Source organism: Castor canadensis, chromosome 10, assembly GCF_047511655.1.
Source record: "Castor canadensis chromosome 10, mCasCan1.hap1v2, whole genome shotgun sequence".
Classification (NCBI taxonomy): Eukaryota; Metazoa; Chordata; class Mammalia; order Rodentia; family Castoridae; genus Castor; species Castor canadensis.
In genome coordinates, this window is record NC_133395.1 from 146,266,403 (window position 1) to 146,332,805 (window position 66,403).

The window sequence follows — 66,403 nt, forward strand, 5'->3', positions numbered from 1 at the left end:
AAGCAGCCTGAACTTTGTATTTGGGGTCCATGTTGAAACCTAGCTGGCTGGAAATATACCTCGCTTTGTGGCTTACATTATCGTGAGTGTCTTTTGTTCCTCTGAAGGGTGGTCAACCTTGGACCCCAACAAGATGTAATAGAAAAAATAGATAAAGAAAAACAAATGAAGAACTACAGATAGAATGTGCAAGAACTCTGTGACTCCTTTAAAAGGCCAAATCTAGCTGGGTTTAGTGGTTTTTATCTATGATCCTAGCTACTCATGAGGCTGAGATCAGGAGGATCACAGTTCAAGGCCAGCCAGGCAAAAATAAAAGTTTACAAGGCCCCACCTCAACAGGAAAAAAGCAGAGCGTGGTGGTACATGCCTATCATGCCAGCTATGGAGGGAAGCATAAAATAGGAGGATTATAGTCCAGGCAGGTCTGGGCAAAAATCAAGACCCTATGTCCAAAATAACCAGAGAAAAAGGGCTGAAAGTATGTTGCAAGCAGTAGAGCTCCTGCCTACCAAGTGCAAAGCCCTGAGTTCAAATCCCAGTAACACGGGGACAAAAAGAAAATGATCACACTGTAAGTCATGGGCACTGAAGAAGGATAAGGGTAAGTTAAAGGCACAGGAAAGATATTCAACAAAGTAATATCAGAAAACTTCCCAAACCTTGAGAAAGATGCCCATCAAGATAAAGGAGGCTACAGACAGAATCTCTCCACAGCATATAATAATTAAAACATTAAGTTCAGAGACTAAGAATATTGAAAGCTGCAAGTAAGAAGTACCAAGTCACCTACAAAGGCAAATCAGAATAACTGCTGATTTCCCGATAGAAAACTTAAAAGCAAAGGAGGACATGGAATGATGTATTTCAAGCACAGAAAGAAAACAGTTGCCAACCTAGATTATTCTACCTGGTAAAGCTATCATTAATAACTGGAGAATAAATAAAAGTCTTCCATGATAAACAAAAAGTAAGGTACTTTATGACTTCTAAGCCAGCACTGAGAAGACACTCAAATTCTATACACAGAAGAGTAAAATAAATATAATCATGAAAATATGAGAAGAACAAATTTCACCAAATGAGCAGGTAAGTAAATGAAAAAATAAGAAACAAAATGGCAGGAATGACTCCATACCTTTCAATATTAACACTTAATGTACCAATTCTTCAATCAAAAGACTTAGAATGGAGAGATGGATTAAAAAGCAAGACTTGACCATTTGTTGCCAACAAGAAATGCATCTCACTGATGAAAACAAACATTGGATTAAGGTGAAAGGGTAGAAAAAGACCTTCTAAAGAAATGGACCCTAAAAGCAGGCAGGAGTAGCCGTACTCATATTCAACAAAATAGACTTCACATGAAAATTAGTTAGAAAGGCCAAGGAAGGTCACTTCATATTAATAAAGGGAATAATCCATCAAGAGGAAGTAAAAATTATTAACATAAATGCACCAAATGTCAGTGCACCCAAATTCATTAAACAAACACTACTGGACTTAAAAGCACATAGACCCAACACAATGATAAGAAGAGACTTCAATTACCCATTATCATCAATAGATATTTCATCCAGATCATATTTTCAGACACAAAGCAAGTATTAACCAACATAAGAAAGCTGAAATAACTCCCTGTATTCAATCACACCATAATGAAATAAAACTAGAGCTCAACAGCAAAAGAAACTCCAGAAAATATTCAAACACATGGAGACTGAACAACACATTGTTGAATGATTAAGGTGAAAGGGTAGAAAAAGACCTTCCAAAGAAATGGACCCTAAAAGCAGGCAGGAGTAGCTGTACTCGTATCCAACAAAATAGACTTCAAATGAAAATTAGTCAGAAACTTGGAGGAAATCCAAGTTTCTATAATCTAATGAAAATGAAAAAGCAACTTACCAATACCTACCTATGTGATATAGCAAAGGCAGCACTAAGAGGAAGGTTTATAGCTATGAGCACCTACACTAAAAAATAGATTTAAGAAAATAGCCTGACACTCCCAGAAAAACAGGAACAAGTCAAACCCAAAATTAGTAAACTGAAAGAAATAGTTAAAATTAGAGCAGAAATTAATGAAATAAAGGCAAAAAAACTATACAAAGAATCAGTGAAACAAAGAGTTGGTTCTTTGAAAAGATAAGTAAGATAAGATTGACAAATCCTTAGCCAATCCAACTAGGAGGAAGATGGAAAGACCCAATTAATAAAATTGAGAAAAGGGGATATCACAATACATACCAATGAAATCCAGAGGATCATGAGGGAATACACCAAAAACCTATATTCTAATAAACTGGAAAATTTCAAAGAAATAAATTTCAAGATGTATTTGACCAATATTGAACCAAGAGTATATAAATCACCTAAGTAGATCTATAACAAATAATACGATTGAAGCAACAATAAAGTCTCCGAAAAAGGCAAGCACAATTCACTGCTGAATTGTACCAGTCCTTTAAAGAAGAACTAACAGCAACACTCCTCGAACTTTTCTGTGAAATAGAAAGGAAAGGAACACTATTATACTCATTTGATGAAGCCAGTATTACACTCATCCCCAAACTGGACAAGGACACAACAAAAAAAGAAAGACTGATAGACCAGTGTCTTTAATGACCGTAACGCAAAAGTTCTCAATAAATACTCGCAAACTGAATTCAACAAAAAAATCATACACTATGATCAGCTGGGGTCCTTCCATGGATAGGACAATGATTGGACATACACAAATCAACACAACAGAACACACAAAAATCATAAAGGACAAAAATCACATGATTATTTAAATAGATACAGAAAATGCCTTTGACAAAATTCAACAGCCCAACTTGATAAAAGTCCTGAAGAAGCTAGGAATAGACGGAACATACCTCGACATGGTAAACCTTACAGCCACCATCATATTAAATGGGGAAAAACTGAAACCATTTCCTCTAAAGTCAGGAACAAGACAAGGTGTCCACTCTCCCAACTCTTATTTAATATAGTGCTTGAATTTATAACTAGAATAATAAGGAAAGAGACAGAAATAAAATGGATACAAGCAGGAAAGGAAGAAGTCAAATTATTTCCTATACACAGATAACATGATCCTATACATGGAATCCCTAAGATCTCCACCAAAAAAAAAAAAAATCTTAGATCTAACAAACACTTTGAGCAAAGTAGCAGGATACCAAATCAATATATAATAATCAATATTTTTCAAAATGCCATTAATGAACAGATTCAGAAAGAAATCAGGAAAACAATCACACTCACAATGCCCTAAAAAATTAAATACAAAGCAATAAACCTAACTATGGAGGAGAGAGATCGCTACAGTCAAAACTATATAACACTGAAGAAAGAAATGGAAGAATATACTAGGACTCACTGCTCATGGATTTGCAGGATTAATATTGTAAAAATATCTGTCTACCAGATAAAAAATTAATATCCAGAATATATGAAGCTACCTAAAACAAACATCAAAAGTCCAAACAATACAACTGAACAGTTTTTTAAAAAGTAGTACAAATGGCAAATAAATACATGACGAAATGTTCAACATCCTTCGTCATGGAGGAAACACATCAAAACAACACAGATTTCATCTCACCCCAGGCAGAATGGCTGTCATCGAGAAAACAACAAGATGTGGCAAGATGTGGGGGAGGGGCAGGAACCCTAGACACTGTTGGTGGGATGTAAGTTATAGCAGCCACTATGGAAATAAGTGTGGAGGGTCCTCAAAAACCTACAAATAGAGCTTACATTCAACACTGTTACCTCCCCTGGCACATGTCCAAAGGAATATAAATCAGCACACAATAGAGAAGCCTGCAAACCCATGTGGCAAGGGAACTCAGAGAAAAGTTCTGACCCAGCTCTCCCCAGGCTGCTACAAAATAAACTAAAATCAGTAGGTGGGTAAGGTGTCCCACTGGGCATGCCAGGCCCCATGCTCCCCAGCGGGATCTTGTCACCTTCTTTCAGACCCTGAAATTACAGCCTGCAGAGAGATGAGCTAAAGGCACCCCTTACCTAACCCGGAAAGTTCTTCCCAGGTGCACTGAGTCCTCCCTGCCACATCCACCTGGGTAAGTGCCCAGTATCCACAGCTGCAGGTCAGTGGGCAGGCGGGGACCTAGGCAGGCTGTGGAAGGACGAAGATGGCTGGCAATGTTTTCAGTAGCGGCAGAGGAGACCTCAGCCCTCCCAGTCCTGCCCACCCAGAGGACCAAGGTCAGTGCAGGGCAGTGAGGAAATTTTAATATTAGGTATTTATTTCTCAAGACTCCTAAAATTATTTTTATGGGAAGTATCAATTAATTTTAGATTTGCATTTATTTTTCTGAATTAAATGACTTCCACTGACTATGTCAGAACTGAAGTTACATTTAGTGTGTTACACAGAGATTTTAAATACACCTTATTTGTGTACAGATTTACCAGGGAAGTGATGTTTTCATTTCACATTTTTATCAAATACTGCTTTGTCCTCTTCATAACTCAAACCAAACTATTACTGATATAAGTGACTTCTATGGTTTGAGCAACTAAAATTTTAAAGTATTTAGAGGAGGTGCAGCTGTATGTTAAAACCTCATCTCACAGAGTAACCTCACATTACTGCAGACTATCTACTAGTATTTTAATTTCACAAATTACAATTAATGGTGTGAGTCCATAGCCTGTGCTCCACCAGTTAGTAAATGTCAGATGAAGGGCCAAGATGATGAGGTTGCAAGTACATGAAATATTTTTTAAAAGAAGTGGAAATAATGGTTCTCTCCTTTCCCAGCCCCCAAATACCTTGGAATATAAATTTCAATAGGGCGAGAAAGAATATTTTAGTCAACTAATCTTTTCTCCATGCTTTATTCACTTAAAAATACCCTTTCCAGCTTCTGTAATAATGGATATACATGAAATTCATTTTGTCTGGAGGGAAATTTCGGTCCTTGAACCTGATCCTGCCCTGGGTACTTAGCTTTTTTGGCTTTTCCTATACCCTTATCTGAACCCGTAAATGTGAATCCGACTGCTTTTCTTGGTCCTGAGCACAGTGGATAGGATGGGAAGGAGCACCCAACTCTTTTGCAAGAACGCTGGTCTTGACTGTCCCTTCGTCACTGGCTGATGAGGGAAATGTTGTCCAGCCCAACTGTCTGGGTTTCCCATAAGCACAGCTTGGTGTCTGGGTGGAGCCCTGCAGGGACTTCCCATTTCTTGGCTTTAAGCGAATGCTTTCTCCTTTCCTGATGTTTCTGAAGGTTTATTTTTAAATATTGGTAATGTAAGTGTTCTAACTGCAAGTGTGAAACATGAGCTGTACTTAAATCATTTAATAAAAACACACAATCCTCACACTGTTTTTCAGAAACAGCTGCCATTCACTGCCCAAATATTCTCCAGTTTCTGTTCCTCATATTTCTGGGGTTCACTCATCTCATGCAGCTCTGTGCACAGCACTGGCATCTGCTTGGTGATGTTTTCCCTTCCCTGAGTTGTTTGTGTCCTGTCTTACGACCTCCAGGTGGGGCTGTGCTGGGCAGGTGAGTGTGATAAGGCAGGCTGGGAGAGGATATGCACAGGATTTCTTTTAGCTGTGTTCATGAAGGACTCAGTCTCCAGAAGGTATGTTAGCACAGAAATCTTTTTTAAAAAGATACCTTTTTAAAACTATATTGACCTATTGCATAATATCTATGAAAATTTAAGCCATGTTGTTTGATGTGTGTGGTCTCTCGCTGCGTTACACAAAGGAAGGTAGACTGGTGCTTGGGATTATTATACTGGATTGTGTCACTTTCCACTATCTTTACACTGGAGAAAGGAGACGGACTTTTTCTGCTCCCACTGTGGAATTTCACTTTTAGAAAAGTAATCATTCCCAGTGGTTTTAAAAGAGTGAGCTGCCACAGCCAGAGTTTCCTGAAAATTACTTCAATTCATGGCACCACCAGACTCTCACTTTTCCAAAACCTGATGTTACTTTGAGAAAAGTTTAACTTTTTCTAATGGTGGCATCAAACTTGTATTTTAGACAAACACTGTGTCCTCACTCATTTGTGGAAGCTATGAAAATTAATCACAGGAGGACGGAGGAGCTGTTGGAGGATTGACTTCCCTTCTCACCTGGCCCTCCACCATCTCTTCCCACAGCCCCTGCACTAAAATACTAGAGAAGTACAGGCGCTAGTGTCTAGAAGAGACGTGGGGTAGAGGAGATACTGAGATGGCAGGAAAGGAAACCAAAACACAACTGGGGGGAGTGGTTCTCCTTCATTGTGACACAACAGGATAACTACAGTATACAATAATTAAAATGTGTAATTAAGTAACTGGAAAGGAGAGTTATGTTTCACAACACATAGAAATTGTAATATTTAACATGGAAATGCTAATTAACTTGATTTCATCAGTACACATTGTATATATGTATTAACTTATAACAGTGTACCCCATATATCTAAGTACAAATGTCAGTTAAAATTGAAATAAAAGAAAATGTACTTTTCAATAATTCAGCCAAGCATCTCCTTCATCTCCGAGTTGTCCAAGGGTCTATGGCCGCACCACCCTGATGCACCCAGCCTCGTCTGAATTGCTCAATGGTCGCAATGCCTATGAACTTTAGGTTTCAGCTTTGGCCTAGTGTCTCATGTCGTGCATCTACGTGATCTAAAAGACATGGATTTAGCCTTTACACCCTTGGCTTTTAGATAAGACTCAAGTTCAGTACCTGATGGGAAGCATTTTGTAATGGTAAGCACAGTGCATTTATGGAACTTGAATTAAGGAAATATTTCACAAGTAGTCATCACAAAACTTTTAAGTATGAATTTTGGGCTTAGGCATTTTGAATTTGGAGAAAGAGCATTGCTTATTTGAAGGAGAGTTGAACTCTTGGATTCCCATGGAGACAGGGAAACTTTCAAACCACCTCAAATACCTAGAAAAAAATTAAGGCACTAAGTCAGCATACAAAAGGAAATAATAAAGATCAAATCAGAAATAAATAAATAAGGATATAACATGACACTGTTAAATTCACTCAACAGTGAAGTATTCATTTTTGGCAAGGTAAACAAAATTGACAATCTTTTGGGTAGAATGTCTAAGAAAAGAGAACACAAATAGAATCAGAAATGAAAGAGGAAACATTACCACTGATACCACAGAATCAAAAGAGACTACAAGCAAACAAAGCTAAATCATGAAGAAGTAAAAACTTAAACAGACCAATAAGGAGTAAGACAGAACCAATAACTCAAAACCTTACAACAAAGTCCAGGGTAGGTGACTTTATGGCTGAAATCTACCAAATGTTTAAAGAATTATCGCAGAACCTTCTGAACCTCTTCCAAAAATAGAGGAAGAGGAAACACTGCCAGTCTCTCCTTATGAGGCAGCATCACTCACATACCAAACCAGAAAAGATGTGACTAGCAAAGAATACTGTAGGACAATAACGTGATGGCCATCGATGGATGGTCCTGGATGAAGTACTGGCACGCTGAATTCAGCAGTACATTAGAAAGGTCACACACCATAAAGAAGTGGGATTTATCTCTGGGGTAAAATCATGCCCCAGCATATGCCAATCAATTAATTTGGCATACAACATTCACTCAATGAAGAATTTAAATTATATGATCACCGAACAGATGCAAAGAAAGCACTTCACAAACTCAACACCCTTTCATAACTAAAATGCTCAACAAAATAAGTATAGGCATAATCTTCCTGAATAGAACTAAGCCATATACAAAAATTCCCCAGATGACATCATCAGATGAAAAACCTGAATTATTTCCTTCTCCAACCAGGAGCATGTCAGGAATGACCACTTACATCCCTTCTGTTCAACACAGTACTAGCAGCCCTTGCCAGAGCACTTAGATAAGAAAAAGAAATAAAACACATCTAAATTGATAGGAAGCAGTGAAATTATCTCAGATAATTTCTCAGATGGAAGGATCATATATGTTGAAACACTAAAAATGCCACAAAATACAGCTAGGATAATTAAGTGAATTTAGGAAAAGTTGAAGAAAGAACCAAAATACAGAATATAAATTTCATGTCTTTACGTTAACAGCAAAGAGTTTGGAAGGAAATTTAAAAGACCAATCCCATTTACAATAGCATCAACTGAATAAACTATGTGGGTCTAAACTGAACCAGGTTGGTGAAAGGTTGTGCTCTAAAAACAACAGTACATTGATAGAAGAAGTGAAAATAGATAAAAATAACTGGAAGGACATTCAGTGCCCCTGGATTGGAAGAATACTGTTTAACTGTCCACAATCTTTCAAAGAGATCTGCAGATTCAATGCGGTCTATCAAAACCCCGATATCATTTTGTACAGAAACAGGAAAAACTATTCTTAAATCCATATGGAACCATAAAAGACCCTGAATAGCAACAGTAATCTTGGTGAAGAACCAAGTGAAAGCCATCACACTTCTTAACTTGAGAACCTTACAAAGACAGCATAATTTAATCACTATGGCACAGGCAGAGTGACGTGTCAGTAACCAGAAGACAATAGAAAACCCCAGAATAATCCAACACGAACACAGTCAAGAGATCTTCTTGACAAAGTTGTTCAAATACACAACTGGGCAAGGGCAGCCTCTTCCACCAATGGTGCAGGGGAAACTGGATATCCACCCAGGAAAAAAATGAAAGTGGACCCTTATCTTACACCAAACACTAAACAGTTCAAAATGGATTAACGTGAAGCTGAATATACAAAAATCTTAGCAGAGCGCACAGGGAGAAAGTGCCTCCCAGGGACAATGGCAAGGATGTACTGGGCTCTGCACCACAAGAACAGGTAACCAGAGCAGAATTCTACACAGGGAGGGGAAACCAGCAGTGAGGAGGAGCTGTGACACGGGACAGGGTATCTGCAAGTCACACATCTGGCAAATTTGAGAGGTCACCTCAAGGCTGGTGACAAAACAGTCATCAGCGCTGGGGAAAGACAAGAAGAACTGAGAGGAAAAGCTACTCTGACCAATCAGCAGAAAGTGCAAGTCCAAGTCACAATGAGATACCACCTACATCTTAGAATAGCTGCAAACAAAAAACAAAATCAAAACCTAACAGTTGCTGTGAAATTATGGAGAACATCCAATCCTTGCATACCATTATGAGAAGGTGAAATGGTGAATTCCACATGACATTGAAACAAGCTTTTAAGTGTCTCAAAAATTGTAAGTTGAGTTACCATGTGTGCTATCCATACCCCTTCTGGGTACATGACCAAGTGAATTGAAATTGTGATCTCTAGGAGATCTGATTACTTTTATGTTCATGACAGCATTACCAACAAAGATATAGAAATACCTCATGTTCATAGGAAGATGAATGGTTAAAGAAACTCAGTCTTTAAAAAGAAGGACATCTTGACTGGGTCTGGTGACACAAGTCTGAAATCCCAGCTATGCAGAGAGTGGTGTAGGTAGGAGGCTGATTCCAGGCAAAAAGTGTAAGACTCTATCCGGAAAATAACTAAAGCAAAAAAATGGCTGGAGCAATGGCTCAAGTGGATAGCTCCTGCCTAGCAAGCTGAAGACCCTGAGCTCAAACCCAGGTAGGCAGGGAGGGAGAGGAGGGAGGGAGAGGGAGGGAGGGAGAGGGAGGGAGGGAGGGAAAAGGGGGGAGGGAAAGAAAGGGGGGAGGGAAAGAAAGAGGGGAGGGAGAGAGGTAGAGGGGGAGGGAGAGAGAGAGAGAGAGGAAGAGAGCCGCCCTCATTTGTATGAGAGATCTAAAAATGGTCAAACTCATGGAGTATAGAGTTGGTTGCTAGGGGATGAGATCAGGGGCAATAGGGCATGGCTGTTCAGTAGGGATAAAATTTTGATTATACATGATTTGTTACCATCAAGATCATGAACGATCTTGAGGTGTGGCTCAAGCACTAGAGCAGCTGACTCACTAGCATGAAGCCCTGAGTTCAAACCCCAGTGCTGCCAAAAGATCATGAAAGCTAAGAAAGATGGACATACCATTGTAGACCACAGGAGATGAGAACACGGCATATGATAGGATGTGTGGACTGGATCTAAAAACAACAGGAGAACATAATATAGGAAGTGATGAGATCCACACGAAGCCCAGGTCAGTCTTTAGTGTTGTACATCGTTAATGTCTCAGTGGTCATCCATGTTCCTATGGGCTTAGCGACTTCCTTTCAACCCTTCTGTGCCAAAAACCTAACCTCCAGTACCTGAGACTGTGACTGTGTTTGGAGATGGGGCCATTTAAGAGGCAATTCAGATAAAGTGAGGGCACATGGGTTTGTCCTTGCCTGATGTAGAACAGAGACAACACTCAGAGAGCAGAATGGGAGATGACCTGGCAAGTAGGCGGCAATCTGCAAGCCAAGGAGAGAGGTCACAGAAGCAAACCTTCCTCTTGATCGCAGCTCCTAGAACTGTTGTTTCAGCTCCTCGGCGTCTGCTGTTTGATCTGTCAGCCCCAGCCCATCTCACGGTGCAGTGAAAGGTTTAAAGTAGGGAACTAGAGGAAGGGTGTTTTAAGTCGCTGCTCTGCAATTTTGTATGAATCTATTATTTAAAAATAAACACTATATTTTTTTAAAAGGTTGAATGACTACCCTGTGGCCAAAGTTGGGACAATCTGAGAAACAGAACAAGCAATTATAGCTTTGGATTATGCCATGGCATAAAACAAATGCCTATGAGCCCATACTTCCATAATTAAGTAATTTAATCAATGTGTAAGTGGAGGAAGGAAGGTTTTCCTCACCATGAGTTCCAGTTCCCAACCAGGGAGGGGACACGAGAACTGGAAAGCCCATAGCAGGTGAGAACTGCTGTCTCAAGTGCTGCAGGCCAGAGCTGTGTGGGTGCAGAACTGCTGTGGAACAGCGAGGTGAGAAACCAGCTGCTCTTTCATCCCAGAGTCCTGTCTGGAGATGCTTATTACTCATTGCAAAGAGAATAAGAGGCTTTACAGTGGGAAAAGAACACACCTCATGGGAAAATCAGTGATGACACCAGTATTGAACAAACTGACATCACACGACCACTGATGGGATGGGTTGAGAGGGGCACCACGCTTCTCTGGGGGTCTTGCAAAGCATGCACCACGTCTGTTTAATCATTAGAAACCACCAGGCAGACCCACTGGAGAAGAGTCTAGAGTGAGTGAAAGGGACAACTTTGGAAAGGGAAGAAGACTGAGGCCGGAACTGTCGCTAATTGGAGCAGAGTGTGGGGACACTGCAGCTAAGTGAAATGCACACCCTCACTTGAATGCCAGAATGGGAACGTGACACTTTGTGGACGATTAGGAAACAGTTTTATGTATTGGTCATGAATCAATATTAATGTCTCAGTTTTGATCATGAAGCTGTGGTTACATAACATGTCAAGGATGAGGAAGCTGCAAGAAAGGTATGTGGGAACTTCATGCTATATTTATACTTTGTCCAAATCATTTCAAAAAGCAACTTTAAAGGGCCAGCTGGAACACCAGGCATGAAAATGGTGATGTTCACTATGAAACTGCAATGGAGAAAACAGACATGGCAGCAGACACTGTCCCAGTGAACCTGAACAGATGTTCAGCAATAGAAGTGTACAACATGGAGCACACTTCACAGGACAGACGTCATGAGAAGCTCCAGGAACGTCCACCACCATGTCGGGGGCTCTGAGTGTAAAAGGAGGTGCAAGGGAGGGAAGGCAGAAAGTAGTTTAATGTGATTGAAAAGCTTCAAATGGGAAGACAATTTAAACTCACAGGTCAAAGAAACTCAATGAACACCAACAGAATTAACAAGAAAATGCTTCCAGACAGTAAAGCCAAGCTCCTGAAAAGGAGCTGTAAGACACAAGTCTTTGAAGCATCTGAGGGGTGGGAAGAGCTGTTATTACAGAGATAATATGGCAGCTGATGGTTTCCATTAATTATACATGCCAGGTTCCAATGGAGAACTATGATAAAATCCTCAAAAGAAGCATAAGCCTACAGTTGTACAGACAGCAAAAAGCAGCTTTTTCAGAAGAGGTCTGTGTGCATGAACATCTGTGCTTTTTGGTACATACACCGCAGGACAAGAAGAACAAAACATGCAGCAAAAGATGCTGGCACAGAACACACAGAGGAATTACTGCATGAACTGATGCAACTTAGGTTTTTAATCCAAAAATTCTTTTACCACAGACAGCAGAATGAAGCAATAGATGTCTGTGAATCATTAGGACCGATAATCACACTTGTTTGTACAGATACAACTAAGCTCTGTGCAACTTCTGCCATGAGGTAGATTTAAAACATGCTTGATTAGTAGGAAACAATCTTAATTAGTAATTTTTTCTTTTGCAGTGCTGGGGAACTGCACATGCTAGGCAAATATTCCACTACATGCTCAGACAGATTAGTAATCTTAATATAAGCATAATGTAAGTATTATATACAATACTTAATCTTAATATAAGACTTTTTCATGATCAAGACACATGCTCTGTATTTGTTTTGGCCAAAAACAAGACCAAAAATGAACACTTGCTACAATGTAGTGCTGCAGGCAAGAACAAGGTGACTTAATGACTTGCTTCTATATTGCTACCTGCTCAAAAGTTGAACCAACCTGGCTGAGGTATCTGCTAGACAGAGTCTCTCTCGTGCTGTGGGAGGACAGACCTTTGTCGTTGACAAGCGTGGTGACGACTGGATGTGGGATTTCCACGTGCTGCTCAGTCTGTCAGGTTAGGAGTCACAGATAAAAAAGCATGTCGTGTCTAGTCTGAACCTGTTCTTCCTGGACCTCGGCTCCTATGTCACGGCTGAGGGAGCCACAGAGCCAACAGACAAGCTCTGGCTCCCAGCATCCACTCGCAGCCAATAGTCCAGTGGTTCATATCCAACCTGGCCAGGTATGCAATGGTATGTCTTCCTCAGCATTTGTGCCTCTATCCGATAAAGACGTGGAATGGAAGAAATTTTTGTCTACTTTCTCGTTCCCTTCCTAATTAATTTAATAAATGAAGAGTTGAGAGTTGCTCAAAATCAAGTTGTCTACCATTTTCCCATAGGAGGCTGACACTGGCCACCTGGGCCCCTCTGTGGCCAGAGAACCTGTGGTTACCCACACTGTCGCCCCTGGTGCATTTCCCCCTTGCTGCCCACCATAAGGTTCCCGGCCCTCTGCAGAGATGGACGCCCTGCGTCCTGAAGGGGCTGAGCCACCAGCATGCAGGGCCACAAGTTTATACCACAGTCTGAGCCACGTCAGGAACTCCTGGGAAATGCAAAGGGATTTTACTGACAAAAAGGCATATTCTTACACGGTAGACCCTGGTATCCGTGGGTCTGTGGTTCCAAGGAGACCAGCCTTGAGGAAACCACAGGCTCAGGATGGCCAGCATCCAGTGCTGCCCCACATGCACTAAACGCCTCAAGACAGGCTGCCTCTCAACAAGCCTCAGCGTCTCACTGCGTCACTTAAATTAGCACAATGACTTTCGCTTTGCTTATAGGAAGGCAGGTTTTCACAGAATGAAGGACTGAGAAACACTCGGCAGCCCAAGCAACAATTTAAATACAGCTGAAGATCATGCAGGACTGACTGAGCGCCTTCTCCACATCAACTAAGCTGCATAATGCACGCACTGGAATTTGAATTTTTCTTTTTGAAATTTCTTTGATTTTTTAAATTGCACTTGATCAAACCACATGTGACAAATTTGCAAATAAGTTGGACTTACTGCATCTTATTTAAGCTGAGAGAAAGCCTGAACCCTAAAACTGAGAGTGGGACCAGTATGGAGTACAGGACCTGTATGACCCAGAAACCAGGTGCTTCCTGTGAGAATGGAGCTAGGAATGAGGTACCCATCACATGTTTTAGGGAGAGGATCCTGAGAGCCATCGTGAACTCATGGGAGGTGCCTGGAATCTCTCAGCACAGAGTAGGTACAACAAAGGAGAGTAGACTAGCTTCATCTTAGCACCAGAATTAGAGAACTTGATTCTCTCTCCATGACTGTGACAATGGTACTTACAGAGAAGTTTTGAGCACAGCTCTCCCTAGATTGCTATTGCCCAAGAGACAGTAAGGTAAGATTAGAGGCAGGTGAAATGTCCCAGTGGGGATCCCAGGGTTCTGTGCTCCTGTGGGGGAAATGGCCAGGTTTAGGCTAATCGCTGCACACAGGCGTGCTAAGCATGCCCAAGAGGTAGTGACACAGTTGCCATGGAACCATGTATTACTCAGGGTCAGCTAGTCGTAACTATGGCTAGGCTCCCCTGCACAGTGGATGGAATGACTTGGCTAAATGCCACCTTTGTACTACTGTAAAAACCACTGCACGGAGCAGCCATGTGCAGGTAACAGAGCATGTCAGGCCTTCCTACAGCTCCTGTCTCTTCTTTGGATGGCTTGAATCTTGGACTGATCTGCCTGGAGCAGAACGCATGACCTACAGCTCCCCACTGGAATCCTGTCACCCTTCCACAGACACTAAAATTACAGACTGCAGAGAGATGGGTCAACAGCACCCTTCCCTTACACCTGGGCTGGTTCTTCCCAGGTGCAACGAATCCCTTCACGCTCCACAGATGTGGGATCGGCTGGCCATGGGGCTGCTGTATTGAGGTTGGGAGGGGTAAACTGGGTCTGTTGGGAAGGTTGGGAGAGCCTCAGGTAAGACCCCCAGCCCTGCCACCTCTACATAGTTCAGAGCAGAGCTTTCTGCAGAATGCGATAGGGAAGTTTTCTAATCAGAGTATTTCTCCTTTAGTATGGTCATTTATAAAAATGAGCCTTCTTTGCATGAAATGACTTTATATTCTCATTCATTTCTTTGAATAAAATGACTGATTACTTGCTGTATCCCTTCCGAAAGTATATATAATGTTATCTAGTCATTTTACTGTAAAACATAACTGCTCCATATTCATAGTCACTGGGAAGGGATGTTTTAACTCTAGGTTTTCATTAAACATATCAAAGTTTGATTCGATCATGTTCATATATCAATTGGAAATATTTAGTAAGTAATGCATAGATTTTGGGGTAATCAAAAAGAACTTTAGATTCTTTAGAAGGAAATGTTCTTTGTTCAAAACGACATCTTACGCAGAAGTGCAACCTTGCCTCCTATGAAGCATCTGCTACTATTTTCTCTCGAAGGCCTTTTCTGTCCCGGCTTTAATTTCTCAGATTACAGGTTGAATCAACATGCAATCACGTGCTCTAGCTGTTGGGAAATGTGAAATCACAGCACAGTGACAGGACGCCAAGAACGAAAACAAAGTGACAAGGACTGCCATTTCCCTTCCGAGCTCCAAAAGACAGGACAGTGTCATTTCCCAGAACTTGGGGAGCAGAGAACTCTGTGGCCATTTGTGTTTTCCCAAGTTATACACTGCCAAAAAAATGCCTTCCCCTCACTGATGGCAAACATGTCTGAACCCATTTCGTAGCAGGAAGCTTTAGGGCCAGGTGAACTCCATGTGGTCCTGATCGGTTCTTGGATTTGAGATTTTCTGCCATACTCTATCTTACTATGCCCTTGAATGAAGAGGTAAATGTAAACTCATCTCCCTTTGAATCACTGACTGCAAAGAACACGGTGACAAGTAGTACAAATGCTATGCGGCAGGAAGGGAGACTTTGCTCTTCTTCGACCACGGGGCGGAGAAGGGGACCGGTTCTCCTGCAGGACTTCCCAGTGACAAAGGTGGGTGTCCTCAGTGAAGCTCCCCTGGAGGGAGCTTACTCTACTTTGGAACTTACCCTTTCTCTTCTCCTGATTTTTCTGCACAGGTTCAAATTCTTCATACTATAAATATGGCAGGTGCAAACGAGCACCCTGACCTGAACTCTACAATCCTCTCAATCGTCCCAAATAATGCATAATTACTGGCACTTGCAGACTTTTGCCTTTCCACAAGCACTCATGTTTGCAGGAGTGCAGCTGGCTAAGTAACAACAAAAACAACAGAGCCCTGCTCCCTCAACTCATACCCGGTGAAAACATGCTGTGTGTCCAGTGTTGCAATAACGTGTGCTTGCGAGGCTCTTTTTGTAGTGAACTCAACTGGTCTAAAGCCAATGTTTCACATGAGAAGTCAATATCAGCATTTTATGTATATTTTAAGCACATACCAATTGTACTAATTAATGGACTGACCATGCTATTTCCATACAGGATACACTGTGCATTGGCCATCCACCCTTCTACTCAGGGCCCCCTGCCTCTCTCCATGCCATTCTTCCCAGTCCCTAAGAGTCCTTCTTAATTTCTTTCTTTCCTCCATCCTTCTACCCCTTTCCCAGCTCTAGTGACCACTATTCCAGTCTGTACTCCTATAAGGTTGGCTGACTGGTTTCCACAAGTGAGTGACAACATTGATATTTGTTTTTCTATGTCTGGCTTCTTTCATGCAAGATAATGTTTTCCAGTTCCAACCATGTTGCTGCACATAACAGGATTTCTTTCTTTTTATGACGGAATAGTAGTCAGTTATGTAAACATACCACATTTTCCTTATGCATTCCTCTGCTGATGGACATCTGGGTTGGTTCCCTATTTTGGCTATTGTGAATAGGGCTTCTATAATAAACATGGAGGCACAAGCATCTTTTTTATGTAAAGATTTCATCTCCTTTGGAATATACTCAGTAGAGGAGCTGCTGGGTCATATGTGTATGGGGCATTGGCATCATTGACCTTGGACCTGAAATACCCTCTTCTGGTTTCCACTGGCCAAGCCAATGGAGCAGTGGAAGTGGAGCAGGCAGACAGAGATTGGAGCTTTGGGACTAAGGCTGTCTGGAGGACCACTGACTTCCTCTCATGCATGAGAGAGAACCTGGCCCCTGCACAGGAACGCTGGACACTGCCATCCAAGGACAAAGCAAGTGAGCTAGGGACATCACTGTTCTGTAGTCTCATCTACAGAGCCCCTCTCCCTGTGGTCAGCAGTGAGGGAGAGGGACACTGGGGAACGGACTAGCACTCTAGGTCCTGCCACCAGCCTCTGGACTCCAGCATTGTTGTGGAGAAGTAAGTCTGCTCGACTTTAGGCAGAACATGAACACTGAGGAGTGGCCAGTGCTCTGGGCTCGGCCAGCTACTACTGAACTTTCTAATGAAGTAGGGTGAGAGAGGCACTATCGGCCCAGCCTGTCACTGTGAGAGCGAGCCTGCCTGCCAGTGGAATTCACCCTTGTTAGTAAGTGAACCTCCCCTGTTAGTCTCCCATTCTGCCTCCAGGTGTTTTCTTTGGTCTCTCAGCAATCTGTCCTGCTGGCACAGCCAGCAGATGGATGCTCTTTTTAGGTTTTTGAGGAACCGCCATACTGTTTTCCATGGTGGCTGTACTAACTTATAGTCCCACAAATAGTATATGAGAGCTCCCATTCCTCCACATCGTCACCAGTATTTATGGCAGAGTAGGGATTAAACTCAGGGCCTCACATTGCTGCAAGCAAGCCCTCTACCACTTGAGTCATGACCCCAATCCTGTTGTTTTAGATTTGGTTTTCAGACAGTCTCTCACTTTTGTCAGGGGCCAGCCTCGGTCCACAATTCTCCTATCTCCGCCTCCCAGGTAGTTGAGATAACAGGCCTGCTCCCCCACACCTGGTCTGTCACTTGTCCTTTTGGTGACAGCCATTCCAACTAGGGTGAGATGATATCTCACTGTGGTCTTGATTTGCACTTCTTTGATGATCAGGGAAATTGGGCATTTTTATGGATTTGTTGACCATTCTCTGTCTTCTTGAGAAATGAGGAAGTGGGAGCACTGGCAGATAGTTACAGCCGTGAAGGGCACAGAGTCACTTGAGAGTGGACTTGGGTAAATGTATAATGAGAATGGTAGAACCAACAAACAAATGTATAATGAGAATGGTAGAACAACCAACAAACAAATCACATAAGGCAGGAAAAGAATGAAAAGAAAACCAATAAATAAAACAGTAACATATTCAGTGTGCATTAATTCACATGAATAATGAGCACTTTAAAAATCAATGATGTATGGGCCAGGCGCTGGTGGACTACACCTGTAATCATAATTAGTTGGGAGGCTCAGGTCTGGCTCAGATCTGGAGGATCACAGTTGAGGCTAGCCCAGGCAAAAAAAGTCAGCACAATTCAGTCAAAACCAACAAGCCGGGCATGGTAGTACACGCCTGTAATGCAGGAGATATAGGTAGGAAGATCACAGAGTGAGGATGACACCAGACAAAAATCATAAGACCCTATCCAAAAATTAACTAAAGGAAAAAGGGGCTGGAGGCATGGCTCAAGTGATAGAGAGCCTACCTAACAAGCATGAAGCTCTGAGTTCAAACCCCAGTACCAACAAAAATAAATAAATAAAAATCAAGGGTCTAAATAACGATTAAAATTCAGAGGCAGCTGTAAGAAATTTTAAACAAGCCCCAGCTATATGTTGTACACAATAAACCTGCTTTCAATAGACTGACACACAGACTGAAGGGGTGGTGTAATGTACACAATGCTAACGCTAATCAAGAGCGTGAGGGTGGCATATTGACCTCAAATGGATTTCATGGATAAAGAGGGGAGCATCAGGAAACAATAAGGGGTCGTTCCCCAAGAAGATAAGACTATCCTGAATGCGCATTGCCTAACAACAGAGGACCACAATGCAGGCAGCAAAAACGAACAGGATTGCAATAAGGAATAGTTAAAGCAGTTTTATAGATGGAGACTTCAGCACCCCTCAAACAGGAATGAACAGATCCAGCAGGCAGAAAGTCAGCCAGGCCATAGCTGAATTCACCAGCACTATCCACCCACTGGACCTGCCTGATATTTGTCGCTACTTCGTCAACAAGGGAAGAACGCACATTCCTCAAGTTTCCCAGGGCAGGGAAATCACCAAGACAGACCAGATTCTAAAACACTGGGTCATTAAACACTTTCCACAGCAAAAACAATTCAATGCATTAAGCGAGAAATGTGCAACGGAAGGAGTGGGAACTTCCTGAGGGCTTGGAGTCAAATCACACGCATAATAACACAGGGTCAAGAAAAACATTTTCAACTAAAAGAAAATGGAAAACTAAATTATCACAATGTGTAATTTAGTGGAAATTAGTGAAACAAAATTTTCCCTATGGGGAAATTTATTGTCCTGAACGTGTATGCTGAAAACAAAGGAGTCAATACCACCTTAGGAAATCAGACAACAAAGCACAAAATCCAAATTAAGCAGGAGAAAAGCAATAATAAAAATCTTAGTGCAGATGCCAGTGAAAGTGAGAGCAGAACGTCAGTAGAGAAAAATCAGTGAAACCCAAATCTGGTTCTTTCAAAAGGCATCTAATGAAAAATGAGGGAGGAGTGATCACTACACACATGGACGGATAAAGGGACACTGTGCACAACTCAAGTCCCATAAACTTGAGAAGTGGATGAAACTGACCGATTCCTGGAAAGACACAAAACACCAAAACTCAGACGGGAGAAAGCGATTCTGACAGCCCACATCTATTGACAAATTGATCAATATCAACAATGTCTGAAAACTGTGTTAGGCACAGAAAACAGAACAGAGGGAAGACTAATTCAGTCTGTGAGGCAGAATCACCTAAGGCCAGGCCATGGAAATACTACAAGGACAGCAATATTTCTCATGGACACAGATGTAGAGATCTCAGCAAAATACAGCAAATTGAATCCAACAATGTATAAAAGGGGGTTTGTATCCCACAGCCACATGGCTCAACTTTCAGAAACCAACACAAGCATATCAATAGGCTAAAAAGAAAAAAACCATATCATTATAGCAATATGTGCAGAAAAAGCACCTGACAAAATCCAATACACACGATAAAAACTACCTGAACAAATGAGTTTTTTGCTTTGGTACTGGTTTGGGTTTGCTTGGGGTAGGGGAAGAATTTGTTTTGGCTTTCTTGAGACAGTGTCTCATTATGTAGCCCAGCCTGCCCTCAAACTTGCCATGTAGCCAAGGCTGGCCTTGAACTTGTAATTCTCCTGCTTCAGTCTCCCAAGTGCTGGGACTAAAAGCATGCCGACTACTTCCAGATCAACAAACTCATAATAGTGGAATACTTTTCAACCTGAAAAGATCCACTGCAAGAAAACATCATACTTAATAGTGAGAAGCCAACTGTGTTCCCTGAAGATCAGACACAGGTAAGATATTTCTTACACCTCCTATTCAGTATTTCAAAGAAATCCTTTTGGCAGTACTGAGGATTGAACTCGGGGCCTTGCACTTGCTAGCAAGCACTCTATCACATCAGCCACACCCCCCTACTCCTAGAAATCCTATTCAATTTAATAACATGGAGTAACAAAGGCATAAAAAGAAACTGGAAGGAATACAGACTGGAAGAACTAACACTATCTTTGTTTGCAAATGACAAGATTATTTATGAAGAAAATCCCAATCAATCAAAATCATAGCACATGTAGTACCAGTTAAAACAAGCTTCTTTTCTACTTATCAGCAATGGGCAAGAAAATCTGAAATTAAAACCATAATACCTGTAATCCCAGATACTTGAGAGGCAGAGATAGAAGGATCATGGTTTGAGGCCCACCTGAAAAAAACGTTAGTGAGACACTATCTCAAAAACCCGCCGGGTGAGGTGGTACATGCCTATAACCCCAGCTACTCAGGAGATGGAGGTGGGAGGATCACGGGCTGACGTCAACCTGGGCGAAAGTGCAAGACCCTATCTGAAAAAAGAGGAAACAAACAAAAAAGAAAAAGAGCTGGGGGCATGACCCAAGTGGTGGAATGCTTGCTTAGCAAGCATGAGGCCCTGAATGCAATCCCAGTACCACTGCTTACATTAGCACAAAAGAAGCATTCAGAAATAAGTCAGGGGTGTGTGTTTGTGTGTGAGAGAGAAAGACAGATCTATTGGGTGAAGTCTATAACACATTCATGGAAAAGATTTCCACGAATCTTTTCCATGAATGTGAAAACGAATATTATATCAACTTGACACTGAAGTTCACAAAGAAATGCAAAAGGCCCAACATTGTCATGAGAGTACAAACAAGAATTAAGACTAACAAATCCCGACTTCAAAGTCTGTAAGTCCACAGTCATTGGGACGACACAGTACTGGTGCAAAAACAGATAAAGCAGCAAACAGAGCAAAGCAGAGTGCCCAGGAAGAGCCGCCCACACAGTCAGCTCATCTTTGACAAAGGAGCAAAGGCGATCCAGCGGACAAAGACGAAGCTTTCAAGTCTGGGCGCTGGTGTAATCCACATTCATATATTGACACTTGACCTGACACCTCTTGAAAATTTAACTCGAAATGGACCACAGACCTCAGGGTCAAAACCGTAGACTTCAGGAAGGTAACTCGGGGAACACTGGGTGACTTTGGTTTAGATGAGGACACTAGAGATTCAACACCAAAAGTATGAAAGAAAAAAATTCATGTTAGACTTTATCAATATTAGAAACTTATCTCTTGATGACACAGTGAAACAGTCTGACACAGCAGACTGAAGAAATCATTTGCAAGTAGCACATATGATAACGGGCTTGTATCCAAAATGCACAACAACCCTTAACACTTAACACAAACAGAAAACACAGTAAAATCAGGCAGAAGATCCGAGTGCCTCCCTGACCAAAGAAGTTATGCCATGGCAAACAGGCACATGAAAGACACTCAACAAATGCAATCAAAAAACTGAATTAACTCCAGCAGGAGGGTTGGAGACAGAATTGTCCCCAAATCCCAAACACTGCAACTGGCCACTTCTTTCAGCTGCAAAGAGATAGGTGTGGGTCAAAGCTATGCTTCCTCGTCCCAGAGACCCGACTCCCCCAGCACCCTGCCCCAGGACAGGAGAGGCTGCAGACTCAGCCAGCTTCAGACAGGTTCATTCAGGTATACCAGAGACTGGGCTACCCAGATGTGAACTGTGCTCCGCCCATGGCCCCAGGAAAACATGAGGACCTCAGAGGCCACTGCATTTGGAGCTGGACAGAACTCAGTTCTGCCCTTGCAACTCTGTATACCTCCAATCCTTGTAGACAAACCTGTAGAAGGGGCATAAGGACCTTGGCCTTGAAGGTGGTCATGGTGAGGAGGAATGGTCTCAGGGTGAAACTTCTCAACATATAAAATTGTTCTGGTCACTGTGTGGACAGGGACAATGATGGAGACCCTGGTCTGGCCTTAGGGCCTTTATCCTTGCTGTCCCTCCTGCCTGAGGCCCCTCCCTGGACTCTGCTAGGATAGCAGCTCCCTGCCCTGCTCCTCTTGCAGTGCCTACTCCAGCCACAGTCTGTCCCCATTTCACTTTCCTCTCAGCACTTCCCACCTCCACTTGTCCTCTCCGTGGACCTCCTGTCTCACTGTGGCTCTGAGAGGCAGCTTCCACGCCTCCTGATCACTCTGTTCATTGACGCTGTGAGACGGACCACAGGGACATTCTTACCTCCCAACACTCCAGCTCCCTGATGTCCCAGGACAAAGCTGCAGCTGTCACCTCTCCTCAACAGCCCCCACCCCTGCTCTGACCACACACTCTGTCCCACACAAGGAGCCCTGAACACATTGGAGTCACAGGAGACACCAGGAGGGTTCCACAACCTCCCCAGTGCCCAGCAGAGGAAGACAGCGAGTCCAGAATCTGACAGGACAGTTTTCACCTGGCGCTGCCTTCACAGACATCGTGGACTGAGGACAGGCTTAGGTCCTGAAGACTCCATCATAAGTTGAGCACATCGTAGGCTGGGAAAGCCTTGCATGCACTTAACCTTCCCAGCATCCTAGCTCAACCCAACCTCCCCTAACTGTTCTCAGAGCACTGCCGTCAGCCTGCAGTAGGTGGGACAGCTGCCCAGCACAAACCCGCCGTGCGATACAGGCTTGCACATGCGTGTGACTTATGGATACAGCACACGCCAAGCATCCGTTGTTTCCCCTCGCGATCACGAGGCTGACTGGGAGCTGCCTCTGTGCAGTGTCGACAGAGGATCACAGGCCCAACACTTGTCCAGGGGAAGATCCAAATCCAAACTCCCAAGGGTGCTTTCTGATCAACACACGTCATTCTCACACCATTGTGAAGGAGGAAATCATAAGGGGACATGGCAAGTCAGGGACTGTCTGCAGCAGCTGCACTTTGGAAAATCACCCCACCTCTCCAGCCCTGGACTCCCCCAAAGCAAGATTCAAATGAAAACATCTCCTTGCCAGGGCTGGCTGCTGAGATCAAGGTGGTGCCATGTGGAACCACAGCCCTTACAGCACTCAAGACTGTGGGAGGAGGTGGCTGAGGTCCTCCAGGTTAACCAGGTGGCAATGTCACCTCCCAACCCCAAGAGCAGCCCACACTCACCACCTGCTTGTCCTGCTGCAGCAATAAACAGCACAGATTCAGCTGGTGACCAACATAGATGGGTATGAGGGTGAGGTAGATGGTGGGGTGCAGATGGACTTCATCACAGAGGCTCCAGCACAGGGAAAGTGATGGGGCCGCTTCCCCATCAAGAGGGCAGTGAGCTGGCCAAGCAGAAGAAGGAGCCAGACACCCCAAGTGAGCCCCCTCCTCTCTGAGCTGAGGCTGTTTTTCCTTCTGTAGGATGGGTGTGGTGACACCTATACCACGGGAATGAAAAAAGGATTAGGAGCACGTGGGTGGGAGGGTACCTCACCTGTCACCAGGTGAATCCCATGCTTCTGGGTTCCATCACATTCACCTGGAGGACAGGGCGAAGACAGAGCAAGGATCAGGTTACTACACACAGCTGTGGGCAGGACACTGAGGACTCCTTGGTGACTGGACAGAGCTGGGCATGGGGTATTCTGGAACAGAGCAGTCAGGGAAGGCCTCTCTAAGATGTCACCTAGGAGCTCAATTGGAGACCAATGTACCCCCTGCAGAAATGCAGGAAAAAACAGCCAAGTCCCCTGCATGGTACTTGCTGATCACACTCCCCTCCACACTGAAATGCACATGGCCATGCAGTTCTGCTCAGGTCTTGCTTACTTTGGAAAGGTGGAACACCAGCACAGGGAGGCTCATGCTGCCAAGAGTCACACAGCCAACAAGACCCAGCGAGACAGGAGCTGATTCTGGACAGGACCTCAAATACCATTCCTCACGCTATGACCCCCCCCTGCTGCCCCAAGCCCTCTCTTTAGGATCCTCAGTGGTCCACATAGAGAACCCAGGTGATCTGATCCCAATTCCACACTCAGCTGGGCAGTTCAGGTTTACCTGGCAGTGTCTAGAACACGCCCTGGTTCTCGACCTCCACAGTCAAGTCAAAGTGGGAGCAGTCACTCGGGGTTACTGCTTGGTTGGCTCCACCTGGCATGAGGCCGATGACCGTTAGGGGCAGCTCCAGGGTCTGACCCAGTCTCACCTCCACCTCGCACGGGGCGAACTCCATGCTGCTGGGCTCGATCACATACACCTGGGGGATGGTGAGGCCCAGGGTTTACGAAACACAGCTGTGGAGAGAACGCCAAGAACATCTCGGTGAGAGGACAATGCTAACCATGGGGATTCAGTGACAGAGCAGTCAGAGAAGCTTCTCTGAGATGCTGCTGATTTTAAGTAAAAAGCTAGAGGACCCCGTGCTCTGTAGAAACTTGTAGAGACCATAGTCTCAGTCACACGGGTACAGCCTTGGTGGAGGAAGGAGGAGCAGCCCTGGGAACACTGTCTTGGGAAGAGCACAGCCTTGAAAGGGCAACCATGGAAATGCTGTAACCATGGGAACGCCCTTAGGAATGCAACCTTGAAAATGCAGCCATAAGAGCCTAGCCTTGAACCATCAGGCCCCGGCAGGATGCCAAAGTACACTTACGTAACTGTGTGTGTGTTTATGGGCCCAGGCTGCTTTTTAACTGGCCTTGGGCCACTTGTGTTCTCTTCCTGTAAGAGGCAGGGATGGCTAGCTCCATCTGCCTCACCTTCCCTGCTGGTGCCTCTCTTTTCCCTCCCACAGTTTGCTATTATAGTGTTGCTTGCAATCAAGCTACCTAAATGCAACTGCCTCCTGTCCCACTGCATTCTTTCAGTTTTCCACTGGACCCACTCCGGAACCATTGGCCAAAATGGTGGGCATGATGAGCTGGCATAGTCGGCAGGATCTGTCAGTAATTCCGGCTGCAGAGAGTAACGCCACTCCCCAGGCAGATTCAAATGAAGTGAATCAGACATGGCCCCCAACTAATTTGTGGTATCCAGTGGCAGCTTTGTTTATTGCAACGGGCTCCCGTGGAGGCTTTGGAGGACCTGGCCCACAGCAGTAATGGGTGGTTATGGCAGGAGCACCATCCATGTTGCGGAGGCACAAGTAACATTGGGAATTGGATGACTGGCACCTCAGCCATAGAGGGTGTACATATTCCTGGTGCCAGAATACATCCTGGCGGTTGATGTCCTCCAAGGATTGTGGCTAGACACTACTGTGGGAGAATTTTGGCTACGTGTATGCATAGTAAAAATTATGGCGTGGGGGCATCCACACCACCCTCCGGGATGTGTGCCAGCATCTGCACGGATGGTGTGTGTGAAAGAGTGTAAGTTGCCCAGAGGCCATGAAGCGATAACAGGCACTATTGAGGAACTGGAAAAGGCAAAAATGATCTGCTCAGCCCACAGCCCTTATGATTCCCCAATCTGGCCGGTGCAGAAACCAGATGGAATTTGACACGTGACTGTGCACCATCGGGAGCTTAGTGAAGCTACTCCACCTTTACCTGGGGCCATGCCCTCAGCTAAGGACACCATGGACCAACTGATGTTGCGCCTCGGACAATACCATATGTGGTAGATTTGGCTAATGCGTTCTTCTCCGTAGACTTGATGCCGGAAAGTCAAGTCAATTTGCCTTTACCTGGTAAGGTCACCAATACACATTTTTGGTGTTGCCTCAAGGATATGTGCGTAGTCCAACACTATGCCATAATTTGGTTGCCAAGGACTTGGCTACTTGGACACACTGTGTATACCTGACTCATTATATCGATGGCATTTTATTAACCTCTCATTCTTATGCAGAACTAGAAGCGGCAGTGGTAGCTCTGCAATTGGCCCTATCACAATGGGATTGGGTAGTCAATGAGGCCAAAGTGCAAAGACCTGGCTATTTTGTCAAATTCTTGGGTGTTGTATGGCTGGGTAAGACTCAGGTGATTCCTGATGCAATTACTGACAGAGTACAGGCACTCCCAATACCATAGGATAAATTACAGTCACAGGCCTTCTTAGGGCTGTTGGGATATTGGAGGGCGTTTATCCCACCCATGCTTTAACTGTAGCTCCCTGTATGCCCTAACGCAAAAGGGCATGACATGGAATTGGACTGACTTGGAACAGATTGCCTTCGTTAAGGCAAAAGAGTTAGTGGCTCAAGCACATGCCCTTACTGTTATTAGGAACGGGGAGCAGTCTGAACTGGATGTCACTGTAGAGCAACAGGATACGGTTGGGGTCTCTGGCAAAGACAAGATGGTATGCAAGTGCCTATTGGTTTTTGGTATCAATTGTGGAAAGGAGCTGAACTCACTACACTTTAATTGAGAAACCACTGATGGCAGTGTAGGCTGCTCTAATAGCTATAGGACCCCTAACAGAGAAACAGGAGGTTACGGTCTGAACTAAATACCCAGAGCAGGATGGGTACAATTTTGTTCTAATACTCCTAGGATGGGAGTAGCTCAAAGTCTCCCAGAATGGGAGTTGCTCAAATTCCCACATTAGTCAAGTGGGGTGTCTACTTAGAAGGGCTGGTGGCTATCTTGGGACCTTTGGAATTTACTTCTGGTGAAGTCGATGTCCCAGATGTAGGACAGACCCTAGTCCATATCAGGAGGGGACGAGGCCTCTACCTCTCACTACTTGGCGTAATGATGGCAGTTGCGAGGGAGCACCTGCCTTATGGGTAGTTACGGGATACTGGGTGGATCCTGGGGGTATGGACAAGGCTATGGACAAAGTGCTCAGTGGGCTGAATGATGCTCTGTATGGCACATTTTAAGACAGGAAGACTCCCCTGCATGTATTGCTACAGACAGTTGGTCTAATTAAGGGGTTGCCGCAATGGAAAAGCCAGGACTGGTGAGTGGGATGAGGTACCCTATGGGGTGCACAGTTGTGGCAAGACTTATGAGACTGGGGGCAACATAAGCAAGTGTTTATTACACGTGTCCGCCCATCGACCCCCCCAGTGCTCCTGGACAGGAAGAAGCGGATGCATTGTCCAATATCAGAGCTGGGAAACTCATCCTGAGAGTCACCTGGCTCCATGAGACACTTGGTCATGTGGGGACATGGGCTCTGCAGCTATAGGACCACAATTAGGAGTAACTACTACCATTGCAGAAGCACAGGGGGTGTGTAATACTTGCTCTAAGTGTGCTGCGGTGTGTCCCTGTGACATTGTTCCCTTAGGGAACATTGATAGAGGGCAGAAGCCCCTGCAAGACTGAAAGGTAGACTATATTGGGCCTCTACCAAGATCACTAGGCAATTATTATATTTTGACTGTGGTAGATACCGTCACTGTCTATTGTTTGTGTCTGCTGCTATGCATTCCTCCCAGGATACAACTCTACAAGGCCTTAAACAACTTATGTCAGCCTATGGCATGCCCTCATTTTGTTGGACAGAGGTACAAACATGGGCCAGGGAAAGGGAATTCAATGGAAATTGTGTGTGCCATATCAGCCACAGGCTGCTAGTATGAGTGAAGGATATAATGGAATGTTAAGGCACCATTTGTGCATAACAGCACCTAATCCCCCCACTTGGAATAGATGGGCTGAGTGACCTCCTCATGTTGTATGCTCATTAAATGAGCAGCCCAGAGAGTGGCCATTCTCCTCTGGATAGGCTCTAGCCTCAGGCCAGAGGCATTTATTTTTTATTTATTTTATTAAAAAAATTTTTTTTATTATTCATATGCGCATACAATGCTTGGGTCATTTCTCCCCCCTGCCTTACCACCCACTCCATCCCCTCCCTCTCCTTCCCACCCCCTCAATACCCAGCATAAACTATTTTGCCCTTATTTCTAATTTTGTTGAAGAGAGAGTATAAGCCATAATAGGAAGGTACAAGGGTTTTTGCTAGTTGAGATGAGGATAGCTATACAGGGAGTTGACTTGCATTGATTTCCTGTGCGTGGGTGTTACCTTCTAGGTTAATTCTTTTTGATCTAACCTTTTCTCTAGTTCCTGTTCCCCTTTTCCTATTGGCCTCAGTTGCTTTTAAGGTATCTGCTTTAGTTTCTCTGCGTTAAGGGCAACAAATGCTAGCTAGTTTTTTAGGTGTCTTACCTATCCTCACCCCTCCCCTGTGTGCTCTCGCTTTTATCATGTGTTCAAAGTCCAATCCCATTGTTGTGTTTGCCCTTGATCTGATGTCCACGTATGAGGGAGAACATAGGATTTTTGGTCTTTTGGGCCAGGCTAACCTCACTCAGAATGATGTTCTCCAAGTCCATCCATTTACCAGCGAATGATAACATTTCGTTCTTCTTCATGGCTGCATAGAATTCCATTGTGTATAGATACCACATTTTCTTGATCCATTCGTCAGTAGTGGGGCATCTTGGCTGTTTCCATAACTTGGCTATTGTGAATAGTGCTGCAATAAACATGGGTGTGCAGGTGCCTCTGGAGTAACCAAAGTACACTTTTGTAACAGTGCATGTGTGTTTATGGGACCAGGCTACTTTGTAACTAGCTTTAGGCCACTTTTGTTCTCTTCCTACAAGAGGCAGGGATGGCTAGTTCTGTCTGTCTCACCTTCCCTTCTGGTTCCTTTCTTTTTTTGTCCATCTGCTGTAGTGTTGCTTGCAATAAAGTTACCTAAATGCAATTGTCCCCAGTCCCGCATGCATTCTTCCAATTTTCCACCAGAACCGTTGGCCAAAATGGTGGGCATGACACACTGACATCACAGTGTGGGGGACTGATGAGGAATGGACACTAAACAGCTGTAGCAGGGAGCTGTGCCAACTTCCCCGGGCTCCTCCACCCGGGATTCCAGTCAGGAAGGCACCCAGCACCACGCTAGCCTTCCAAAGCATCCTGTGTGATTTTTGGTCTTTTGGGCCAGGCTAACCTCACTCAGAATGATGTTCTCCAATTCTATCCATTTATCAGCAAATGATAACATTTCGTTCTTCTTCATGGAGGGCAAACACAACAAGGGGATCGGATTTTGAGCACATGATAAAAGCTTTAGCACACAAGGGAGGGGTGAGGATAGGTAAGACACCTAAAAAATTAGCTAGCATTTGTTGCCCTTAAAGCAGAGAAACTAAAGCAGATACCTTAAAAGCAACTGAGGCCAATAGGAAAAGGGGAACAGGAATTAGAGAAAAGGTGAGATCAAAAAGAATTAACCTAGAAGGTAACACCCACGCACAGGAAATCAATGTGAGTCAATGCCCTGTATAGCTATCCTTATCTCAACCAGCAAAAAACACTTGTTCCTTCCTATTATTGCTTATAGTCTCTCTTCAACAAAATTAGAAATAAGGGCAAAATAGTTTCTGCTGGGTATTGAGGGGGTGGGGGGAGAGGGAGGGGGCGGAGTGGGTGGTAAGGAAGGGGGTAGGGGCAGGCGGGAGAAATGACCCAAGCCTTGTATGCACATATGAATAATAAAACAATAAAAAAATGCACACGTATTAAAAAAAAAAAAAGCATCCTGTGCCAAGTGCGGTGAGCTGAAAGATGCCCAAAGCTGCCTGGAGACCTGAAGCCGCTCCACCCCACCTGGGGAAAATGTCAGAGACCTGCCTGGGACACTTCTCTTGTCCTGCTCTTCTCTGTCCTCTCTCCCATGGTTCCCGATAGGTTTCTCAAAAATCCTATGATAAAATTGATGCTCTGAACACAATGATCTCGTGTGTTCTCTGTTTTGCATCCAGAATGAACAGGGGTAGTAGTGATGTGGTACCAGGAGATAATCAAAAATGGACTTTGGAGGCCACAAATGATTAAAAGTGCTTTGGAAGAGACAAGGCTGTCTCTTCCTAAAAGGGCAGCTGCAAAAAATGGAATCCCAGTGAGTGACCTTCCGACAGGAATGGTGTCATATTCAGTAGGGGCGTTAGGAGCGATCAAATCCACAGTACCTTGTGTTGTGAGTCAGTGTTCCTCAGAATGGCTTGGGATGGGAGACACCGAGGACACCTCAGTGAGAGGACAGCGTGGTCAGGGAAGGCCCCCTGAGATAGATGTCACCTAGGATCTCAGACCTGAGAGCCATGTCACAGGCAGCCAGGCAAGGTCTGTGGGAGAACATCCTGGTGAAGGGACAGTGCTGAGGCACATGGCAGCTCAGCTTCTGGGGAAGGACAAAGGAGGGCAGTGTGGCTGCAGTGTGGAGAAGGGGAGAGGAAGGGGAGAGAGGGGTCTGAGGACACTGGACCACATCCTGCAGGGTCTGTGCCATGGGAAGGACATCGAGTTTCCTATGGCTGAGCTTGGGAGACTTCAGAGGTGCCCATTCCTCTGTTGTTCGCTCTGGTGACCAGTGAACAGACTGCTGGGACATCCCAGTGATAGATGGTGGTGGCTTGTTCAGGTGTGGTGAGGTAGGGGTCAGCCAGGTTTCCCTTAAGACAGTTTCTGAATGTGCAGCTGATGGGTGTGACAGGGCTGTGGGGCAAGTGGCCAAGGGAGGGTGAGAGAGGAGGCAGCAGCTGCTTCTAAGGGACATTTACCCTTGCTATATTGCAGGTTCTTGCTGGGGCACAGAGCTCACTCTTCTCGCTTGCTCACCTCCCTGTTAGGCAGGCCCATGGCTAGCCTCACTGTACTGGCCAAGTACAGCTGGGAGTCAAGCTGGAAACTCAACAGTCAGTCCCAAAATCCAGATCTAATCATGACACTTGCTGGCTCTTAAGGTCCTCAGTCTGGCTGAGGGACTCTGTTAACTAGGGCATTATCTGAGAATTACACCTATCTCAGCAGATGTGCATGGATCTCAATTAAAAACCCCAAACAACCTTCCTCCCACCTCCCAATAACATGAGAAGTCAAAGGCTGAACGCACCCTGGGGTGACAGTTTCTGCCCTAAATGAGTTAATAAAGGGGGAGTTCAGAGCAGGAGTCAGGTATAGGGCTTGGGGTCCCTAAATGAGGTAATAAAGGGGGAGCTCAGAGCAGGGGTCAGGTAAAAGGCTGGCAGAGTCTTGGTTGCAGGTGGCCACCCACCTGCCACCTCTGCTAAGTGAGACGCTCCTATTCACTCAGGGTCAAACCCGAGGTCCAAGTCCAATGCTGTTCTCACCTGACTTTGCACCTGAAACGGGGACGGGGGAGAGGAGCCTGCTGGTTTCTGGGCGCCTATGAACCCCTTTTCTCTGTGAATTTACAATCCAGTCCTCAGTGGCCCTCCTTCTCGATTCATATCATTCAGTGGAGAACTTTCTATAATGGCTCTGACTGTGACTCTCTGGACTTGTGTCCTCTGGTCTCCCCTCCAGAACCCCTGGCTCTATGGCACTAGCCCTTCTGGTTCTGTCACTGTCTGGTATGGGGTGTTGTGTCCAGTTACCACCCCACCATGAGGGCTTAACCCCCTCAAGGACAGAGCTGAAACTACCATCAGCCCTGTGCTTGCCATCCTGGTGAGGACGCTGATAGTGGGGAGACCATGTGGGAGGTGGAAGGTGACATGGGAACTCTCTCCATACTTTGTACTCAGTGAATCTGCTCTAAAAAAAGAGATAAAGCATGAAAGGAGGAAGAAATCATTTCCTACCCCACCCAAGAAGCCCTGTGTTTGTGCCTGTTCAGTGCACCTAAGAACGAAGATCTGAGCTCCCAATCTGGGCTGTAAATAAACCCCAGCCTCTCTCAAGGCCTCAGTCTCCTTCAGGAATACAATGGGACAGTCACTTCTCTTCTAGGTCCTTCTCCATAGAGCATTAAACTCAGATAGAGCCCCAATAAATACAAGAGCAGATATACCCTGATCCATTGGAAAGGCCTGAAATTCTCCCTCCCAGAGTCTCTGCCCTTTCATGAGCTGCAAGTGATCATGGCCCAGCCCCTTCAGACCCTGGCTATAAACTCCACCCTTTATTCACACACAGCATGTTGCCAGGACAGACAGACGCCTCAGATAACCCTGTAGAAAGAAATATGACACAAACACATTTTCATTTTCTAACTGCCATAGGAAAATGTGAAATTGATAGATTTTGTTTTTTAAAGCAACTTCAGGTGCCCAGCCAAAGAGAGCAGAAAATAGACATTTCCCATTCCCTCCCTACACACACACACACTCTCACTCTCTCTCTCTCTCTCTCTCTCTCTCTCTCTCTCTCTCTCTCTCTCTCTCTCCCTCTCTCTCACACACACACACACACACACACACACACACACACCTGGCACAGCCTCTCCCATGATCCCCCCAGACCCATTCCTCTGCTAAAGTTGCTGATATCACAATCACTCAAGTTCACAGTTAAGGGCTCATTCTTAGTATTGCACATCCTATGGGTTTGAACAAATTGGAAAAAAATCATGTACCCACCATTATAATGTCCTAAAGAATAGCATCATTGCCTTAAAAATCCTCTCTGGTCTGCCTTTTCATCCGTTTTTAATCCCTATTGAAAAGCTGTATTTCAAAAACCACTCCTGTGGTCCCAGCTACTCAGGAGGCTGAGACAGGTGGATGGTTGAACCCAGAAGTACGAGGCCAGTCTGGGCAAAACAGCCAGACCGTATGTCAAAAAAATAAAAACAAAAGCATGTCACAGGCTTCTGATGCTCTGTGAGGTGTGAGAGTTAATGGTATATTAGAGTTCTGATGGCAGCTGTATTTTTTAAGTAAGAGTTTATTTTTTCATATTACACGTTCTTTAACCTAGTGCACCGCATCTATCATGATTTTAAGGTGGCACTGGGCACATGTGCAGTATTCAGTCACAACTAGGTCTCCTTGGGATGCCGTAATAAAAACTCTGTGCATGGGTGGTACGCAGCCAACAAGCATTGATTGCTCACAGTTCTAGAGGCTCAAAGTCCAAGATCAAGGTGTTGTCACACTTGGGACAGGTGAGGCCTGCTCTCTGGATCACAGATGGTACCTCCTCCCTGCAGACTGCAGATATAATAAAGTGGTTCTGAGCACAGCCTCCCACTCTACCCTCCTGAAACAGGGTTGGGGTTTGAATCCCACTAAACTCTGTGCAGTGGGACACAGACCGTGCTCCAGGGTGGCCATGAAGGAGGCTCTTTATGACAAATGGCAAAGTGCTGAAACCCAGAGGCAGAAGACTCAGAAGTCAGTCTGGACCACACAGGACACACCACATCCCCCCATTCCGACTCCCATTGCCTGGGGCCTCCTCTCTCTTGGCCAGGACCCTGCCCCTGCACAGGGGAGCTCATCTCAACCACTTCTCCAGGGTTTCAGGTGGTCTAGGCTGGATTTTTTGTTGCCAGCAGGCATGTTCTTTTCAGTTAGCTGGCTGGCTTCCTCCTTGACATTCTGAGATCCCTTGGGTTGCCTGAACCTGTGAAAGGCAGGAAAGAACCACAGAGGTCAGCAATCACATGGCCTTGGGCCTCAGTGTCCTCATCTGCAAGACATCAGCCACCACCCTGCCTTCCTCACAGGGACTGTGACATACTGGGTAAAACAGCACTTAGGAAGCAGGCTGGGGTGTGGCTCAGTGGCAGAGGACTTGTCTAGCACGTGTGAGGCCCAGGTTTGATCCTCAGCACCACAAAACCCCACACCACAGGACGTACTGGGGAATTTGCAGGCCACTGATACTGTTTCTTTACCCAAGTGGAGGTTTCAGCTGGAGTCCACTCAAGGAAGCAAGACCTGACCACCCTATCTGAAATCATTCTCACCTTCTGCAGCTCTTACTGCAGCGAGCTGTTCACCTTTCTTCACTCACACATTCCTTCATCAAATGCTTCCACTTCTTTCATCTCAGAGACTCATTTACCTCCTGCCATCAACCATACATGTCACAAAAGCAGGGCCCATCCACTCCTTCTCTGCCACATCCCCTTGAGTCTACCAGCTCAGAGCAAGTGTCACAATTCTTTGTCACCTGTAATGATGTAACTCCCCTTGCCTGCCTGAGCATTGCCCCCAGCCATGTGAGAGGAGTGTACGTGTTCAGGACCGAGCCTGGAAAACACAGCAGATTGCATCAGGGTGCCCTGGGGAGACCTCAGGGGCAGGAGAGGAGGAGGGCAAATGAGGACACAGCTCGGTACAGTGGGCACTGAAGGTGAAGGTCGGGCTTCTCCTTACGAGGCAAGTCCACCTCCACCTCAGGAGATACAAGCAGCAGCACATAATTTACAACAGGGCCGCTTCTTCCAGGGCCTGGGAGGTTACACAATGCCCTCTCCCAGCGGGGCTGGCCCAGGTAGGAAAGCTCAGGATCTCAGTATCCCCTTGCCTAAGGCAGGACAACCCTCATTGAAATTCTACCTTAAAGGGTCCCAGGGATCACCCCAGGCCCGACTTTACCGAGACTACCTCCTTGCTCCCCTCCCCCCTTCCCCATCCCACTTCCCAGCTCCAAGATCATTGAAAGGAGGCACCAAGGCCTGAAACTCCTCTTTCCATTTTAAAAGCTCTGGCCATGTCCAGGGGTGAGTAAAGTGGCCGGAGGCTGGACTGCTGGGATGAGGGCTGTCTGTAGGACCCAAAATCACTCACGCAGAATGGGAAATGGGGTCAACTGCTGTCATCTGGGAGAGACCCTGATTCCTGCACTTACCCTGAGTCAGTGGAACCTCGGAATGCCAGTCATTGAAGGACAAAGCAGGCAAGCTAATGAAACCACTGTTTCTGTAGTCTCACTTAGAGCTCCTCTCCTGGTGGTCAGCAGTGTGATACAGTGGTCCTAGGGAGAGGACCAGTGCTCTAGGTCCAGCTGGCCACCACTGGACATCCCAGTAAAGCACAGAGAAGGATTCAATGTGCCCAGCCTGACCCACTGGTCATTCAACTTGTTAGTGTGCTCACCTCTCTGAGACCTTGCCTGCAATTCCAATAAACCCCATATCTAGCAGGGACCTCCAGGTTTCCTCTTCAGTTTCTCCATGACCAGAACCACAACAGGACAGCACCAGAGAGCACCTTCTCAGTGCACCCCAGGCACCTGAGTCTCATCTCAGAAGTAACTGAAAGGGAACCAAATGGTGACCACACTGTGTGTATGAGAGTGAAGGACTAGGGCAGGATTTCCTCTGACTCTCCTCTCCCACTCCCTATATTGAGTCACTTTCTATGTGAAAGGATACCTTTAAAAGGAGCTGACCAAATGCACTTTACAAACCACTTTCAATAATGTAAAATATCTCAAGCATATCAGGAAGCATACCAGCAGCACTCACTGGGCATGCCTGGAAGGATCAGTTAGTCTTACAAATGACCCTCAGCTAGGTGCACAAGGATCTAAAGGGGTGGCTTGCACTCCAACTTGGTCACTGCCACTACTCACAGGACAGCATCATCACTTCCCTCTAAGGTTGGCCATTCCCATCTCCAATGAGGAGTTAAAGTGAGTGTTGCAGACAGCACACACTTGGGTCAAGCCTTCCATCCATTCTGCAGTCTCTTGTCTTTTGAGTGTGGCAGTGGGTATAAAGTGGATATTTGCAGTGACCACTGGTAAGGAAGAGCTGAATGACGTCTGTCGCTCTGCCGTTTGTTTCCATGACTTTTAGCTTTTGTCCCTTGTTTCCTATCCCTTTCACATTTGGTGGACTTTCTGAAGATGTGTTTGTGTCTCATCTCCATTTGTTACATTCCATACATTTCTGTTGGGACACCGTGGGGATGACATGTAAAGTCCTGCAGCAACACCACGCTGATGTTTGTGCCAGAGGAACTTAACCACATACAAAATGCTGTTCACACACAGCTGCAAGCCCACGTCTTCCCTGCATGTTTATACCAGGGAGTGTCTTGATTTCTCCCTCAGTGGTGAAGGACAGTTGTGCTGGATATAAAATTCTTGGTTGACAGGTTAATTTGTTTTTCATACAACACTGAATATATTCCCCCATTTCCTGCTGGCCTTCAGGTCTTTGAAATCAAATTCTTCTGGGGAAATTATGATGAAAGGTACTTTACTCAATTTAAAAAACAGAACGCTGCTATCTTACAATGTCAGGTAAATCATATCATCACCTTGAGACCACTCAGAATTTAAGAAATACTTATATATTGAGTTCAGACTTCAAACAAAAAGTAATTATATTGTGCAAAGACTTCAAGGAGTCTTTAAAAACAAAAGGTATTACAGATTGTCAAACCAGAAACTAAAAGGGCACTGAAGCATCCTACAGATTTTAATTTCTTAAACCCTAAATCTCAACCTCCATAACCCACCTAAGCAAGCAACTTTTGTGGTCCTTTAATGAAAGTGGGGAAGGTCCTGGAGGCCAAAAACTGAGACCCCCACTGTGGGCGGGGCCCAGCCGGGACTGGTCCATTTCTTGCTCTGACCTCACAAGCAGCCACTGTGATGGAATCACAAGCAGCAGGCATATAAGGGAGGGGGCTGGGCTGGATTTTTGTCCACATAGCGCAGGAAGCTCTTGGTTAGTGACCTGCCGGACTCCCATAGTTAGCTCGTTTGTGGTGGTTGGTTCTGGTGCTTTGGTTCGTTGGTTTGGGTTTTCGTTTTTTATTTTTGCTTATTTTTTTCGCTTTTCTTTTTTTGTTTCCTTTTCTATTTTTTCATTTATTTTAGTTTATTTTTTTAGGTACTTTTCCTTTTTTAGATAGCATCGTTAGTGTTGCTGTCTAGGATGCGTAGTGAGTGTAGTAAGGGGATGGCCCAGCCTGGCCTTGAGGCCAGCTCCTCCGATGAGGAGACCCTCAGGGCTCAGTACATGGTCCTGGGCAGGCTTGGCCAGGGTAGATACGGCCAGGTGAGACTGGCCTACCACCGCCTCACCGGGACCGAGGTGGCGGTGAAATGCCTGAAGAAGACAGTGCATAAGGCGTTGGAGGTGGATCTGATGCGGGCCCTGCAGCACCCGCACGTGATGCGGCTGTTCCAGGTCATCGAGGCGGAGCAGCACGTCTTCCTGGTGATGGAGCACGCAGGCAGAGGGCAGCTGTGGCACCACGTGCTACAGCATGGCCGCCTGCGGGAGGGGGAGGCCCGGAGGCTGTTCTGGCAGATGGCCTGCGCCCTGCACTACTGCCACGCCAAGGGCATCGCCCACAGGGACTTGAAGCCCGACAATATCCTCCTGGACGAGTTGGGCAACGTGAAGGTCGCGGACTTCGGCATGGGCACCTGGTTCATGCCCGGCCAGAAGCTGCACTTCACGTGTGGTGCTTTAGCATTTCGGGCTCCAGAGGTCTACCTGGGCCACACGTACGAAGGCCCCAAGGTGGACGTCTGGAGCCTGGGCGTCATCCTCTACTTCATGGTCACCGGGAAGCTGCCATTCAAAGGCAACAGCTACCAGGAGCTGAAGCCCCGGGTCCTGAAGGGAAGGTACGTCCTCCCCTACCACATTTCAGCTTTGGGACGGAGCCTCATCAACTGCTTGCTGACCCCCGACCCCGCGCAGAGGCCCACGCTAAAGGAGGTCCTGCTCCACCCGTGGCTCAGCCACGCGGAGGACTGTCCACCGACACCTTCCAGCGAAAAGCCGCTCCCCGTCCGCCTGAACCCCACCATCGTGGTGGTCATGACAGACATGGGATTCGAATCCCACAAGGTCCGGGACTCTCTGCTTCGCAGGCGATGCGATGAGGCCGCCTGCACCTACCACATGCTCCAGTGCCAGAAACGCCAGGGGCGCGAGGCCATCGTCCAACTGAAGCCCGTGCGTCACAGGGCGAGGTCCTGCCCATCCCCCGAACCTCCTCCCCCCTTCCCTCTGCCCCGAAAGACGAGTGCCAGTGTGCCTGCCCTCCGCCCCATCACCACCTCGCCCCATGGGCACCCGCCGGAGGACGACGCGCAGTCGGGGCAGGGGAGCGGCCGAAGGACCAAGTCTGCCTCGCCCCTCTCCACGCTTCAGAAGACGACGAACTCCCCGCACACCGCCCCCCAGCCTGGTCCTGCGGCTGCCCTCTCCTCCTCCTCCTCCTCCTGCTGCTGCCACAGCAGTGGGGGGCACACAGACAGCAGCAAGTTGTCCCTCGGCATGGCCCTGGAAGAAAACAGTCCGCCCATGGGGAAACTCCAGGGCGAGGACACACCCTCTGTCTGTGACGCAGAGGGAGCCCCACACCCAGGGCAGCCCCCTGGTGGGACTCCACCCTCTACCAGTGACCAGCGCCAGGGCTGGAAGGCAGTGACCAGGAGGATTGCCTGCTGCATCCTGAGAATGTGCTGCTGCCTTCCAGCCCGAAGGACTCGCCCCAGTAGCGGAGTGGCCAGGGAGCCGGGGGGACACCAGACAGTCAGAAAACCAAGTAGGTGAGTGGCCAGGGAGCTGGGTGGACACCAGATAGTCAGAAAACCAAGTAGGTGAGTGGCCAGGGAGCGGGGTGGACACCAAATAGAAAACCAAGTAGGTGAGTGGCCAGGGAGCCGGGTGGACACCAAATAGAAAACCAAGTAGGTGAGTGGCCAGGGAGCCGGGCGGACACCAAATAGAAAACCAAGTAGGTGAGTGGCCAGGGAGCCAGATGGACACCAGACAGATAGAAAACCAAGTAGGTGAGTGGCCAGGGAGCCGGGTGGACACTAAACAGACAGAAAACCAAGTAGGTGATGAGTCCAGCTCAGCCTCTGCATTTTATGTTAGCTGCGCTTTTGTTAATGTCCTTTCAATTGACAAGGAATTGTGCACATTTATGGAGTGGGATGCTGTGTTGAGCTGCATCTCTGTACTCACACACTGTGGGATGACACACATGATGGGAGATTAAGTCATGCTACTTAACACATCTGGCACCTCAGAAAGACAGGTCCCCTGGACTCCACTTACATGGTGGAATCTGAACACGTCCAACTAGAAGTAGGATAGAACAATGGTTACCAGAGCTCAGAAGGGGAGGGCAGAGGAAGGAGGAGTCAGTCAAATCAGCTTGGAGTTCTACTGCACAGCAGGGTGGCCATGGTTCAGAGAAAAGTCCTGTGGAGTTTAGCCACTGAGTCCTTCACATGTCTCCTGTTTTTATGTAGACGCTGACATCACTGTGTGGCGGACTGACCAGGAGTGGACTCTAAACAGCTTCAGTAGGGAGCTATGCCAACTGCCCTGGCTCCTCCACCCAGGATTCCAGTCAGGAGGGCACCCAGTACCACACTAGCCTTCCAAAGCATCCTGTGTCAAGTGCGGTGAACTGAAAGATGCCCAAAGCTGCCTGGAGACCTGAAGCCGCTCCACTCCACCTGAGGGAACCATCAGAGACCTGCCTGGGACACTTCTCCTGTCCTGCTCTTCTCTGTCTTCTCTCCCATGGTTCCCAATAAGTTTCTGTTTCTCAAAAATCCTATAACAAAATTGACACTCTAAAAATGATCTTCTGTGTTCCTGTTTTGCATCTGGAATGGAACAAGGGTAGCTGTGATGTGGTACTAGGAGTTAACTGAAAAGGGACTTTTGAGGCCACCTCTACAGCAACAAATGATTAAAAGACAATGCTGTAAGCTCCTTGCAGGGGAACTGTAGAAATGGAATCCCTATGAGTGACCTGCAGACAGGAATGGTGTCATATTCATCAATGGTGTCACCACCAACGGGAACATTAGGTGTTATCACCTGTCCTAATTCAACCCACAAGTCCACAGTAGCATGATGAAGTCCTGTGAACCAGACTGTGTTGGGAGTTAGAGAAGAAATGCTGGAGTATTCCTAAGAATGGCTTGGGGGTAGGGGACATCAAGGACACCTGAGAGGACAGAGTGGTCAGGGAAGGCCTCCCTGAGATGTCACCTAGGAACTCAGCCCTCAGAGCCATGTCACAGGCAGCCAGGCAAGGTCTGTGGGAGAACATCCTGGTGAAGGGACAGTGCTGAGGCACATGGCAGCTCAGCTTCTGGGGAAGGACAAAGGAGGGCAGTGTGGCTGCAGTGTGGAGAAGGGGAGAGGAAAGGGAGAGAGGGGTCTGAGGACACTGGGCCAGGTCCTGTAACATGGGAAGGATGTTGGGTTTCCTGTGGCAGAGCTAGGGAGACCTAAGAAATGCCCATTCCTCTATTCTCTGTGTCAAATTGGCCACTCGCTGACCATTTTTGAGGCTGCTGGGCCATCCCAGTGACAGATGGTGGTGCTTGGCCAGGCAAGTTGAGGTAGGGGTTGGCCAGGTTTCCCTTAAGACAGTTTCTGAATGTGCAGCTGACGGGTGTTACACATTTTCACAAATGCCCTTTCTTCCCCTTTATGGACAATGGATAATGGTACTATAAGCTTAGGAGGTTCAGGCATACCTAAACAGATTGTTCCATTTTTTTCAATTTTCAAAAACAGTGATAATTCTCACACTTGTTTTTTTTTTCTTTTGAAATAGCAGTCATTTATTTACCCAGTTATTCCTAGTTTGCATTCTTCATCGCTTTGACATTCATTCATGTGTAAAGTAAAATTTTAGGCTTGGCCAAGAGCCATTTCAGCATTGTCACTCCTGCGAGCGTACTTGAGGAGGGTCTTCTAGATCATCAGTGGTGGAAAGAGTTGCCATTCTACCCTCTAATCTCCCAAAGCACGCTGTGCCAGGCCGTGTGGGCCTGGTGGAACATGGTAGGAGAGAACACACGAAAAGGATTTCTTCCAGCTTGTTATGAATTGGTTTTGAACTGTGCATGTTCATCAGAATGTTTTCCAGTAAAAATAATGCACTAGTGTAGAAAGAACCATGTACCGTTCTTTATACTGTTTACACACACCATAGAACAGACACAATTGGAGACAGTGCCTCATCGATACAGTTGTGTGTGGTCCACAAAGTCTGGGACAGTTAGCGATGGCAGCCACACCTTCTGTTGTCACTTGTGCTCAAAGTGGATTTATGCAGATATCCAACTTTGTCACTTCCCTTAACCAAAACTCTGGGGAAAAGCAATTCAAGTATTCTTCTTCAAGTGTGAAATTTCTCCTTTGGCAAAGTAAGATTTTCCAGTGGTTTTAAAGCAGTGGTCCACTTAAGCCATAATTTCCAGAATATTCTTGCAAATTTATACCATAGGTACACTGCTGTCTTTCCTTCAACATTTATGTATGTAGGACTTTAATGCTGTAAATAATACTGAAAATAATCTAGTCTTAAAAAATTAAAAATTAAATTTTTAAGAAATCTAGTCCTATACCCTTACTTACAAAATGTTAAGCATGCTACTTGACAAATTTTGTAAAGCTCAATTTTTTTCAATGGAATTAAAGCCTGTACTTCATGGGAATGACATGAGAGAAGGCAATTTTAGAATTTTCATTCTATCTAATTATTATAAACTATCTTTTAAATGTTATATACCTATACAATCTTGTTTTAAACAGTTGTCAGTATGTATTTCATAACTTACGTGAAAGGTATATCCCATTTTTCACAAATAACACATTAGAGACCATTTAGCTGTGTGTCCTTCCTGGTAACACTTGACCCATAAATCTTGGAGATAGCTGGACCATTAGATGAGTGATCTTCTGTTGTTCACCGGGCACCTCACCTCTCCTCTTTTCTAGACTTCTAATTGACAGACAGCAACTGCTCCTCTTTATGGGTAATATGTGATGCTTCCATACATTCAAACACTGTGTGTATCAGCTCAGGAAAATGTAGGTTATCCGTCCTCATTGCTTTGTGAAGGGAACATTCAAAATCTTCTCTTCTGCCTATTTTGAATTGCACAATACAATATTGCTTATTGAAAGGAGAAATCTGTCATTTTACTTGATCAGTGCTTTGGAAAAGACTAACTCCTTTTTTTACTTGGATTTTCTATTTTAGAAACTAGAAATTATCAAAGGTCTTCACCAATTTCCCAACTAGGCTAGGAATACTTTATTTATTTTTCCTTTTTCTTTTATTATTCATATGTGCATACAAGGCTTGGTTCATTTCTCCCCCCTGCCCCCACCCCCTCCCTTACCACCCACTCCGCCCCTTCCCTCTCCACCCCCTCAATACCCAGCAGAAACTATTTTGCCCTTATTTCTATTTTTGTTGTAGAGAGAGTATAAGCAATAATAGGAAGGAACAAGGGTTTTTGCTGGTTGAGATAAAGATAGCTATACAGGGCATTGACTCACATTGATTTCCTGTGCGTGGGTGTTACCTTCTAGTTTAATTCTTTTTGATCTCACCTTTTCTCTAGTACCTGTTCCCCTTTTCCTATTGGCCTCAGTTGCTTTTAAGGTATCTGCTTTAGTTTCTCTACGTTGAGGGCAACAAATGCTAGCTAATTTTTTAGGTGTCTTACCTATCCTCACCCCTTCCTTGTGTGCTCTCGCTTTTATCATGTGCTCATAGTCCAATCCCCTTGTTGTGTTTGCCCTTGATCTAATGTCTGCATATGAGGGAGAACATACGATTTTTGGTCTTTTGGGCCAGGCTAACCTCACTCAGAATGATGTTCTTCAAGTCCATCCATTTACCAGCGAATGATAACATTTCATTCTTCTTCATGGCTGCATAGAATTCCATTGTGTATAGATACCACATTTTCTTAATCCATTCGTCAGTGCTGGGGCATCTTGGCTGTTTCCATAACTTGGCTATTGTGAATAGTGCTGCAATAAACATGGGTGTGCAGGTGCCTCTGGAGTAACCTGTGTCACAGTCTTTTGGGTATATCCCCAAGAGTGGTATTGCTGGATCAAATGGTAGATCAATGTCTAGCTTTTTAAGTAGCCTCCAAATTTTTTTCCAGAGTGGTTGTACTAGTTTACATTCCCACCAACAGTGTAAGAGGGTTCCTTTTTCCCCGCATCCTCGCCAACACCTGTTGTTGGTGGTGTTGCTGCTGATGGCTATTCTAACAGGGGTGAGGTGGAATCTTAGCGTGGTTTTAATTTGCATTTCCTTTATTGCTAGAGATGGTGAGCATTTTTTCATGTGTTTTCTGGCCATTTGAATTTCTTCTTTTGAGAAAGTTCTGTTTAGTTCACGTGCCCATTTCTTTATTGGTTCATTAGTTTTGGGAGAATTTAGTTTTTTAAGTTCCCTATATATTCTGGTTATCAGTCCTTTGTCTGATGTATAGTTGGCAAATATTTTCTCCCATTCTGTGGGTGTTCTCTTCAGTTTAGAGACCATTTCTTTTGATGAACAGAAGCTTTTTAGTTTTATGAGGTCCCATTTATCTATGCTATCTCTTAGTTGCTGTGCTGCTGGGGTTTCATTGAGAAAGTTCTTATCTATACCTACTAACTCCAGAGTATTTCCTACTCTTTCCTGTATCAACTTAAGTGTTTGGGGTCTGATATTAAGATCCTTGATCCATCTTGAGTTAATCTTGGTATAGGGTGATATACATGGATCTAGTTTCAGTTTTTTGCAGACTGCTAACCAGCTTTCCCAGCAGTTTTTGTTGAAGAGGCTGCTATTTCTCCATCGTATATTTTTAGCTCCTTTGTCAAAGATAAATTGGTTATAGTTGTGTGGCTTCATATCTGGGTCCTCTATTCTGTTCCACTAGTCTTCATGTCTGTTTTTGTGCCAGTACCATGCTGTTTTTATTGTTATTGCTTTGTATTATAGTTTGAAGTCAGGTATTGTGATACCTCCTGCATTGTTCTTTTGAGTGAGTATTGCCTTGGCTATTCGTGGCCTCTTGTGTTTCCATATAAATTTAATGGTAGATTTTTCAATCTCTTTAATGAATGTCATTGGAATTTTGATGGGAATTGCATTAAACATGTAGATTACTTTGGGGAGTATCGACATTTTTACTATGTTGATTCTACCAACCCATGAGCATGGGAGATCGCTCCACTTTCTATAGTCTTCCTCAATCTCTTTCTTCAGAAGTGTATAGTTTTCCTTGTAGAGGTCTTTCACATCTTTTGTTAGGTTTACATCTAGGTATTTGATTTTTTTGAGGCTATTGTAAATGGAATTGTTTTCATACATTCTTTTTCCGTTTACTCATTGTTAGTGTATAGAAATGCTAATGATTTTTCTATGTTGATTTTATATCCTGCTACTATACCTTGCTGTAGCTATTGATGATGTCTAGAAGCTTCTGAGTAGAGTTTTTTGGGTCTTTAAGGTATAGGATCATGTCGTCTGCAAATAGGGATATTTTGACAGTTTCTTTACCTATTTGTATTCCTTTTATTCCTTCTTCTTTGCTCTGGCTAGGAATTCCAGTACTATGTTGAAGAGGAGTGGAGATAGTGGGCATCCTTGTTTGGTTCCTGATTTTAGAGGGAATGGTTTCAGTTTTTCTCCATTAAGTATAATGCTGGCTGTAGGTTTGTCATATATAGCTTTTATAATGTTGAGGAACTTTCCTTCTATTCCTAGTTTTCTTAGAGCTTTTATCATGAAATGGTGTTGGATCTTATCAAAGGCTTTTTCTGCATCTATTGAGATGATCAAGTGGTTTTTGTCTTTGCTTCTGTTAATGTGGTTTATTACGTTTATTGATTTTTGTATGTTGAACCACCCCTGCATCCCTGGATGAAGCCTACTTGGTCGTGGTGAATAATCTTTTTGATGTGCTGCTGAATTCGGTTTGCCATTATTTTTTGAGGATTTTTGCATTAATGTTCATTAAGGAGATTGGCCTATAGTCCTCCTTTTTGGAGGTGTCTTTGCCTGGTTTTGGGATAAGCATAATACTGGCTTCATAAAATGTGTTTGGCAGTTTTCCTTCCCTTTCTATTTCTTGGAACAGTTTAAGGAGGGTTGGTATCAGTTCTTCTTTAAGGTCTGATAGAATTCAGGCAGAGAATCCATCAGGTCCTGGGCTTTTCTTTTTGGGGAGACTCTTGATTGCTGCTTCAATTTCATTTTGTGTTATAGATCTATTCAGGTGATTAATTTCCTCTTGGTTCAGTTTTGGATGATCATATGTATCTAGAAATCTGTCCATTTCTTTTAGATTTTCAAATTTATTTGAATATAGGTTCTCAAAGTAGTCTCTGATGATTTCCTGGACTTCCATGGTGTTTGTTGTTATCTCCCCTTTTGCATTCCTGATTCTACTAATTTGGGTTTTTTCTCTCCTCATTTTAGTCAGGTTTGCCAGGGGTCTATTGATCTTGTTTATTTTATCAAAGAACCAACTTTTTGTTTCATTAATTCTGTGTATGGTTTTTTTGGTTTCTATTTCGTTGATTTCAGCTCTTATTTTTATTATTTCTCTCCTTCTATTTGTTTTGGGATTTGCTTGTTCTTGTTTTTCTAGGAGTTTGAGATGTATCATTAGGTCATTGATTTGGGATCTTTCAATCTTTTTAATATATGCACTCATGGCTATAAACTTTCCTCTCAGGACTGCCTTAGCTGTGTCCCATAGGTTCTGGTAGGTTGTGTTTTCATTTTCATTGACTTCCAGGAACTTTTTAATTACCTCTTTTATTTCATCGATGATCCATTCTTCATTAAGTAATGAGTTATTTAGTTTCCAGCTGTTTGCATGTTTTTTGTCTTTACTTTTGTTGTTGAGTTCTACTTTTACTGCATTGTGGTCAGATAGTATGCACGGTATTATTTCTATTTTCTTATATTTGCTGAGACTTGCTTTGTGCCCTAGGATATGATCTGTTTTGGAGAAGGTTCCATGGGCTGCTGAGAAGAACGTATATTGTGTAGAAGTTGGATGAAATGTTCTGTAGACATCTACTAGGTCCATTTGATCTATTGCATATTTTAGACCTTGGATTTCTTTATTGATTTTTTGTTTGGATGAGCTATCTATTGATGATAGAAATATCATCACTTACTTGAGTAAGTAATATCATCACTTACTTGAAGGAGACACTAAAGCTTCAAGTCCTACAGACAACCACCTCTCAGGGTATAGGGGATACCTGTCCTCTCCTTAAAACCCTAAATAGGAATGACCCTGGATATTAATCAAAACACCCTGAATCCTTTTATTTATTTATTTTTTCATTTTTCTTTTATTATTCATATGTGCATACAAGGCTTGGTTTATTTCTCCCCCCTGCCCCCACCCCCTCCCTTACCACCCACTCCACCCCCTCCCGCTCCCCCCCTCAATACCCAGCAGAAACTATTTTGCCCTTATCTCTAATTTTGTTGTAGAGAGAGTATAAGCAATAATAGGAAGGAACAAGGGGTTTTGCTGGTTGAGGTAAGGATAGCTATACAGGGCATTGACTCACATTGATTTCCTGTGCGTGGGTGTTACCTTCTAGGTTAATTCTTTTTAATCTAACCTTTTCTCTAGTTCCTGGTCCCCTTTTCCTATTGGCCTCAGTTGCTTTAAGGTATCTGCTTTAGTTTCTCTGCATTAAGGGCAACAAATGCTAGCTAGTTTCCCTGAATCCTTTTAAAATGTGGTGTACCAACCCGACTCCACATGCCTAAGAATGGAAAAAGAAGACTTGGAATACATTCCAGTTAAGAACTGATAACTGACTCTACACACTTACACTACACTTTTCTGGCATGAAAATTTAAATATGTAAGATGGATAGCTATCTTGGTAGACCCAGAGCAAAGATCTGAAATTCTACCAGAGTTCTCTCTACAAGATTTTGAGCAGTTGTCTGTTAATTTGTACTCATTCCTTTTCTCCCTTTTTGGCAGGGATACTAGGAAATAAGTAGCTATTTACTCCCATAAATCACATGTACAAGGAACTAGATAATAATAAAAATGACAGCTGGCATTTCTATAGGAATAATATGTTCCACTCACTCTTCCATGTGAGGTTTACTCTTTTTAAACTCATAGCATCACCAGAATATATGTAATAAAATTCGTATTTTTCAATGTGTTAAGTGACTGCTCAAGGTCACCCTTGCAATAAGTGAAATGCTACAGATTTAAATTAAATTAATCTCTTTGGGGTGCAGTTCATCACTTACCTAGCATTCATGAAGCTGTGAGTTCAATCCCCAGCACCCCAAAGCAAAACATGAATATAAAAGGGGGCTGTCTAGGTGTGGGAATCAGTCTGAGGGGGAAAGAAAAGGATACTGAGGGGTGAAGAGGATCAAATTATCATGTGTGTGTGTGTGTGTATGTGTGAAGACAGCATAATGAAGCCCAACAAACACTATTCCAAAAAGGGGGAAGAAGGAATGGCAATGTAATGGGGGGACGGTGAATTGTTCACAGAACACTGTACCCATTTATGGAATTATCATAATGAAACCTCAGATTATCACTGCATGCTAATACAAAAAAAATACAAAAGAAAATAAATTCAAGCAGTCTGACTTGAGCCCACACTTATCAACATTTTGTTGTTGAATGTGTTAAGAATATTTAATTTACAGTGCAAGGCCTTGAGTTCAAACCCTAGTACCACCAAAAAAAGAATATTTGAATTTCTGATCTGGAAATTATTAACCAACATGAACATGGTGATAATTGAACCTGTGCCTGGCTACCACACTGATGCTCACGGGACAGTCTTATTACAACCTTCTACAATAGCAGAACTCTTTCTACGTGCTGAGCACTCAGGATGGTGAAGACAAAACAGATAATACATCAACCCTGCCCCTGAAAAACTACACAATGAGAATTAAAAATGAGGACATACTTTTCCTAAATACAGGAATTACTGATGCACAGAACACTCAGACCTACAGCACCCCAGCAATGGGATACACACCCAGTCATGATTCAGAGATGTTGGTGCTATAGAGAGAAGGGTTTGGCTTTGGTGTGGGGGGTGGACTTGAGTTTTGAGAGGACAGGACACTGGGATGAACACACATTTTGATGAAGGCAGTACTGGTGGCTAAGACTGATGCAGGTGATAACACTTGTGAGGAAGAATTTTCTCACATTTCACACTATGCATATTTGGTGTGTTTCATTACATCATAGCATGAACAAAAGCAACACCTTACATTTTTCTTGCCATGAGAAATGCCTTTTCTCTGAAGTTGCTGCTGGAATCGTGGCCAGCACCATCCTTCTCTTCTACGTCCTCAGATTCCCTCTGAAGCACAAGCCCAAGTCCCTGGCCTGAGTATCAGGGACATGGCCCCAATCTACCTAGTGATGCTGCTGACACGGGGATCATGGCTAGACATTTGGGGTCTCAGAGCTATGAGGAAACAAATGTAAATCAATGATCTCCTTGTACAGGTTGACGAGGGGCCTCTCCCTTGTGGCACCTGCCTGCTGAGGTCCTCCAGGCCATCACCCTCAGCCTCAGACACCTCTGTTTGTCAAAGTTCAAATCTAAATCCTCACACCACCATTGCCACCCACAACGTGACTGTAGTCTATGTAATGTTTGTCACTGAATCCTGATCTCTTTGGCCACTGAATTATTTCCTTGGGCACTTATTTTCCACACTGGTGACCTTCCAGGCTGTCTTCCATCTAGGGCTATGACCCTCTCCAGTGGTTCCATGGTGACTGTCTTGTGCAAGCATAGGAGATGGTCCCCACATCTGCACAGCCCAGCCTTTCTAAAGAAGCCTCCCCAGAACTAAGGCCACCCAGACCATTCTGCTGCTCAGGAGTTTTTTGTGGCCATGCACTTTTTACACTGTGTTGTACTTCTTTCTCAGGAATGCTGCGTGGCTCAATGCTTGTGAGCAAAGGCTATAGCACCATCAGCCCTTTGGTGCTCATTAGTAATGAAATATAAATGATCAACTCATAAAACCTAAGTGGAGGAAAAAATGCTAAATTATTTATTGATGGATAGATGGCCTCAGGGTGAGCCAGTGAACTGTATTTAAAATGATTAATCATAGCACACAGGATATGTGTATCTATATCTGTGTATAGAATACTTCGATCTTTGAGCAGATGCTAGTGACACATGCCTGTAATCCTAATTCCTTGGGAGTCTGAGATTGGGAGGATCAAAGTTTGAGACCAGCCCCTGGAAATAGTTCACAAAATCCCTCTCCAAAATGGCAAGCATCAAATGGACTGGAGGTGTGGCTCAAGTGGTAGAGTACCTCCTTTGTAAGCACAAAGCCCTGGGTTCAAACCCCAGTCCCACCAATACTAAAAGAATATTTTTATCTTTGTATGAGGAAATGTCTAAACACTGGCCATGTACAAATCTAGAGAAAATATCTACATGTTCCCTAAGATAAAAGATTTATAGGCTTTATCACTTGGGATTATTTAACAATACTAATGAAAACAGGGAGAATGAAAATAAGAGTGATCTATATACTTGCAAACAATCCCTTATGAAAACTTATTAGATTAGGAATATGTCAAGATGAAGGAAACCCAAGGAGGCAAAATAGAACGTTAATTCAAGTATTTAATTGCCACATCACCTTTGAGGACTATAAGGTCAAAATTCTAACCACTGAAGTATACCCTTACTAATAAGATTATCATAGCAAATCTTTCTGTCATTTTAGTTTTAATGATGTAAACAAACCTTAGAAATGTCCCTGCTGTTCTAACACAGTACCAGACACAGCAGAGAATTTTAGCATCATAAAGTCATTGCTTCTCACCAAATGCACTTTTTCTGCAGTACAGATAATCACCTGTGTGATGTGAGTCTGAGGACCTTGTTCTTTGCATGCGTAAGGTGGGTATTGTTGCTCTAGGGGATGGGCAGGGTAGTCATTCTGAAAACCACTGCTCAAATTCTGCCTAAATCAAAACCAACATTCCTTTCAATAGATAGCAGCATTTACCAAAATGAACTTAATCCCACAGTGCAAACATGAAGAATGACCTAAAACCTGAATATCTGGCCACCTGGCAAGCCTGTTCTGCTTGGGGTACTTAGTGACAAGCAGGTAACTGACAGGTTACTGGTATTTCAGGACAGGGCACAGGCCTTGGGTTCACAGGAGGTGAGAACTTAGAATTGAGAGGCAAGCCAAGCAGGGTTTTCTTAAGGGAAAGTGTGGATTACACAATGTAGTGAGGGGCAGAGAAGACAATGAGATTGGCCCAGCTCTGCCTTTGACCTGGTGGTGAAAGTTTTCCTTCATGCTAGTTTGGACTTCAAATAAAACAAAATGTGTGCTTTGTAGTATCTTATCTCCAGTCTTCACATTTGAAGATCAGGGAAGAACACAATAATAATTCACTCTCAAAAAATTGTCTGGAGCCAGATGTGGTAGCACAAGTCTATAATCCCAGCTTCTTGGAGGCAGAGTAGGAAGATCAAGTTCTAAGACAGAACCAAGAAAAAGATGAGACTCTATCTGAAAAAAAAAATCTAAAAGCAAAAAGGACCATGGGCATAACTTAAGTGGTAAAGTGCTAGCCTGGCAAGCATGGGGTCCTGAGTTCAATCACCCATAAAATTCTCCAAATTAAGATCAACCCTACATGATGGCAAAATCTAAATTTGGAGAACACTGAGATTCTCTAATTCCTGTGTAACTTAAACAACTAGTCTCCAGTAACAGACATTAGAATAAACACATATGCAATATGTGCATGATAAATATTGAATAAATATGGGACTCGAAATGTGTGAAAAGAAAAACACACGGACTGGTGATGTAGCCTGGTGGTATAGCACTTGCTCTGAAAGCCACAGCCCTGGGTTACTGCACTGCCAAAAATATCCACAGGAAAAAATTCTAGAAATAAAACAACAATTTTAAAATTAAAATGTATCAGAAGAGTTCTAGTTCTGCTGCTGTGGTAGAAGCCAATCTGCTTGCAGATTAGAGCCAATATCTTTGAACAAAATTTACAAGACAACTACCTGAGGACACTAAGAAGCAAACGAAAGCAGGAAGATACTGGAAAGAGTGACAGCCTAAGACACAACCTACATGGGGCTCAATTTCCCATTTCCTTTTTCTTGTGCTTTCATTTTCTCTCCTGAACCAGCCTGGCAGTGGTAATGGAAATCATGTTCTGATCAAAAGTAGCAGGAGAAATGACCTTGAGGGCCATACAGAATAGGAGGAAATCCCAGAGGAGGGACCACAAAGAAGGGGAGGCCCCATCTCTGAGGGTCTTCCTGCAAGAGTCTCAGGCTAACCCTGTGCACACATGGGAAAGACTGAAACCAAAGCAGCCCAGATGTGAACCAACCACAGAAGATGAAACAGACATAGAGTGAACGACAACTGGCTGATTCTTTCCAAGACAAAAAAAAAAAAAAAACTGTCCCAAGAGTAATTTAGCAGGACATAAAACAGAACAATCACCAAGTTTCAATATAATTAAAAATTACTCAAAATATGAAGAACTAGTGAAATGTGACCAAATCTCAAGGATAAATACAATCAACAGATGTCAAACCCATAGCCTACAGATAACAAAATTAGTTTTAAAATTGTTTTATTATATGGATAGGCTCCAAATATGAACTTTTAAAAAGAAAAGCATTTCAGAAACAAACACAATTCACAATTCATTCCAAGACTTTAGGCAGACAGGAAACAACTTGATTTTGTGCACTTGGGCTCAAATTCAACTGTTTTTCTCTCATCAGATGAAGTATTACTTAGCCATAACAAAAAGACTGGAAGGCATCAGTGACCCTCCACATTTCCACATCTGAATCATGGTGTATCTGATAATAAATGAAATGACATAGTTTGGGAGGTTTTTTTTTAAGTCTTAATGGTACTTAAAATAATGTTGTATCTTATAATTCATAGGAATTTTTATTTGATAAAATGTGGTACATGACCCCTACAAAATTGTGTCCCTCCTAATTTGTAATTTAAAAAATAAAAGTAACATTTTAAAAGAACAGAGAACACAAATTATACCCTTAATATTACTATTCCTTTCAAATGTATGTGAGTTTTTACCCTCCTGCCTGAACTGTTTAATACATAAGAAAATTATAAACTGTAACTGAAGAGTTATAAAGATCCAAGTTTTTCTCTTTAGTTGAGTATCTAATATCAATTTATTAGAATATACTTAAATGAGTTCCACACATTCCCAATTAGACAACACATTTGTTCTCAAGATGAACTTGGGGATTCACGATAGACTTCTTTTCCAGATTGTTTTCCTGAACTAATTTTGTCTGTGTGAGTTCTCATGCTTGACCACAGTATGGGTTCTCACGTTTTTAGCAACTCATGCACATTCATACATTCTGATGATTTTAGTACCTGGGTAAGGTGTATTAAAAGTGTGAAATATTTGATGACTAAAAGAGGTCAGAGGTACAGGTCAAGGGTTTGTGACATTAAAATCAAAGGCTTTCTGTTCAGTATGCATTCTCTGTAGTTAATGAGGCATCTAAAGGGTTATATACACGTGTTACATTAATTGGGAGTTTTTGCGTATTGAGTAACAAATTATTTTAATAAGATTTTCTGCATTAATAACACTTATAAGATTTCTGTATAGTGTGAATCCTCTGGTATCTAATGAGGAAATATTTGTAGTGGAAGAACTTCCTTCATTGTTTGCACTCAAAGGACTTCTTTGTACTATTGACTAGAACTTGGGCTATGGCTCTGGGCTTTCTCACACTTGTTCCATTCATAGGGTTTGTAATTGATTGAATATTGTCCCTCCCAACGTCTATGTCCATCCAGACCCTCAGCATGTAGACTAATTTGCAAATAGGTTCTTTTCAGATGTAATCATTTAAGACAAGGTCACACTGAGTCAGGGTGGGCCCCAAATACAATGACTGATTTCTTTATAAGAAGAGCGGAGGACACAGAGATACAAAAGAAAGCCATCTGAGGAGGGAGACAGACTGAACTGAATCAGTCACACATCACGAAATGCCAAGGAGAGGGCTGAGGGTATGGCTCAAGCAGTAGAGTGCTTACCTAGCAAGTTCATAGAATTGAGTTCAAGCCCCAGTACCACCAACAAAGAAAGAAACAAAAGAAGAGAGAGAGAGAGAGAGAGAGAGAGAGAGAGAGAGAGAGAGAGAGAGAGAGAGAGAGAGAGAGAACAAGGATAATGGGCAGCCACAGAATCCAGCAGAGATACAGGAAGCTGATTCCCCCACAGAAGAATCTCAACCTTTGCTCTGACTCTGACCTCCTCACCTCTGAGAGAATAAATCCCAATAGCTTAAAGTCACCCAGTTTGTGTTAATTTGTTAAGGCAGTTCTGGGACCCCAGTACAGGGTTTGTCTACTCTATGACTCCTCTAATGCACAATAAAGTATGATAGTTAAAAAAAGCTTTGCTACATTCATTTTTACTCATCATCCATGGAATTTGGGTGTGGCTAAAGAATTTGAACTCATCAATACAGATTCCCACTTTGGTTAAAACCACAGCCATTCTGCCTGGCATGGGTCCCCAGTGCATAGTGAAGAGGCATTTCTAGCAAGGGCCTTCCCACATTTATTATACTTAAAGGAACCTCTCCTTTGTGAACCACTGATGTCTTACAGAGTTTGTTATAACTGAAGGTTGTTTCAATGATTACATTCAGATGGGTTTCCTCTTGCCTGGGTTGAGCTTATAACACTGCACATTCATAATATCCATAAGGTTCTTCTAGCAGTTTCTCTCATCTGTATCAAAACTATATTTAAAATGCACCCAAGTTGGGTGTGGTGGTCCACGCCTGAAATCCAGTACTTGGGAAGCTGAGGTTGAGGACAGCCTGGGCTACCTAACCAGACTCTGTCTCAAAGAAAAAGAAAAAAGAAGGAAAAAACCCAAACTCAAAACACTAAGAGCCATAGATCTTGGAGGATGAAGCTCTAAGCTTTGTTGAAACTGTTTTCTGGTCTTATGATTTTACTATATACCTTTCCTCACTCCACACTCAGTGCTTTATTGAACATAAATGTAAATCGTTTCCAGTCTTCCTCTCCCCCATTCTGATAAATCATTCAAAAAGCTATTCCTTGTGAATATTCTTATAATCAACTAAGGAATAACCGTGTTCAGAAGTGCCCACTGTGTGTTTCATATGCTGGTTTTTCGCGTGATCTTCCAAAACTAAAGTATGCTGAAGTACAAGTGCCCTTTTCCTGCTGGACATGCACCTGTCACAGGCAATGCGTGCACACATGAATAACTTCCAGAAGAGAGCAGATGAATGATTTCAAACAGTTAACTATGGAGCAAGCTGGTAAGGTGAATAGAACGAGGATGGAGAAAGGTGAAAGCTGAATAGAAGGGAGAGGAGCACAGAGGGGACAACAGGAACCAGTGGTACTATAAATAGGTAGCTAGAGTACTAACAGAAGGGACTGGCAGGGTAACAACTTCCCAGAATGCCCCACTCCATAAAATCACAGAGAACGGGCTGGGATGTAGCTCGGTGGTACAGCACTTGCCTAGCATGCACAAGGCCCTGGGTTCGATTCCAGCACCAAAAAAGAAAAGACAAAAAAAAATCACAGAGAACACTGGACACTATTGAAATCAACTCCTTCAGAACTCCCAGAAATTAACCAAATGCTGGCAACAAACTCCACAGCACTCACTAAAGAAAATGGCCGACTATGGTAAGACCAGTGTGCACCTTGGTAATTTAAATTGCTCTGTTTTTACCCCCACTCCTGATCCCTTCCTGCATGCTACCTTTAAAAGCCAAGCATTAGAAAACATGGTGAAATTTGCAGCATAGCAGCCATTGGAGGAGGAAGACAGGACTGGAACTCATTCAAAGCCCCAGAGAAGAGGGTAAAATAGGTACTGTTGGGAGTGAGTGCCAGCGGGAGGGACAAGCAAAAGGAGAGGGCAAAGGGAAGTCCTTCCTATGTGGCTGAGAACAGTATACACATGTATGCAAACAGAACAATGAAACTTGGTGAAACTGTTTTAAGGAGGATGGGCTGATGAGCTGGAAGGGTGGAGGGGGATTAGATTTGGGTACATTGTATGCATGTACAGAAATATCACAATGAAATCCCTGTGTACAACTAATATATGCCCATAAAAATGAAAAACGAACAAAGTTTTATCAAGTTAAAAAAAAAAAGCTCCAGAGGAAGTCATTGTTTAACCTTTCTGGAATTTCTAAAGAAAACCCCACTCAAAGCTTTCCTCTTCCTTTTGCCTCCCTCAGATTTCACCCAATGTGCCTTTTCTTCATGACTACTTATAATAAGCAGCAGCAATTGTTTAATATTGCAGCCACCTGCAATGGTGCTGACACTCTTACAGCAAAAGACAAGCTAACCAAGGAAGTTTCAAAGGAAAGCCTAAGGAATGAATGGCACAGGGGCTCTGAGCACACACTCCGGAAAGCGTTGCAAGACCCTAACCTCTCACCGTGACTGACCAGTAAGAGGTGACATCTAACACCAGATTATAAAACTCCTCCCAAAGTGTCCAGGGCATGCCCAAAACACACACTGCCCCTCAGCAGTAAGATCTATGTTTCTAAACACATCTACGTGCAACTTACAGCTGATCAATACAGTAACAGAGCAGAGATTGCCGTGGGCAAAATGTACAACATTCCAGAGTGAGCTCATTGCCACATCTCAGAGACCACCATTGTCAGTACTCGGGCTGCATATCTCTTCTGTGTGTCATTCTTCTTGAGCAGAAAAGCAACGGATAGTTGTGGCTTTCACTCTCTCACCTCCTATCTCCCAGAACTCATCTGACTGGCTCTGTTCCCACCACCTGATGACACTGATTCCACTGAGAGCATCAGTATGGGGCCAAACCTAATAGCCCCTTCCTTGTCACCCTCGTTCACATTCTGAGTGGTCTTCAGCACGAGGGCCACGTTTTCTTTTGAAATTTTCTCTTCTCAAAATTCTGCATCATCACATTTACCTGGTTTCCAGGCTCCCTATCGAGATGCCCTTGCTCTGCCTCCTTACAGCCTTCCCTCTGCTCCATCTCTGAACAGTGGTGTGCCCCAAGGCTCAGAGTGAAGCTCTCTGCACGCCCCCCATCTGCACCCTCTCCCTAATTGATCACCCACAGGCTCATGGCACTAAACACTGTCCATGTGACTTGGCTCTGAAATGCATACCTACTGCCTAGTCCTCTGCTGTCACCTGGAGACCTGTCCACGTGGGCATCTAATGGCAAACTTAACAAGAAAACTGGAATCTTCCCCCTAAAACCAACAATCCCCATGTCTCCTCTCTGTTCTGTCCACTATTGTGTATCACAAGCCTCTATGGTGCACACGGCAAACATTCAGGAATCATCTTTGATTGCATCAGCAATCCTGGCTCACTCTATAGCCAAAATATACAAATAGCAAAGACAAGGATTTTTATTCTCTTCTCACTAGTCCTCCATCCTTTATGCTACATATACTCTGTTGATACACATGCCTTTACACACGTGTTGGTGAGACACTCACAAATCCTCCTCACACAAGACCACATTTCCCAGTTTCCCTTGCCATGACCATGTGACTGAGTTATGGCTGTTGGAATACAGAAGGAATTGGCATCACTCCCTGCAGCTGAGTCCCCTCAAGAGTGAGCCCCCCTCAATCTTCCTCTCATGAAACAGAGCAGAAGAGGAGGAGAGCGCAGTCACAGCCTTTGGGCTGGCACCCCAGACACCTTCTGAGGCGGCTGTCCAGACATATCACACTGTGCAGCATGTAAAAAATAACTGTTTCCTGTGAAGCAAATGGGACCTGCAAGCTTTTCCTGCACTGCAGCCAGCACGTCCTCTATCCACATGCCTGCAAACCACACTCAGAGACGGATCCACTGAGAATGGCAGTGAAGGTCATAGACTGGGAGGGTGTACAAAGCCTATTTGCAGCAGTTTGACTTTGACAAAAGTTTGACTTTTACTGAGTTTCTCCAATAGGTAACCTTAAATATAAAAGACAACCACGCACTCCCCTCCTCTTGCTGCTGGAATACCCTGAAATACAGTCAATAAGTCAGTCCACAGACACTTACCAGAACCTATTGGTCATGCACAACAGGCAGCAGAAGGTGAATGAGTCCTGCTCTCTGGTTGAGCAGCTCTACAGTCTGTCCGTCTCTTTGCTGAGGGCCACCGTACAAGGAACTGTGTTGCATTCACAAACTCACGGGCTGGAAGATGGACTTGTCCAGGGTTCAAGGTGACCCACTCTGTTTCTTCATCTCTGTCAAAGCTAGCAGGAGAGGCAGAACAACAGAGCACTGCATCATGGCTAGAACAGCAGTGTGGGCTCAGGTGAGGGTGGAGGCTGAACTCAAAGGGGAAGAGCTAGAATCAGTAAGACTTACTCAAGGTGGGTCTCAGTGGCTGAGTAGGATTCACCAAAGGCACCCAGAGCAGGAGGGCATGAACAAGGGAGAGACACCCACATAGGCAAGGGCACAGAGGGGCAAAGAGAGCTTTTGCTTTCAGGGCACTGATGCCTTCTGTTGGGTAGACACAGGCACACACGAAAGGGCAGTCAGGCCAGGCTCCTCTCTGTGCATGAGGACTTGACGCACAGGACTGTCTCAATGCCCTTGGGTGACTGGACAAGGCACACTTGGGGCTGAAATAAGACCAAGCTCAACTCCCCCAGCCGTACACCCAGGACCAAGGGCTGCCTTGTCCACAGCCCCCAGAGTGCTGTGTGGTCTGACAGCTGCCCTGTTTATCCTGCCCCAGAGCACGGCTTTCAGAGCCTTTCCACACACAGAGTGAGAATCTCACTGAGTTCTCACAACCCCACAAAGCAGGGATCCTGAGCACCAGTTTACAGATGCAGAAACTGAGGCTGAGACGTGGAAAGAGACAAAGCCCTGCAGGAGACACTCCCAAAAGGGACCCTGAGGTCCCAGGGATTTCCCCTGGGACAGAGCATTCTGGAAAAACGAAGACTCCTGGACATTTAGCCTGCGACAGTCTTCTTTGTCTGGAAAAACAGCCTGACGTTCACCACCGAGTTGTGGATGCCATTGTTGCAGGGCCTCAGATTTAAATTTTAAATGCGAGGTAAAATCATCCCTGCTTCTGTGGTTCTGGTCTCCCCACCTAACAGAATGGCCGAGAACTCACTCATCAAGAACGGCTCTCTGGGGTCTCGCTCTAGAGACGACCATTGCGAGCAAATTCCTAACCAACTTGAAATCCCACACATGTGAGGGGACGGAGGGGAAACTGAGGCCGGGGAGACGACTGGTGCGACGGAGGACCGCGGGCGGGACCCCGGCCTCTTCCCAGGGTCTGAGAGGGCGCGGCCCAAAGGCGACGAGGGACAGCGGGTCGGGGCTTCCAGCGCCAGGCCGGGTCCCCCTGGCGTCAGGGTCCCCCTGGCCTCCGGGTCCCCCCGCCTCCGGGTCCAGTCAGCGTCCCGGGTCCCCCCGGCCTCCGGGTCCCCCCGCCTCCGGGTCCAGTCAGCGTCCCGGGTCCCCCCGCCTCCGGGTCCAGTCAGCGTCCGCGGTCCCGCCAGCCAACCGGCTCCGCCCCAGCCCTGCTCCACCTGAGGAAAACTGCGCGCATTCGGTCCGCTCAATCCGCCGACAAACCCTGCGCTTGGGCTCCACTCACCGGCTGGCCTCCGCCCGGCTGTCCCCGCCCCGCTTCGGCTCCGCCCGACTGGCCCCGCCCATCCCATTGGCGTCGCCCGGCTGTCCCCGCCCCCCTTCGGCTCCGCCCGACTGTCCCCGCCCATCCCTTCGGCTCCTCCCAGCTGTCCCCGCCCCCCTTCGGCTCCGCCCGACTGGCCCCGCCCATCCCCTCGGCTTAGCCTGCCTGGCCTCGCCCATCCATTCAGCTAGTTGATCCTTAGCTCTGCCTACCCAACTCCAAATTTTAATTCTGCTCCACTCGCCCCACGTGGTGCATCTCTTCTGCGACACTGGACCCCACTCAGCTTCCTCCCACAGACTCCACTCGACCTTTCCGCTCTACTGGGCCCTTCTTGGTTCCTCCAACAAGCTCCACAATGGAATTACAGTTCGACCCTCCAGCCCTGGTCCATTTCGGGTCTGGCTCAGCGCAATTCGTCCAACATAAGGTATCCTTGCAGCTGGACTCCACCCTGACAAACTCCCTTTCCTGTTCGGCCACCTGGGAGGCCCACTAGTGCACTGCGCACCCACCCGCTCTGGGAACTCATCCTAAATGACACAGGAGAGGTCTTGCTGAGTTCCGCGGGGCTGAGACATCCCAGGCTGAGGAAAGAACCTGGGTTCTGGAGTATCCTCGCGTCCGGCTTCGCATCGCAACGGATGACCTTGGTGCAGCCCTCTCACCTGAGGCACATATCTCCACTGCAAAGTGCAGCTGCTGACAATGCTGGATAAGGCAGGGGCGGGCCGAAACCCCCTGAGCCGTCCTCCCTGGACACTGCCTCTATGTGAGTGCTCCCTGCTCCTTCTGCTGTCCCTAGGTCACTGCTCAGCTTCTGAGTCTCCTCGGAGAGGGTCTGATTGTCCAGGTGGAGGTGTCAGGAAATTCTTCACCTGGAATTAGGTCTCAAAGGATGCACAGAAATTTACTAAAGCGAGAAGGGGGGGGGCGATCAGGCAGAAGGAGCAGCAAGTGCATCACCAGAAAGGAACCCTGGGGCTCAGCATTGGGCTTGCCTGCCTAGCTGTGCCAGGCGCTTCCCTTGCCGCGTCATTCATGTCCCCACCCTAAAAAATGGGTATTAGTATTAACTTTCTGGAAAAAGGATTGTATTGAATTGTAAAAATGCTAAATGTAATGTTAAAGAACTCAGACTATACAGCAAAATGATGCAAACACGGGCAGCAGAGGGAGATCACAGCGGCGGAATCCAGTGCCCCATCCCCCAAGTTAGTACTGACAACGTCTTCCCAGACATCTTCTAGAAGCAAGGGAGGGAGGGAAGGAAAAGGAGAAAGGAAAGTTTGAGAGAGGGCGAATAGGTAGAAGGGAGGCAGGGTAGAAGAAGTAGGAAAAGAAAAAGAACTGTATTAAAAGATCATGATTATGCTTTTTAGGGGGGCAGATTACAGACACCTGCCACATTCCTGCACCTCCAGGACCTGAAATAAACCCCCAGGTACCTGACTACAAGGAAAGGGGGATAACTTGGAAAGACAGAGGAGGGCACCAGTAAGAGACTAGATAGTGACCAGGGGAAATGAAGAAATATTGACCTTTAGATCTATATATGAAATAAAGAGAAAACTTGCTCAGGTGGAGCCCAGAGCAGCCCGCAGGAGTGGGCAAACTGCAGAGTGGGACATGACCCCTCCGTCCCTAGCCCCACCACCCAGCACATTTGGGTGGAAGAGCTGGCAGAGGGCCATTGGCAAATAGAACTCCAGTTTGGCAGGCTAGGCAGAAGGGAAACTTTACCTCACTGTGGTCAGGCAGAAGCCACCCAGCACCTGAGTCTCCCGCCAAGGATGAAGGACAGGGGCAGAAGTGGGTAAACTCTGCAGAGCACCCCCTAACTCAGTTCATCCTAGAGCCACCACCTGGCATTTCTGTGTGGCGAGAGTGAGCTGTGCAATGCTGCAGCTCAAACACCAACTTGGGGCGGGGCACTGGCTGGAGACAACTAGCCCTGCTGAAGATGAGCAGGGGCTACCACTGCGTCCCCCACACAGAAGAAGGAGCAGGCCACCGGAGTGGGCTTACTTGGGAGTGGGTTTACTTGATGGAGCGAACCCTCACCCACTGGCTGCACTCAGAGGCCATTCCACAATTCCCTCTGGTTGCTGCCACACAAGCCCAGAGCCTCCCCTATCCCCAGAACCAGAACCACTGCTCCCACCCCTTCTCAAGATTTTTAAATTCCCTTTGGATTTCCTTTTTAGATCAGTCTCATTCCATCCATGTGTCTGTGAGTTTTGTCCTTTTCTTGCCGTTAATGTTATCTAATTTCATTCCCTTGTGGTCAGAGAGGAACCTGGTATGATTGAACTTAAATTAGTTTCCAACTGTCTCGTTAACCAACCTGTGATCCGTCCTCAGGACGCTCTCTGTGCACTTGAGGAAACTCTGTCCTTCTGTTATCTGGCCTTTTTTCGCATGCTGCAGCCAACACTGACTCTTCCACCAGAGAGACCTCCGTGTGTCTTCGGAGCACATTTGTGCAGCATCCAGGACCTGTTGACCGCTGGCCAAAGGCAATCAGAATTCCAGCTAGGGATGGGGCCATAGTAATTCATCAGGAAACCCCTGGCAATTTCCCTCACTTGAGAGGGAACCTGAAGCTTTACTAACACTGTTTCCAGGACTTTCAGAAGGCTCTGAATTCCTAAATGGTGACGATTTCTCACTCTGCCAGGTAAAACAAGACTGAAGTCTGCACTTATCTGCATCTTCCAAATGGCGGCAGAGTAAGGTGGATATTACGACCTCTCTCAGGAGTGCGGATGGAAAGTGGTTCTGTATCAGATTTATCACCAGTGATGAAGATTACAAGGAGCATGAATGAGTAACCTGGGGGCAAGATGGGGTGATGAGATAGCCAACTCCACCTGAGCGCCTTCGCCCTGAGGAAGAAGTCAGCCTCAGTGGCTGGGATTTTACCAATGAAAAGTCTTCGCGACACAGGAAATCAATTCCTAGATCGCCCCAAATGCAACTCCAGAGGGGGACATTGCAATTTATCTGAAAGAGAAAACCAGCCACCATTACCAGAATGCCTCAGTCACCCAAGTCTCCCTAGATGCTGAATGACCCTTGTGCTGGAATCTGAGTTTTAGGACTGATACCGAGGCACTTCACTTGTTCAACCATTCCAAGAAACCGGATCCTAGGCAAACCACCCCAAAAGAAAACATGGCGCTTGAAGCAAAATCTACCAACATCTCTTCTAATGTCATGTAACTCTTAAAAATAAAAAAGACCACGGAGCATTTAGTAAATATCTTCTGTGCCTCTAGACTGTACATAACACAGGTTTCTCCCGTCTCTCAGGCACTCTGGGGGAGATAAGCCAGGACTCTTGACTTGGCGAATCTGGAGAGCAAAGTGGGCCACAGGGTGAAGCCAAGGTCAGTGGCCAAGACCAGGACAAGAGACACATCACAGACACATCACACCTGCCCCGGCAGTGTTGTGGAGGTGCAGTGGACACCTGATGTCCTGCACATGGTGCACAGAGGAGAAGGCACTGAGAAGTTCAAGTTTGGGACACGGAGACACTGGGCCTGGTCCTGGAGGGTCAGCAGCACCTATCAGGGATCACCATGCAAAAGCTCATGGTCCCCAATAAGCTGCCTGGGAGGGGCCTCCAGGCCACACCTGCCCAGGTCCCAGCCTGGCAAGGGGTGCGGCCAGGTGGGGCTGGGCCAGGTGCGGCCTGGAGCAGCAGCGCTCTCAGGTGCAGGTGGGAGGCGTGTGGTGCTGATCTTGTGAGGCTGTAGCATGTGCAGCCATGCACAGAGCACTGTCCCAAGGCCAGGGTAGGCACAGAGTGGCTCAGTCACCTGCATTTACATCTCACCTCCTCCCAGATTCACTAGGGACGTGCCTCAATTTCCTCTCCTGTGACGTGGTGGCAATCTGAGTTTGCAGCTGATGGAGTTTTTGTAAAGAGTCCACAGTATTTTGTAACTGGATCTGGGATGCAGGGCTGAAGTGATGTCAGGGTAGCAACACGCTGAGTTTTTTACGTGTAAAAAACATAAAAGGCAAGCACACAAGGTAAGTCAAAAGCTCTCTAGAGACAGAGAGGTAATTACACAATGACAAAAGCATCAATTCCAAAATGCACATGCAAAAGCCTGCATCCAGAGGAAGAAAGAGAGCTGGGAGCGTGGCTCAAGAGGTAGATCACCTGCCTAGCAAGCCTCAGGCCCTGAGTTCAAACCCTAGTACTGCCCCCATCCCCCCACCAAAAAAAAAAAGCCCTAGGTAACAAATGAAAAAAGATCTCACGTTAATAACCTTACCTTACACCCCAGCAAGCCCACGTCTCGCTGAAGGAAGGAAATAATAAAGGTTAGTGAGCTACACAACGTAGAGGACAAGAAAACAGTGAAGAATGACACAAACCGAAATCTGATGTTTTCAGAACGTCAGCAAAATTGACAAACCTTTACCTAAACTGACTAGAGCAAAGAGAGAGGACGCGAATAGCTAAGTGGGAATGGACGCGGAGACACTGCCCACCTTACAGATATATAAAGGGTTCTAAGAGAGCCCACCCTAGGAACAGTTGCAGGACAGCACAACAGATGACCTACATAAGATGGACACGTTCCAAGGTACACAAATTACCAAAGCTGACCTCAAGAAGATATTTTTAAAACCTGGACAGACATACAAGAAGTGCAGAGGTTGAGACAGCAATCAGAAACTTCCCAGCAAAGAAAGCGACCAGACTGCCGGGCTTTGCTGGTGAACTCTACCAAACAGCCCAAGAGTAAAGGCCAGTCCTTGTCAAAGTCCTCCAAAACGCAGGCGAGTAGGGAGCGTCGGTCCTTCCGCAGGCCAGGATTAGGCTGATGCCAGGGCAGGGAACCCAGCGACAGTGGGCATCTGTGAGAACGCACAGACCATGTCCAGGAGTGCTGAGAACTGTGGACGTGGACGGCGGGCGCATCCCCTCCCCGGGCGGAATCACCTTCACCGAGACGCGCGCGGGGAGGCGCGGGCGGCCCTTACTGACCCGGAGGTAGACCTTGCCCAGGCTGAGAAAGAGGTGGCCAGGCAGTGCCGCGTTTTCCGGGTCATAGTCCCCGCTGGTCGCCCGGGCCGCGGGCCGAGGCGTCCCCGGGGCCGTCGTCCGTGCGCTGTCGCAGGCTGGGCGCCCGAGACTCGCGCGGAGCGTGGGAGCCACGGAGCGGGCGGAGGGAGGAGCGCGCGGCGCGGGGCGATGCCGGGGGCGCACGAGAGATCGCTGCAAGTGTTAGAGGCGCGGGGACTGCGGGGCGCTGCGGCCTTTCGCCCCCGCCCCTTCCCTCCGCGCCCCGCCCCGCCCCTTCCCTCCCTCCCGGTCCCTCCCGCCCCGCCCCTCCCCTCCCCTCTTCTCCCGCCCCTCCCCGCCCCTCCCTCCCGGTCCCTCCCCGCCCCCAGCGCCCGCCCCGCGCTCGAGCGCCCGCGGGACAGGGCCGCCGGCCCCAGGCGCGCTCCCGTGGCGCTCCTCCGCGCGCGGGGCGGGGTGGGGGGCGGGTCGCGGAGCCGGGTTGGAGGGGGGCGGTGGGATCCCTCCTGCCCCCCGCTCCTCGCTAACTCGTCGGTCAGGGGCGAGCAGGTGCCCAAGGGCTGTCCTCAGGATGGAGAGGACCAGGACTCTCCCGAGGACCCTCGCGCCTTGTCCGCCAGAACGGAGCTGGGGTGGAAGGACCTGGGTTTCCCCCTCCACCCGGCACTGGAGCCCAGCTTCCAGGAGGTCGCCTCCTGCGGAGCTCGGCCGAACCGAACCGAACCGAATGAGAGGGAACGGGGTAACTGGCTGAATCCAGTCCTTCCTTCCCCCCTCGTCTACCCGAGGGACGGGCGGCCGCGGTGACCCGACGGGACAGCCTGTCTGGGATCCCGCTGCCTGCGGGGAGTCGGAACTGGACTGAAGCCTGGGGACCGCGCACGGAACCGGGGCCTGGGCACCAGGGCTGCGGGTGGCGCGGGGACGCAGGTGGCCGCTCGGAGAGCGCTCGCGGCGACACCTGGTGGGCGCGACGGGTGATGCTCAGGGGACAGGATTCTCTGTGTGTCCTTGCTGACCAGGGGCCTTGACCCCTTTCTTTGGTACATTCCTCAATCCCGGGAGATAAAGGCCTCTACAGATACTACCCCCTTAAGCAGCGCATGGCCCCTGGGGGCCCTGGTTGCTTTTAGCTGTCACCTGGGACAGGATGAGGACTGGCTTGCATGCTGGTGTGCGGGGCCCTGCGTCGTGGCTGTGGCTGATAGCACGTGGCTCTGGAGCCACCCTTCCCTGTTTCTGAATCTCAGACTCCCCACTGCCCCTCACCGTCCGTGGCTGCATTACTATTTTGTGTGAGTAACACCCTCATGGGATTTAAAGAGTCAAGCAGCCCCATGCCCAGGTCCTCCCAGCTGCCAACTGCAGGTTCCCACTGGATGGACCCAGCTGAGGCCAAGGCTAGGGTCTCAGGGTCCGAATCCTGGTGCTCCCTCCTGGGGCACAGAGCAGGTGGTGGAGGGTGCAGGGCCAGCACAATACCAGGATGATGGCTTTGCTCTAGGAATCAGCTTCAACAGAAGGCCAGGTGCAGGGCCTGCATCCTACCACATGCTCCACGTGGGCGCTCGCCCCTGTCCACTAAAACTAACATCGGGGCTTCCCTCGTGGGTGTCAGGTCTCACGGTCTCAGGCAGTCTTCTGTCAAATCCCTCCATCTCTGGTTAAGGGTGACAGCCCATCCTTCTTGGTGAGGAAATGGTTTTCAAGTAGGCATGTTTGCACGTTTGTCCCTCTGCACTTGTGTTTCACTGTCTGTCCAGTACATCATTTCATGGAAGCAAATGTGCATGTGGCCTACCGGGGCTCGTAGCCCTGAAAGGCTCACACAAAACTCGCAGCTCCATACAGCCTCCCTCTCCCCACACCTTTCCTAGGGTTTCAGCGCTTTCTTCTAAGGCTTTATTTGAGTGTGGATCCCAGAGGATGCGTTAGAAAAGCTACTGAGAGTGATCAACTACCTCAGCAAGGCTGCAGGACACAGCTCAGTACACAAGTCAGGTGGACTTGGAATGTGCGAGTGGTCAGTGATCAAGGCATGAAGAAAAACTTTCTCCACAACAGCATCCCAAGAGGACTAAATTTAACAAAAGACCACAAGACGTGTACCCTGGAAACTAAAAACTAAAATGGCTGAAATTCAAGCTCTGTTTAAATGGAGAGGCATCCCGTGGTCACAGACACTGAGATTCTGTTTAAGTAGAAACTCCCAAGTGACCCATCTATTCCCATGCAATCACTGTCAGAACCCCCGCCTTGGGACGGAAACTGATGATCCTAAAATTTATGTGGAAATGTGAAAGACTTGGAAACACCCCAAACAGCCTTGTGTGTCATGGGGTTGGTGGATGAGGTGCTGCCTGGTGGAGCCGTGGTGAAGGGTAAGGGAGGTAGACAGGGTGGCTGGCACAGACCTCAGTGAATAGAAGAGATTTCCTAGAATTTCACTACAAAACATATTGAGCAGTATGATCCATTCTTTTCTTCTTTTTACCATGATAAGAAAATGCAGCTCCATACTCCTCCACCAGGTGAGGGAGTTGAGGCTCTGACCAGGTCACCCAGGGTGTCCCCTGCCTAATCCTCAGAGGGGAGCTGGGCTTCAGGGACATGAGATGAACTGTCGACACACAGTGAGCAAACCAAAGACCTCAGACTGTGATCAAACCCAGCACTCTGTCTGTAAGGAGCAATTATGCAGAACAGGATATTTTTGGCAAATATTTGTTGAATGTAGGAAGTCACAAGAAATCACCAATCCAACCCTAGTGACAAGAACAATCTGCTTAAGCTACAAAATGATTGTAACCTGCCAGGGAGCTGAGAATGCAAACAAAAACAAACCTAACTGAAATAAATTCCAGAAAGTGATAAGCCAGGAG

General features: G+C 45.8%; 1 protein-coding gene and 1 non-coding gene across 2 annotated transcripts; both read left to right on the forward strand.

The window, feature by feature from the left end:
• Positions 1–32,748: 32,748 nt before the first annotated feature.
• Positions 32,749–32,836, forward strand: LOC141413179 (small nucleolar RNA SNORD28). Its single transcript, XR_012437990.1, has one exon. It is a non-coding gene; the product is annotated as a small nucleolar RNA SNORD28 (small nucleolar RNA).
• Positions 32,837–36,434: 3,598 nt separating this feature from the next.
• Positions 36,435–38,451, forward strand: LOC109679079 (sperm motility kinase Z-like). The gene has a single exon (XM_020154418.2). The coding sequence runs from the start codon at positions 36,814–36,816 to the stop codon at positions 38,449–38,451; it is 1,638 nt and encodes a 545-aa protein (XP_020010007.2). The 5' UTR covers positions 36,435–36,813.
• The last annotated feature ends 27,952 nt before the right edge of the window (positions 38,452–66,403 follow it).

Coding starts and splice junctions, on each gene's coding strand:
- LOC109679079 (XM_020154418.2), top strand. CDS start 36,814: ATGCGTAGTGAGTGTAGTAAGGGGATGGCCCAGCCTGGCCTTGAGGCC.